The 72,089-nt window shown below is 41.4% G+C and overlaps 2 protein-coding genes across 3 annotated transcripts; both read right to left on the reverse strand.

Annotated features, from left to right (window-relative positions):
* Nucleotides 1-7,016: 7,016 nt before the first annotated feature.
* On the reverse strand, nucleotides 7,017-7,772 carry LOC311138947 (transmembrane protein 74B-like; the record flags this gene model as incomplete). Its single annotated transcript, XM_084173764.1, has 1 exon — nucleotides 7,017-7,772. The coding sequence occupies one exon, from the start codon at nucleotides 7,770-7,772 to the stop codon at nucleotides 7,017-7,019; it is 756 nt and encodes a 251-aa protein (XP_084029890.1).
* Nucleotides 7,773-17,693: 9,921 nt separating this feature from the next.
* Nucleotides 17,694-50,540, reverse strand: LOC311138197 (proteasome inhibitor PI31 subunit-like). 2 transcript variants are annotated; one of them, XM_084172869.1, is made up of 7 exons: nucleotides 50,294-50,540; nucleotides 39,339-39,491; nucleotides 39,154-39,236; nucleotides 33,434-33,613; nucleotides 22,382-22,435; nucleotides 21,430-21,591; nucleotides 17,694-19,382 (listed from the first exon to the last, which is right to left on the reverse strand). In XM_084172869.1, exons 1-7 carry the CDS (start codon nucleotides 50,420-50,422, stop codon nucleotides 19,331-19,333), a joined length of 813 nt encoding a protein of 270 aa, XP_084028995.1. In that variant the 5' UTR covers nucleotides 50,423-50,540; the 3' UTR covers nucleotides 17,694-19,330. The 2 variants fall into 2 exon arrangements, with proteins under 2 accessions (XP_084028995.1, XP_084028996.1); XM_084172870.1 differs by lacking the exon at nucleotides 21,430-21,591 and having other exon boundaries at nucleotides 19,241-19,382; nucleotides 50,294-50,504.
* Between the last annotated feature and the right edge of the window lie 21,549 nt (nucleotides 50,541-72,089).

Below are 72,089 nucleotides of genomic sequence, written 5' to 3' on the forward strand. Positions count from 1 at the left end.
GCTGCTGAGGGGAGGACGGCTCATAATAATGGCTGGAATGGAGCGAATGGAATGGCATCAAACTATGTGTTTGATGTATTTGATGACATTCCACTGACTCCGCTCCAGCCATTACCACGAGCTCGTCCTCCTCAATTAAGGTGCCACCAACCTCCTGTGTGCTGAAGGGTGAATTCTCCCAGTGTGTCCTGGAAAGCAGACTCAACTGAACCAGGTTTTCCTCTAGGATTTTGCCTGTGTTTTGGCTCCATTCCTTTTCTTTTTTTATACTGAAAAACTCCCCAGTCACTAACGATTACAAGCATACCCATAACATGACGCAGCCACCACTATGCTTGGAAATATGGAGAGTGGTAATCAGTAATGTGTTGTATTGGATTTGCCTCAAACATAAAACTTTGTATTCAGGACAAAAAGTGTATTGCATTGCCACATTTTTTGCAGGATTATTTTAGTGCCTTGTTGCAAACAGGATGCATGTTTTGGAATATTTTTGTTTGTACAGGCGTCGTTCTTTTCACTCTGTTAATTAGGTTAGTATTGTGGAGTAACTACAATGTTGTTGATCCATCCTCAGTTCTCCTATCACAGCCATTAAACTCTGTAGCTGTTTTAAAGTCACCATTGGCCTCATGGTAAAATCCCTGAACATTTTCCTTCCTCTCCGGCAACTGAGTTAGGAAGGACACCTGTATCTTTGTAGTGACTGGGTGAATTGATACACCACCCGAAGTGTAGTCAATAACTTCACCATGCTCAAAGGGATATTCAATGTCTCCATTTTTTACGCATCTACCAATAGGTGCCATTCTTTGCGAGGCATTGGAAAACCTCCCTGGTCTTTGTGGTTGAATCTGTGTTTGAAATTCACTGCTCGACTGAGGGACCTTACAGATAATTGGTAGTCATTCAAAAATGAGGTAGTCATTCAAAAATCATGTTAAAGACTATTATTGCACATAGAGTGAGTCAATGCAATTTATTATGTGACTTGTTAAGCACATGTTTACTCCTGAACTTAATTAGGCTTGCCATAACAAAGGGGTTGAATACTTATTGACTCAAGACATTTCAGCTTTTCATTTTGAATTCATTTGTAAAAAATGTGTGTAGGCCAGTGACTGAATCAATTTAAATTCAGGCTGTAAAACAACAGAATGTCGAAAAAGTCAAGGGGTGAGAATGCTTTCTGAAGGCACTTTAAATCCCTCCATCCAAAAGAACATGAAAACATGCCTGTCATTATTTCTGTCAACGATAGAGGCTACACTTTCTATCGCCGTTAGAACTTCTAACCTGGAAGGGATAATAAGAAAGGGAGTGGTTGGTGACACACGAGCAGCCGCTCACCGATTTGTCAGCTCATGCCACAGTTACACCTCCAACACCGCCGAAACATCCGCTATGCGGATGTCGGCCAACCCGGGTTAACGCTCGATCTGATTGAATCCGATGCACTAGGGTGCCATGTGGGAAGTAGCCTCTGAGAGGGACAAGACACGGGGAGAGACATTCATTACTATTCTCTGTCAGATATGTTTACTATGCATGTCACTGTAGGGACAAGCTAAGGTCTTGGACAGAAGCATGTTAGTCAGCTAAACATCCGCTGCGCATGCAGTCGCTAGCACATATCCACTACCAGTTGCAGAGGTTGTTTCCAATTATGATGTGTCCTGTTGTGCTGATGCATTCTAAGAGCTTGCCCCAGTAGAAATTGAGCATATGGAGTGGACACAGTTCTTGATTCTATGATAGTTGGCGAGAATTGTTTTAGCTTCTCTATCTAATCTGATCCATCAAACATTTGAATCTAAAACTATCAATCAATTCACCTCAATGGTCAGTTCTAGAGTTTCTCTGTATTATCACAGACCCATAACAATGTGAACAGCAGGAATTACGGTACAAACCATAGAAATATAATTCCTAGAATGGACAAAACCCCTTCAGACCACAGCAATTTGACTGGATCACTCATGGGTATACACGGAATGTCAATGTTTTAGTAATTCTATTTCAATGGTGAAAACACCTAAAAGAAAACCAAGGGGATCTGACCCAAGGCATCTGTCTGACTTAAACTTGAGTAACAGACAGACATATGTACAGTATCCGTTCTGGATTGTACTCTGCATTCACTTTAACTCAATAGTAGGCTAATACAGTACACATTTTCCATTCATGTTTTCTGTTCCCGCTCTAGAATTTGTGTGTCCTGCATTTCAGCTTATGTCTCTTTATCTGCAGCACCACAGCATACACTAATAGGATCAGGGAGTTTAGCTTGTCAGACATGCTAAACCCCAGGCCTATGTGCCTTCTAATGCCTTCGGGATTTAACTGGTCGTCATATTGGCAAGTGGAAAACTAAAAGTAGCCTATACCTGCCCACTCATCTCAATGTCTTCTGATTTAATGACCACCGACCCTTGATTCCTTCATACATGAGATGTGCTCAATAAGGCCATTAAAGGAATAGACTAGGTCTAAGCTGGGGTCGGTCAATTCCATTTCAAATCAGTCAATGGAGTTGACCCCAACCCTGAACTAGCCAGATGCAGTCACCATGGATATATGCACAAAACTTCCAGAGGGGCTCTTTACCAAAGTACGAAGCCTTGCATAATGGCACTGCAGCTACATTGAGAAATCGAGGGATTCAAAAGGATACAAGAAGTATTCAATACACTGTAGAAAAACCCTACCCATGTTCCACTGCCTCTATCAATCCCACCAATCAGATAACCCCTTCTTATTTACAAATCCACAGATGGCTCTGAATGTTGATATTGGGATGATAAGCCAGAAAAACAACAGTCAACCACTGAGAGCAAAAATAAAGAGGACACAATATAGATGTAGAGTCGAGAGAGAAGAAAGAAACAACAAGTTTGTCACATTGAAATTATTCTTAAATTGTCACAAATACAGCTCTTAGATATATCATAAATACAACAAAAATGAGGCATTGGATTTTCACAAAATCTCACAAAATACATATGCAGTTTCAACAGCTTCCTCTCTGTTACTCTTGTACCGCCACATACAGTGCATTCAGAAGTTAATCAGACCCCTTGGCTTTTTCCAAATTTTGTTACGTTACAGCCTTATTCTAAAATTGATTAAATAAATAAAAAAAGATCTTAATCAACCTACACAAAGCGAAAACAGGTTTTTTGATTTTTGGGCAAAGTTATTAAAAATAATAAACAGAAATATATAGTATTCAGACCCTTTTCTACGAGACTCGAAATTGAGCTCAGGTGTATCTGGTTTCCATTGATCATCCTTGAGATGTTTCTACAACTTGATCGGAGTCCATCTGTGGTAAATTCAATTGATTGGACATGATTTGGAAAGGTACACACCTGTCTGTATAATGTCCCACAGTTGACAGTGCATGTCAGAGCAAAAACCAAGCCATGAGGTCGAAGGAATTGTCCGTAGAGCTCTGAGACAGGATTGTGTCGAGGCACAGATCTGGGGAAGGGTACTAAAACATTTCTGCAGCATTGAAGGTCCCCAAGAACACAGTGGCCTCCATCATTCTTAAAAGGAAGAAGTTTGGAACCACCAAGACTCTTCCTTGAGCTGGCCGCCCGGCCAAACTGAGCAGTCGGGGGAGAAGGGCCTTGGTCAGGGAAGTGACCAAGAACCCAATGGTCAGTGACAGAGCTCCAGAGTTCCTCTGTGGAGATGGGAGAACCTTCCAGAAGGTCAACCATCTCTGCAGCACTCCACCAATCAGGCCTTTATGGTAGAGTGGCCAGACGGAAGCCACTCCTCAGTAAAAGGGACATGACAGCCTGCTTGGAGTTTGCCAAAAGACAACTAAAGGAATCTCAGACCATGAGAAACAACATTCTCTGGTCTGATGAAACCAAGATTGAACTCTTTGGCCTGAATGCCAAGCGTCACGTCTGGAGAAAACCTGGAACCATCCCTACAGTGAAGCATGGTGGTGGCAGCATCATGCTGTGGGGATGTTTTTCAGCGGCAGGGACTGGGAGACTAGTCAGGATTGAGGCAAAGATGAACGGAGCAAAGTACAGAGAGATCCATGATGAAAACCTGCTCCAGAGCACTGAGGACCTCAGACTGGGGTGAAGTTTCACCTTCCAATAGGACAACGACCCTAAGCACACAGCCAAGACAACGCAGGAGTGGCTTCGGGACAAGTCTCTGAATGTCCTTGAGTGGCCCAGCCATAGTCCGGACTTTTGCTTAGTCATTATGGGTGATTGTGTGTAGATTGGTGGGGGGAAAAAAACAATGTAATCAATTTTAGAATAAGGCTGTAACGTAACAAAATTTGGAAAAAGTCAAGGGGTCTGAATACTTTCCGAAGGCACTGTAATACTCCATCACTAAGAAACTGTATGACTGTGCTCCTTAAGAACAAGACACACATTGGCTAACAGTCGATGGTATACACAATATCTTTGACTGAGCCTCAATCATGCTAGTTCATTTTGCTGTGCTGTTCATTCTTATCATTGTCATGGGTTTACAAACGATTGAGTTATCACAGGGTCATTTTTCCAAGGTATCAGGATGTATCCACTTCATAAATGTTTTGTGTCCTCGATTGAGGGCATGTAGACACTTTCAGATGAAGTCAAAACAAACAGGAATGTTTGGAATATACAGTGTGACGACTACCTTGAAGATGATGCGATTGTGATAACATGACTTTTTTTGTGGTCTTTGTGTGTAAAATGTGAAGCTGACATCATGTTAACCATCATTCAATCGTCAAACATCAAAATATCAGTATTTCATTAACCATAATATGATGCCTGTGAGCATTATTGTGATGCCACCCACATTCACCTTTTGATTTACTTTCATTCATAAACCTTGAGTGAGAAGTAACCTGGTCCCAGATCTGCTTGTGCTATCATGTTAACTCCTTGTCATCTTTGGCATGACAAAAGATGGCAAGGAGTGGCATGATGGCAAAAACAGACTGGTACCCAGGCTAAGTGAAAAGGTATTGTAGTGTATTTCAGTTGTCCATATGTATTCGCCTGTAATAACTGGACATTCAACTGATCCTCTGTTTAACAGTTCGAATAACAAGCAATGCAACATTACTTTTGGTCATAACCTATAGACACCGTATTGATTGTTGAAAACCCCATTATTAGAAAAACCAGAGTGCACACCCACCTAAAACCTTGAACTGATATCTAAGGCCAGATCACTGCAAGATTCATCAATGTACAATACTTATGAGTAGGCCTGTGATGTGAACAGCAGCAATTGTGGAGGTCAAATATTTTCAACGTTACATTGATCCAACAATGGTTATGTTTTGATTCTTGTTAGATACTGTATATAAAAAGTTGTTCATTATCTGTAAACGTAATTCTCGGATATATTGTCTATATTTGTTAAATACAATAATATCTCTATGATTCAAAATTCAAACAATGGTCACATTGACATAATTTATATATGACTAGTAGACCAGATATTTGTCATTCCAACAATGAGTGTACAACACAGCATTTAGATTTTTTGATGTTGGGATATTCCATTCATTACATACACTGAAGTGATATCAACTTAGCAGTTGATCTGGAAGGAAAGACAAGGCCAAATCCTCAGCTTCAGTTGATGTAAAAGGAGCCTTAGCTTTGGATCATTGATATGCTTTCTGAACTTTATAAATAGTCTCATTTAGTTTCTCTACATACTGTATGTAATGAATCACCAGGTGGTAAGCGAATCATAATCTGTATACCAGTACTTTATTCATATATGTGTATAGGTTTCTCCATTAAATCATCTGAAAAGGCCTTTGGTTTGCATGAAATAATTTTGTCTATAGTAATATTTCATTTGGATAACAAGTTATCTGGAGGCGATATTTAATTATTATGAATATTTAATATTTATAATACATAAATAACTTATGTGCTGGTGTTTAACTCGCCGATTTAAAAAAAGAAAGAGTGAGAGAGCTAGAGATAGAGAAATGCATACCTCCACTTCCATTATTAGCTTTATAAGGGACTTAAATTATATATTGTATCTGTTTTACCGAATGGCTCTGATGTCTTTATAAAGATAAAGGCTATATTTGTAGCAAACAACTGGGCTAGTTGTGCGGACATTCTCCCCTTAACACATTGAAGAAAAAGTTGTTTCTGGTTTTCCAAATCTGGTATACATTTCTACATCATTATGAAATAAAATCATGTTGTTTTCTTAAGTTCAGTTAAAACCTGTCCAAAAGCCTCTGATGCACATCTAAACATTTCACTTGCTTGAATTTTTTTGTTTGTGCTGCTGTATATTCTTACCAAGATAATGTTATAATATAAACCAACAGATTAAGTGGTTCCAGTGATTTGCTACATATTTACCTTGGCTTATTGGCTCACATGAGCTTAGTATGTTAGCATAATGTGTACACAATTTACAGTGACTAAGTTTAAGACATATTGTATCCTTACATGATAATAATGTCCCGTGTGGCTCAGTTGGTAGAGCATGGCACTTGCAACGCCAGGGTTGTGGGTTCAATTCCCACGGGGGGCCAGTACAAACAAATGTGAAAATGTATGCACTCACTACTGTATGTCGCTCTGGATAAGTGCGTCTGCTATATGACTCAAATGTAATGTAAATAATAACATTTCTAGGCCTATACATATTGTACATGTTTTGATCATTAATGTGATATATTATCCAGACATACTGTATATTCATGTCTTGGAAAAGAAGCTGATAGCAATATTTTTGCAGCACGTCAAGTTAGCCTATACTATGGGTTCCTCAAGGGTCCCCATTATGCTTTTCATACCCTATCTATTTCAGTCTCTGATTTGATCCTACATCTAACAATACATTATGTGTATTTCCAAATGTGCTCTTATGTAGTCTTAACCACATTCGGCTTCCCTTGCTGGCTTCACTTTTTTTTTTTTTTTTTTTACAAAGCCCCTCAAGCAATGATTACAACCCTTGACATAGTCTGTGGATAGAAATGTGTTCATATTGTGCTACTCCTGTTGGGTCCCACTGGGCACCTGTGTTCCATCTGTTGGCCTAGTGGTTAGAGCTGTGGTGCCAGTGTGGCTAAGTTCACATTCAAACAGAGATTCTCCCCCCTCGCCCAACTGTCTCATCCGCAGGTGAATCGACCCGTACGTTTTCCTGGGTTGGACAAAAGTCCTCCGGCGGTACAGCTCACCTTTGCATATGGACACCATTAGCAAGATGGACAAGAGCATTCCCCCTAGAGTTAACAGTCCCAGGCCTGCTATGATACACTTGTCGAGGTGCGAGCCCAGTTGTGTGTAGTACATCTCCAGTTTCTCCATCTGACGGGCTGACACCAGATCTGGGTTGACCTTAGCCTCTCGGGGAATGGTGTAGGCAATGACCACCAGTACAATTCCACTCACCAAGAACACCATGGCAAATATGAACCCGTAGTCGACAGAATGGTCGTTAAAGTCAGTCTCATGGCCCTCCTCAGAGTGGTGTGACAGCTCATCTCGCTGGAAAGGCTGGGGTTGTGACTGATAGCCCCTGTCATTAGACGTGGACCGATGAACACTCGAGCTGTCTGCTCCCTGGTGACTGAACCTCGTGTCGTGCTCCTCGTCCTGATATGACGCGTTCTCGATTCCAGCGCTAGCTACTGTCCGAGGTGTTGACTGGGTAGCTTGTCGCGGAGTTGTAGTGGCCTCGTGGGCAGGGCGCTTGTCCCCATCCCCCAATTCACAGAGCTCTACGGCATTCAAAGACTCCATCGAAATTCAGTCGATCTGCTCATGTCGTGATTCGGCCACCCTTCCTTATTTTGCCGAACACCTGCAGGAATTTTTTAAATTATGAAATATCATTGACAAGCTGCATAGGTATCATGCATGCTGTGTCTGCCGCTCAAATTTGAAAATTGAATATTTTGTGAAATCTAAATGCAATTCAAATCTAATTTGAATATTCTAGGTTAACATAAGCCATATATATATTTATTCAAACGCGATAAAATAACATGTAGCCATAACAAAACAATAATTATTTCAAATGAGTGTCAACCTTTGTCATGGAGAGAGCCATCCCAGCTAGTACATAACGTTCTGAGAACCTTATTTCTTTGGTGGAAATTTCAGCACTTCAGCATAATGTTTCCTCATGTTTAAAGTAATGGTCTCAAATTGTTCAGAGAACATCAAGAAACAACGTTCTTCTGTGGGAATTTCAGTCCTTCAGCATAACATTTTCTGCAGGTTTCCTCATGGTTCTATTTAAAGTCATGTTCTCAGAACATTAAGAAAGGTTTCAATAAAAACCACAAGAAAACATTTGAACGTTATAATAATGTTATTTAAAAACATATACATTCCATTCTCAGTGTCAACAAAACTCTCTCTATCCCCTAAAGTGTGTTCAGGTGTGCTGGCCACGCCCTCTAATTAGCCACACCTGATCTTAATGAGGGCTTGTTTCCTTTGAAATGGGGTCTGTTTGAATAGACTAAAATGAACAGCTTTGTATGAGTTACAAAAACATGGCATGCTAGTTCCATCCTGGTGGCTCAGTGGACTAATTCCATGGAGAGAGGACAGAAGATCATAGCTTTGAATCTCACTGATTCTGTGCCACAATCAATAAATGTGTTTGCATGATTAATGCCTAAGCAAATGAATTTCTATCTGTGCTTGGGGTTCAAAACTGTTAAACTAGCAGTGTTATTAAAAATCTTACTAAAACATGTTCTCAGAATCATATATAGGCTATCCTTATAGTGACAGTATGCATCTTGAACACGTCACTCTTGATTCACGGATTGTAGGCTATTTATTTGGGAACCTAGAAGGAACACCACCATGTAGTACGACTGATAACACAGCTGCTCCGATGATCATTAAACTGGGTGGAGAGAGTCAAGGCTTCAAAAAACGTTGATATATTAACAAGAACAGCCTTTTCATGATCAGCTACATCTGCAAATTGTAGGCTATCTACCAGTTTGAAAAGGGTCTAGCTGTGACAATATGCGCTACATATTTACCTCGAACAGTGGGCTACTGACACATTTTTATATGATTTACATTTCATGAAATATATTATATTTAAGCCCATGATAGGGGTTTAATCGTCTTTAAAAACAGTGCACAATCAACCCTGGCATGACCTTGATTCCATCACGAAAACGTAGCCTATTTATTGGATTAAATTAGACATTTTGAGCGGTAGCATATCGCTTATCTATATCTAAGTGTCAATTAATTAAAGAGGACTATTCAACAAGAATCGCATACCCAACAATAATATTATAATAAACATTATATACAAAAAAAATACATAGCCTACTCTATTGATATTTCAATATTAAACACAAGAAAGGACCTACCCCCAGGCGTTGACGCTCCAGTGATAAGATGTTGTAGTGCAAAGATGCTGGTTGTTGCGAGTGGGACCGAAAGACCTCGAGAGCAACTGCCCATGCGCAAACAAAATGCGGTGAAATTGGTGGTTGATAGGGAGCGCATCGCTTCAGCTGGTTGTGGAGCTGTCAGTAATGACATTAAAAACATAACCTGCACGTTAGACTGTATCCCAACAGGCAGGGGTCGGTTGTAAAGACTTCATAATGACGTCTTTTCCCGACGTCGTATGATGGTCAGATGTTCGTTGATTTTGAAAGGTTTTTAGACATATTTTTTAAATATGTTCTCAGATTCATATATATATATAGTGGTTCCTCAATTAAAAGGACACTTTTAACAAAGAGGAGCACATTTTCCTGTAAGAAATCACAAATCATATACAAGTGATGTAAATGTGACCATTGTTTAAATTTTGAATCATAGCGATATTATTGTATTTACAAATATAGACAATATATCAGATAATTATGTAAACAGATAATGAACAACTATTTATATACAGTATCTAACAAGAATCAAAACATAACCATTGTTGGATCAATGTAACGTTGAAAATATTTGACCTCCACAATTGCTGCTGTTCACATCACTCATAAGTATTGTACATTGATGAATCTTGCAGTGATCTGGCCTTAGATATCAGTTCAACGTTTTAGGTGGGTGTGCACTCTGGTTTTTCTAATAATGGGGTTTTCAACAATCAATACGGTGTCTATAGATTATGACCAAAAGTAATGTTGCATTGCTTGTTATTAGAACTGTTAAACAGAGGATCAGTTGAATGTCCAGTTATTACAGGCGAATACATATGGACAACTGGAATACACTACAATACCTTTTCACTTAGCCTGGGTACCAGTCTGTTTTTGCCATCATGCCACTCCTTGCCACCTTTTGTCATGCCAAAGATGACAAGGAGTTAACATGATAGCACAAGTAGATCTGGGACCAGGTTACTTCTCACTCAAGGTTTATGAATGAAAGTAAATCAAAAGGTGAATGTGGGTGGCATCACAATAATGCTCACAGGCATCATATTATGGTTAATGCAATACTGATATTTTGATGTTTGACGATTGAATGATGGTTAACATGATGTCAGCTTCACATTTTATACACAAAGACCACAAAAAAAGTCATGTTATCACAATCGCATCATCTTCAAGGTAGTCGTCACACTGTATATTCCAAACATTCCTGTTTGTTTTGACTTCATCTGAAAGTGTCTACATGCCCTCAATCGAGGACACAAAACAATTATGAAGTGGATACATCCTGATACCTTGGAAAACTGACCTGTGATAACTAAATCGTTTGTAAACCCATGACAATGATAAGAATGATCAGCACAGCAAAATGAACTAGCATGATTGAGGCTCAGTAAAGGACATCTATGTATACCATCGACTGTTAGCCAATGTGTGTCTTGTTCTTAAGGAGCACAGTCATACAATTACTTAGTGATGGAGTCTTAATTTCAATGTGACAAACTTGTTGTTTCTTTCTTCTCTCTCGACTCTACATCTATATTGTGTCCTCTTTATTTTTGCTCTCAGTGGTTGACTGTTGTTTTTCTGGCTTATCATCCCAATATCAACATTCAGAGCCATCTGTGGATTTGTAAATAAGAAGGGGTTATCTGATTGGTGGGATTGATAGAGGCAGTGGAACGTGGGTAGGGTTTTTCTACAGTGTATTGAATACTTCTTGTATCCTTTTGAATCCCTTGATTTCTCAATGTAGCTGCAGTGCCATTATGCAAGGCTTCGTACTTTGGTAAAGAGCCCCTTTGGAAGTTTTGTGCATATTTTCCATGGTGACTGCATCTGGCTAGTTCAGGGTTGGGGTCAACTCCATTGACTGATTTGAAATGGAATTGACCGACCCCAGCTTAGACCTAGTCTATTCCTTTAATGACCTTATTGAGCACATCTCATGTATGAAGGAATCAAGGGTCGGTGGTCATTAAATCAGAAGACATTGAGATGAGTGGGCAGGTATAGGCTACTTTTAGTTTTCCACTTGCCAATATGACGACCAGTTAAATCCCGAAGGCATTAGAAGGCACATAGGCCTGGGGTTTAGCATGTCTGACAAGCTAAACTCCCTGATCCTATTAGTGTACGCTGTGGAGCTGCAGATAAAGAGACATAAGCTGAAATGCAGGACAGACAAATTCTAGAGCGGGAACAGAAAACATGAATGGAAAATGTGTATTGTATTAGCCTACTATTGAGTTAATGTGAATGCAGAGTACAATCCAGAACGGATACTGTACATATGTCTGTCTGTTACTCAAGTTTAATTCAGACAGATGCATTGGGTCAGATCCCCTTGGTTTTCTTTTAGGTGTTTTCACCATTGAAATAGAATTACTAAAACATTGACATTCCATGTATACCCATGAGTGATCCAGTCAAATTGCTGTGGTCTGAAGGGGTTTTGTCCATTCTAGGAATTATATTTCTATGGTTTGTACCGTAATTCCTGCTGTTCACATTGTTATGGGTCTGTGTTAATACAGAGAAACTATAGAACTGACCATTGAGGTGAATTGATTGATAGTTTTAGATTCAAATGTTTGATGGATCAGATTAGATAGAGAAGCTAAAACAATTCTCGCCAACTATCATAGAATCAAGAACTGTGTCCACTCCATATGCTCAATTTCTACTGGGGCAAGCTCTTAGAATGCATCAGCACAACAGGACACATCATAATTGGAAACAACCTCTGCAACTGGTAGTGGATTTGTGCTAGCGACTGCATGCGCAGCGGATGTTTAGCTGACTAACATGCTTCTGTCCAAGACCTTAGCTTGTCCCTACAGTGACATGCATAGTAAACATATCTGACAGCGAATAGTAATGAATGTCTCTCCCCGTGTCTTGTCCCTCTCAGAGGCTACTTCCCACATGGCACCCTAGTGCATTGGATTCAATCAGATCGAGCGTTAACCCGGGTTGGCCGACATCCGCATAGCGGATGTTTCGGCGGTGTTGGAGGTGTAACTTGTGGCATGAGCTGACAAATCGGTGAGCGGCTGCTCGTGTGTCACCAACCACTCCCTTTCTTATTATCCCTTCCAGGTTAGAAGTTCTAACGGCGACAGGAAGTGTAGCATGTATCGTTGACAGAAATAATGACAGGCATGTTTTCATGTTCTTTTGGATGGAGGGATTTAAAGTGCCTTCAGAAAGCATTCTCACCCCTTGACTTTTTCCACATTCTGTTGTTTTACAGCCTGAATTTAAATGGATTACATTTAGATTTTTTGTCACTGGCCTACACACATTTTTACAAATTATTTAAAAATGAAAAGCTGAAATGTCTTGAGTCAATAAGTATTCAACCCCATGGGGGGCCAGTATGAAAAATGTATGCACTCACTAATTGTAAGTCACTCTGGATAAGAGCGTCTGCTAAATGACCAAAATGTAAAAATGTTATGGCAAGCCTAAATAAGTTCAGGAGTAAAATCGTGCTTAACAAGTCACATAATAAATTGCATTGACTCACTGTGTGTGCAATAATAGTGACTACCTCATCTCTGTACCCCACATATACAAATATCTGTAAGGTCCCTCAGTCGAGCAGTGAATTTCAAACACAGATTCAACCACAAAGACCAGGGAGGTTTTCCAATGCCTCGCAAAGAATGGCACCAATTGGTAGATGGTAAAAAAAAAAGCAGACATTGAATATCCCTTTGAGCATGGTGAAGTTATTGACTACACTTCGGGTAGTGTATCAATTCACCCAGTCACTACAAAGATACAGGTGTCATTCCTAACTCAGTTGGCAGAGAGGAAGGAAAAAGCTCAGGGATTTTACCATGAGGCCAATGGTGACTTTAAAATAGTTACAGAGTGTAATGGTTGTGATAGGAAAAAACTGAGGATGGATCAACAACATTGTAGTTACTCCACAATACTAACCTAATTGACAGAGTGAAAAGAACGACGCCTGTACAAACAAAAATATTCCAAAACATGCATTCTGTTTGCAACACGGCACTAAAATAATCCTGCAAAAAATGCGGCAATGCAATTAACTTTTTTGAGTTTTTCAGTATAAAAAAAGAAAAGGAATGGAGCCAAAACACAGGCAAAATCCTAGAGGAAAACCTGGTTCAGTTGAGTCTGCTTCCCAGGACACACTGGGAGAATTCACCCTTCAGCACACAGGAGGTTGGTGGCACCTTAATTGAGGAGGACGAGCTCGTGGTAATGGCTGGAGCGGAATCAGTGGAATGGCATCAAATACATCAAACACATAGTTTGACGCCATTCCATTCGCTCTGTTCCAGCCATTATTATGAGCCGTCCTCCCCTCAGCAGCCTCCACTGTTTCAGCAGGACCTAAAACACAAGGCCAAATCTACACTGGAGTTGCTTCCCAAGAAGACAGTGAATGTTCCTGAGTGGTCGAGTTACAGTTTTGACTTAAATCTGCTTGAAAATCTATGGCAAGACCTGAAAATGGTTGTCTACAAATTATCAACAACCAATTTGAGAGCTTGAAGAATTATGAAAAGAATAATGGGCAAATGTTATACAATCCAGGTGTGGAAAGCTCTTAGCGACTTACCCAAAAAGACTCACAGCTGTAATCGCTGCCAAAGGTGATTATTACATTTATTGACTCAGGGGGTTGAATACATGTATTAGTGTTTTATTTTTCATTTAAAAAAAAACAATAAAATAATGTTAGAATTTTTCTTCCACTTTGACATTACAGAGTATTTTGTGTAGATTGTTGACCAAAAATGACAATTCAATCAATTTTACTCCCACTTTGTTACACAACGAAATGTGGAAAAAGGCAAGGGGTATGAATACTTTCTGAGGTGTAGACAATAGAACATCACCCATTCGAGTGTTGGAACTTGTAACGCGGCTGCTTGGGATTTGTCAGATATAAAGTTGGGTGTGGTTTCGTTTCATCCAATGGCAGTGTCCGTGACAAGGTAACACAAGGAGCCGCTTGTGGATTTGACCGCTCTAATGCAGTTCCACCTCCGACACCGCCAAAACAACCGCTATGTGGATGTCGCTATCGCGGAGCTTATAGAATCTAGCCCTTAGTGTAGTAGAATTAGGAATAGCTCATCATCCTATGTTAGGGTCCAGCCGAAGCGCATTCATATCTGCTTACATCATGAATACCATTACAGATGTAGGATCTTAATTTGAGCTAGTTTGCTACAGCAGGAAAATAATCCTGTAGCAACAGGAAACGTGAATTATTATGTGGATTATAAGTAATGGACATTTTTGTAGGGGTTGATCCGTTTTTCATTAGGGCAAATCAAGTCTGAGAAATTTCTAAGCGGAATTTACTAGCTCTAGAATACTTTAAAAATCCCAAATACACTACAAGTTTGCATTTCCTGCACTCCAGAAAAATTATCAGCAACAAAAGTGATCAAATTAAAATCCTACATCTGTATTCTTTAAACAAGGCTTGACTTCAATGACTTCACTATAAAATATATTGACTGGGAAAAAATACAGAGGTACAGTATCTGTCACTGGCAATCTGAATCTGCACAACGAACTATTAGATTAAGTTAGATCATTTTCAAGTACGGCCATATGTTGTACAGTGGAAATTAGGCGAAATGAGACGTATGGTGGTTGTCTTTCCCCCCCCCCCCCCAAAAAAATTAAATGTCTTGGGTAGACCTTTCCACTCACAGCCCATGTCATCCCGTATAAGGGTTGAAAATGGCAGATTTTGTCATTGATAAGCGCCTAAATTGGAACGCAGTGGCTGTACAGTAACACGATATACATGACGTCAGAGCTCAGATTCTCCTCTTCACAGCTATGCCGTTATAAACTTGAGCACCACGCAATAAGAAGATGCCCCCATCCCTCCCGCTAATTGGGCTACTTTTGCACATTTGTTGTAGTCTGAGTGAGGGAAATGCTGTAAATCAAGAGGAGTCAATGTGTTCTAAAAGATGAGACGTTGAGGATTATAATAAATACTGCTTTGATGTCATACAAGCAAACCACAAACCAGCTAGTCCATATGTGCACTTCACATTTCCAAAACTAATTTACAGTATCAACGTTTATGATCGCTATTTCTGATCCACAGTTACAAGGATGACATGTGTTGTACCCTGGTTTGTCCTGAACAGAATGAGCTTATGTTTGTCATATTGTGAAGAAAATTAGCTGTGGAACACACACTTGAATGCCATCATGACTCCATTCTATGCCCAACAAAATTACAATCTGTTTGTCTGAAGTGTGTCTTGAAAGCTTAACACTGTAAAATCGTATTTTATACCTTAGCTAGCTATGTTGGCAATAGAATAAGCTTTCAAGTTATGCCCACCTGACCCAGATTGCGATTTATAATGGAACGTTTTTGGATTGTGTAAACAACAAAAGTAATTGTGTGATGGTGGGAATGCAGGGCTGTGTTCCAAACAAAAAACTACAAGTGTGCTTGCTTCAGTTCCTCAATGGCAAAGCTAGGAGAGCTAAAAATAAAATAAAAGCACCTTATAGTTGAAGGCTCTTTCCTTGAGTCATAAAAGTGCATTGAAATTATTTAGTAACTGTGCACAGTTCGGAGAAGTGTGTGGCCACTTAGAGACACCAGTTAGACCTCGAACTCAAACCCTTGTAATCTGTTTTTTTCTTATCTTGCACCTACTTCAAATTGTCAATGTATATTTTCAGATTTCGTTATTGACAAATGCTGTGAAAAGTACAGTAAATGTAAAATGCACATACAAATCAACAGTGTAATGTTTGGATTTAGTCTTGTCAGGTGAACTGTTGTGTCCTCACCTTTGGTCTGAGAATTTCCCCATAATCTCCAGTGTTCCCTTTTAATTGGTGCCATGGTCATCATGCATATGCTTTTTATAGTTCTTCTGTTAGAAACATTTCAATTTGTCCCTATCCATATAGGCCATTTTCCACAAGTGTAATGGGTTAAAGGATGAATGGCCTGGAAATCAGGGCACACCGTAGCAAAATGTTTTGCAACGGAGAACAAAACTGTTTCTTATTGGACAAGATCAAACAGTACCACCCTGCTTCACTGTTTCAGGAAGTTTTTCTAAAAAAATGTTGCCTACTGAACAAGACCTAGGCTATTTAAGTGTCTAAACAGGGAGGCCACCTCTCAGGAGTGCAAGACAGAGGTGATTTATGACCAACTAGACTGGTCTTATTTTGTGACTTCGAGGGACCAGGGAAAAGTAGCTTGACAACATTTGAAACCCCACCTCTTTAAGGAATACCTGGGATAGGATAAAGTAATCATTCTACCCCCCCTTACCCCACCCAAAAAAAAAAAAAAAAAAAAAACATATTGTAAAGTGGTTATCCCACTGGATATAAGGTGAATGCACCAATTTGTAAGTCGCTCTGGATAAGAGCGTCTGCTAAATGACGTAAATGTAAATGTAGCTAGGGGTTTGCTTTAGTGAAGACAGAACAGTAGTTTGATTAAATTATTGATGGACTGCCTCTTTCCATACCTAATTTAAACACTGGTCAGGACATACAGTATTAGCCTTTAAAAGTCAATATTTGAGCCAGGATTACAGATAAAACCTGGAATGTGCCTGGGATACTTGTGCATGGACACACACATGAATGTGTATGTAGTGAAGTAATGTTGTCAAATAGAAATCTCTAATTGAGACAGATTCACTATTTAAGTGGCTGGAGTGCTTGCATTGAAGGGCTTCCCTAGCACAATCCCCCTACCTTCACCTCTCTCTTTGTCTTGGAAGGATCAGTTTCTCTTTCTCTCTCTGTGTGTCTGCTGGTTGCAGGATGGTTTCATAAGTACCATGGCCCTGGTGTTGTTTAAATCCACAGAATGAATTGCTTTTCCCAGAGCATAAAACATACCGCAGGCAATCTGAGATGCATCCCTCCCCCCTCCCTGCCTTACATAGCCAGTCAATGACCCAGGGAGCTATCTAAACCATGGAGGACACATTCACCCCGGCTGGGGTTTCAGACTGCAACAACAGCACTGGCCTGGATGGAACGACGATGCGTTTCATCATTTGGCCCTAGTCTTAACACCACGCACATTACATTACATTGAGTTACTGGATATGCGAGGGTATTCTCCTTGCTGTTGGTGTCTGTGAAGAGGAGGAGCAAGACAGGAGAGTTTGGGGAATGTGACTCAGCCATGCGATTATTACTTCCATTGATACATCTGCTGCTGCGGCCCACTCCATCATTAAGGGAGAGAGCTCCCACGGTGAATTGACAAGTCCAACTAAGCTACTGTTTCAAGAGATTTATTAAGTATACTGTATTTGGTTGGTTGTTGGGGAGACTACAGTACAGCGGGGAGGTGATCCACAAGGGTCGAACCATCCTGTAGTTGGGAAACAGGTAACACATAGGCCTACTGTAACACGTATACGTTCTGCCATTCATGATGAGCAAAAGGGAAAAAAAGTATTATATGATGTGAGAAATCTACTTGTGAAATCAAACACATTTTTCTGAAACGTTAAATAATTTGCAAGATTTCTTCAGAAGACATAAAAAGTGGACAGCATGGCTTTGAAAATGTTGTTGATGGTTGGTTTGAAAGAATTGCACCATCTTCCTTGGCAATATAATTATACATTTAAGAGAGGGGTAAAGTGAGAGATATAACCGTGTGAGTGTAGACTGTGAAAGGAGAGCACTGAAGTTGCACTTGTTTCCACTGACAGTAGCGGTGGAGCACGAGAAACCGAGAAGAGACAGAGTGAGATGAAGGGAGGGAAGCATGCACTGCACACACTCAGAATGACAATGAGGGTCAACTCCAGTACAAAGGAGCACAGCACTGAGCACAGACAGAAGACAGAAGACAGGCTTTCAGATGACAGGCTATTATCAATAAGATTTCACTATGAAAACATAAGCACTGTGTATGATCTATCATTATAAGGCAATCTGAGGATACCTACTTTTCAGTACTCATCTTATTTCATCTTGCAGAAACCTAGAAGAAATCATAAAAATGTATTTGTGTATCCCCAATATTTTTTCAAGATACATTTATGGGACTCATGCCATCGATTGTCCATATATATTATATTATTCCGGGATAATCTCTTTTTATATCCACTCAGATTACACACTATGAAAGCTCTAGAAAAAGACAGGATGAAAATGACCTTTTGGCATCTTATTTCACGGTGGAGGAAGAAATGCATTTGTTTTATGTATAGTAGTTTTGTGCTCTTGTTAAGGTCAGCTGTAGAGGGCAGGGTTTTCTGGGCACACTGTTGCTTGTTCAAATGAAGGATTTGTTAGCTTCTAAAGGAGCCTGTTCATTCTACAGGGTTTTGCCTTTGAGTTTTCGCTTTCTCTTATAAAAAATAATACTACTTAAATAGTAATATCACAAACTGGACTGTAATAAATATTTAATTACAACATTTTGCAGGAGTTATAAACCAGTCAAATCTGAAAAATTTAAAACATCTAAAAAGCATTTTATGACCTTTTAATAAAAGCATATTATTTTAAGTTGGGTAGCAGGCATAATATTTATTTTATCAATCAATCATTCCTAATGCTGCAGGTCTATATACGAACGACTTTGACTGGAATACATTTTTGGGGAGGTGAGTGGCAAAAGCCAGCCTTTGCCTTTTGAAAGCAGCATTTGAAAATCAAAACAAACGTTAGCTGCTTGAACATTTCTGACGGATTTGGACTCTAGGAACTCCCAGATTTTGTACAATTAAATTAGAACACCTCCAGGTAAGTCCCCCAAAAAGGGAGTGCAATGTAGCTTTATTCCTCACACTGAACAAATTAGTCAGTCAGTTTTATTAAGTGTGTATTCCTCTTGCATTGCGCAGACAGGAAGTAATCCAGGAAGTGTGTGGATCGAAGCAGGAAGTGCCTTCTCTTCTACATGAACATGTCATCATAGCCTGGCGGCGGCATGTGATCTGGGTCTGGCCTGGAAACCAAAGAGCATAATACATAATTCAAACACACATAAATAGTACTCTTCCACAAAAGCCCAATTCAAGACACAAATCTGGTGGGCAATTTCTGTGAGGGCCCACCATACAAGCTATTTATTCACTTAGATGATGACATAGGCCTATCTTAGATTTGATTCAAGTAAGACTGGCTGAACTTAGCTTTAGTTACGTACAATTGACTGACATTTGAATCGCAAATACCCACAGTGCCTAGTGAAAGTCTACACACCCCCTTGCACAGTCTTCACATTTTGCTGCCTTAAAATTAAATCTAAAAAGGGATTTTTTCCCTACAGACCTACACAACCTGTTCCACATTTTCAAAGTGAAAGAAAGTTATAGAAAATTGTCCAAATAAAAAAATAAATCGCATACCTGTATATCTTCACACCCCAGAGTTAATGCTTGGTGGAAGCACCTTCGGAAGCCATTACAGCTACATGAGGTGTGCGACTATGATACGAAAAAGTAAAAAAAATATAGGTGCATTTTTTGGTGATTTAGAATGGACCATTATCATGCACCTGTCTTGAAACAGGTGCAGGGGAAAAAATACATATAATCTATGCACTTAAATAGCGAATGGAGGACGCTTTTCCCGTGGTTCATTTTCATGCCAGCCAGGTAGGCTACACTCCTGTTGTAAAGATAAGTAATGTGCTTAATATTAGGAAAGTTGAGAAATAAATATAGTAGGCCTAGCCTATAGAAAGCTGATGGGATACTCCTCTTTTTAATACTCCTCTTTTTTCTCACTCAATTGCATAGCCTATAGAAATGTTGCACAACATGAGCTCATGGGCTCTCATGAAGTGTTTGATTAGATAAAATGTGCATTGACGTCAGAGTGATTAAAGGGACAATAGAGTGCTGAGTACCAGGCAGTTAGCAAGTTTGGTAGGCTACTAATGACCATCAGCAGCATCAGAGCTTGGAGAAGCCTTCATGACTCGTGACCGCCGTTGTGGGGAAATACGGTCACTGCAACAGCCCTAGTGCCCTGCACCAACTGCTGTTTTTAGCTCTTGCTTTTTAGGTTATGGATGTGATTCAGATCTAGATTCTTAGCTGGCGACTCCAGAACAGTCCAGCGTTTATTCTTGAACCATTCCAGGGTGCTTTTGATGTATGTTTGTGGTTGTTGTCCTGCTGGAAAACCCACAACCTTCAACAGACACACAGTTTTTGGACACTGGGTTGAACAAAGCACTTCAAAACACCTTGATAATCTGCTGATTTCATGATGCCTTGCACACGTTCAAGACCCCCAGTACCAGAGCATTATCAAACCACCCCCATGGTTGATTGTAGGAAGGGTGTTATTTGGTCATTGGTAAACATAGGAAGACCCCAATGCTGAAGGTGACACAAGAAAGCCAGATAAAAACTCTCAAAAACCCACCTAAGCAAGCCTACATCCTGGTGGAAATATTCTGTGGGCCAACGGAACAAAATTACAGCTATTTGGCAATACAGATCGATGACCAAATTAACAAAGTTTTTTTTCAATTGCAACTTATTTGAGAAGAAATAGGGAATTATTTAACAAAGGTGCAAGGGTGCCAATATACTTGGCTGCAACTGTATGTTGCCCCAAGAGGTGTGTAGACTTTCATTAGCGACTGTAAATCTGTGTGTGTTTACAATAGCCTCCTTCTCTTACCCAACTACGGACGAAAATCTGCTCTTTTGCTATGCCAGACACATTACCATGGATTGAAACACTGAAATGTTAATTATTGTGCACTTATCCATGTCAAATAAATTCCATAATATAAAGAGGTAACGCTTTATAATAACGTCCAGTAATAAATCATTTATAAGGCATTTAAAAATATATAAGGCATTTATTCATCATTAGTCCTACATTTGAAAATGTGAGCTAGTACACTATAAATATATATAATATTTACAAAATATTAAAGGAAATTTAATTTAGGAATAATGATTCACAAACGGTGAGCAAACTACTCATTAATACCTCAAATAAAATAATCTCAATAGAAACATAACTCCTACCCTGGTCTGTGTCTTCCAACAGGCCCAAAGGGGTCAAAGCGGGCTCCAGGTGGCACAGCTCCCGGGGGCAGGACGCCAGGGAGCCCACCAGAGGGGTCGAACCCTGAGCGGGGGTAACCAGCTCTCAAAGGGTCCACGATCATTCCTCCTCCTCCACGACCACTGGAGGACACACACAGAAACAGAGCTGGCATTGGTCTTTGGAATTTTTGTATTATTTTACTCCATTTTCTCACCAATTTCTTGATATCCATTTGACATTGTCTCATCGCTGCAATGGGCTCGGGAGAGGCGAAGGTCGAGACATGCATCCTCTGAAACATGATCCACCAAGCCGCACTGCTTCTAACACACTGCTCGCTTAACCAGGAAGTCAGCCGTACCAATGTGTCGGAGGAAACGCCATCCAACTGACGACCCAAGTTAGCTTGCAGGTACCCGACCCGACATAAGGAGTCGCTAGAGCGCGATGAGCCAAGGAAAGCCCCGCTGGCCAAACCCTCCCCTAACCCGGACTGTGCTGAGCCAATTGTGCAACGCCGGTCAAGCCCCAGGCTGTAGTGGTGCCTCAGCACTGTGATGCAATGCCTTAGATAATAACATTGAATCTGTCAACAATAAATTGTGACTAGTCCTTTAAATGAACACCATGTATTTAGGACAGTCACAGTGGTTGGCTTAATGTCTTTAGTGGCTAGTGCTTCAAATTATATTGGCTTTAAATTCAAATAAAATAATACTATCTTGTGGTTTGCAGTCAAGAAGAGCTCATTCAATTTCTATTGCTTTTTGTAATATATATATATATATATTTTTTTTAACTTACAGTACACAAACATTTAGGCACAAAAGCCCTGTTCAACGAACAGCCATTGTGATGAATGTTGACTGGTCCAAGGTCTGCCACATTGTCTGTTGTTCTATCCTTGCTGAATGCAGTAGGGAAACTCACCCAAAGGGATCCAGATCGGCTCCTCCTGCAGCGAATGGAGCCATGGGGTCTGGCCTGATAAACACACAATACACATGCACACAATCAGACAGGCTGGGGGCAAATTAGAGACCGCACATAGTTTAGTTTTGCAAGGTATTGTCAGATGTCAACTAAGTCTCACAGTTGATCCAATGGTTGATTGGTTGTTGTTGTTGGATGTACAATCAATTCACGTCTTTTGACAACTCAATATTTACATTTACATTTTAGTCATTTAGCAGACGCTCTTATCCAGAGCGACTTACAGTTAGTGAGTGCATACATTTTCATACTGGCCCCCCCGTGGGAAACGAACCCACAACCCTGGCGTTGCAAGCGCCATGCTCTACCAACTGAGCTACAGGGGACCAATCAAATGTACATTCAACGTTGTGTGACGTTGTTCGCCCGCAGGGGTCTTTATTGTTTTTTTTTTTGTGTGAAAAGTATGCAGGTGAGTGAATACAGTATCAACACTGTATATATAAACTCATCATAAAATTATTTCAGAAGACTACAGCTCTGAACTGAAATACACAGAGTATACCAAATATTAAGAACACATGCTCTTTCCATGACAGCTTTTTCACGCTCAACAGTTTCCCGTGTGTATCAAGAATGGGTGGGGGTGCAACTCAGGTGTTCCTAATGTTTGGCATACTCAGTGTACGTATTCATGCTGTACTATTACCCTAATATTACCCTATGCATAGAATTAGGTATTAGAATAGCTTCTAGTAATTTATACTGAACAAAAATATAAACACAACATGTTTCATGAGCTGAAATAAAAGATCCCAGAAATCTTCCATACCCACAAAAAGCTTATTTCTCTCAAATTTTGAGCACAAATTTGTTTACATCCCTGTTAGTGAGCATTTTTCCTTTGCCAAGATAATCAATCCACCTGACAGGTATGGCATATCAAGAAGCTGATTAAACAGCATGATCATTACACAGGTGCACCTTGTGCAGGGGACACTAAAAGGCCAATCTAAAATGTGCAGTTTTGTCACACAACACAATGCCACAGATGTCTCAAGTTTTGAGGGGGCGTGCAATTGTCATGCTGACTGCAGGAATGTCCACCAGAGCTGTTGCCAGAGAATTGAATGTTAATTTCTCTACATAAGTCGCCTCCAACGTAGTTTTAGAGAACAACCGCAGACCACGTGTAACCACACCACCCCAGGATCTCCACATCCGGCTTCTTCACCTGCAGGATCGTCTGAGGCGGGGGTGCTGAGGAGTATTTCTGTCTAATAAAGCCCTTTTGTGGGGAAAAACTAATTGGCTGGGCCTGGCTCCCCAGTGGGTGGGCCTATGCCCTCCCAGGCCTATCCATGGCTGCGACCCTGCCCAGTCATGTGAAATCCACAGATTAGGGCCTAAAGAATTAATTTATATTGACTGATTTCCTTATATGAGCTGTAACTCAGTAAATTTTTTGAAATTGTTGCATGTTGCGTTTATTTTTGTTTAGTGTAATATGATCTCTATGACCCTATGCCTGTATATTGTGGTAAGGCCCACAGCAGGACAGTGACTATCCTTTTTGGTGAGGCAGTTCAGTCACTCAGCATGTCAGAGCATTTTGTGAAAAACGTGGCCCCTTTTGCCCTTTCCTAACCATTGTATTCTTCACACAGACAGAATGTAAATCTGCTGTATCATTCTGCTCCCTCTCCCTCGTGGACAAGGGCATGACAACACCAAGGTCGATAAATCGCTGACATCACAAAACAAATCCGATAGGGTCACAGGAAGCAAAGCGAGGAGAGAGAGAGAGAAAAGGAGAAAAGAAGGAGGTGGATGCCAAGTGACAGGCTCCATCTTTGGACCGGTGCCATTTCCTAAGGATGACTCTTCTTCTTTCTCTCTTGCACCGCGCACTATGCCCTGCCCCCATGTCTGCAGTGCGGGATACTGAGAATACTCCAAATACCCAGTCTATGCTTGGTCTCTGGCTCCAATTCACTTTCACTCTCTCTCCGGTGTGAAGCCGAGGCAAAAACCCCATGCTGTAAATGTTGGCTAAGATGGATATGAGCTGAGATGATGCCCTTCAATACAATATATATATTTTTTTTATTTAACCTTTATTTTGACAGGGCGTCATGCTGAGACCCAAGGTCTCTTTTACAGATGAGCCTTGAATCAAACATACACATCAATATACACTATACACATCAATATACACAATATATATATATATACACACATGAATAATAATAATAATAATAATAATAATAATAATATTATTATATACACATGAATACACAAAAAGCAAAACACAATCATATCAAACAAACACATTCTTCAGTAAAAAATTCCTCAATAAGCCATCTGAATTGCCCTAGAGGCATCAAGCCTTCCCATTTTAGATTGCTTTGAAGATTATTCCACAAGGTGCCATAAAACTAAAATCTGATTTACCTAATTCAGTGGAGATCGAAGGGATCTCCAGAGTTAGCCATCCCTGAGACCGGGTCTGTTAACTCGTGCGTCTGTAGTGTTAACAATGAAGCAAGGTAGAGCAGAAGTTTATGCAAGAGGGCTTTATAAACAAAAAGAGTGCAATGTATTGATCTAGGAGACTTCAAAGAGGGCCAGCCTACTTTCTGATACAGAAAGCAATTATGTGTACTGAACCTGTCACCCGTAATAAAGCGTAGTGTTATATGATAAACTGCGTCCAAAGGCTTCAATACAGTGGCAGCTGCATTCATATAAACAATATCACTATAATTTATAACCAGTATGAATGTCTAGTGAATTATTTTCTTTCTGCTATTTAATGAAAGGCATGCCGTATTCTTATAAAGGAAGCCCATTTCAATTCTTAACTAATTCATCAACATGCTTTCTGAAAGACAGCTTCTCTGCAATCCAGATACCCAGACATTTATAATTGGGGACACAACCAATGTGGGCACCATCCAATGTACAAATGCATAAATCATCAGATATATTTGAAAGCTTTTTTAACATATACTTAGTTTTACCTGCATTAAGTACCAATTTTAGTTCAACAAGGGCTTTCTGCAAAGCAAAACAAATTCAGATTGTAGCGCCGAGAGAGCCTTGTCAACAGAAGGGGCAACACAATACAAAACAGTATCATCTGCATACAAGTGGAGGTTACAATTTCCTACGAACAAACCAATGTTGTTTATATAGACAGTAAAAACTACAGGGCCCAAAATCAACCCCTGTGGGACAACCTTAGTAATATCAAGGAAGTCTGACTTAACACCATCAGAAGAAACACTGTCTCCTGTCTGTCAGGTAGTTTTCCAACCAGATGAAGGCTGCCTGACCCAGGCCAATTTCAGACAGTCTACGAATTAATATTGAATGGTCAACAGTGTTGAAAGCCTTCAACAGGTCTAAAAAAAAGGGCAGCACAATGCCACCTTTTGTCCATGCAATTTAAAATGTATTTTATCACCAAAGCAGCAGATATAGTGCTATGACCTGGCCTGAAACCAGACTGATGGACACTTAGAATACATTTTGAAGCAAAAAAAAATCTAAGCTGAGTATTGCTTCAAGATTCAAAAAAGTTTGCTAGGCTAGACAGTTTAGCGATAGGGTGATAATTATTCATGTCAGAGTGGTCACCACCTTTGTAGAGAGGAAGAACATGGGCAGCCTTCCAGACCCTAGGGATAGCACCCGAGATAATTGTCAGGTAAAATATAGTCTCACCAGTCTCAACATCAACAGTGAAGAGGCGAATCCGGGATGCTGACCTAGGCAGAGTTGCAAAGAAAAAGTCCAGTGTCTGTGTTGTTTTGCTGCCCATCTTAATCTTTTATTTTTATTGGCCAGTCTGAGATATGGCTTTTTCTTTGCAACTCTGCCTAGGTCAGCATCCCGGAGTCGCCTCTTCACTGTTGACGTTGAGACTGGTGTTTTGCGGGTACTATTTAATGAAGCTGCCAGTTGAGGACCTGTGAGGCGTCCGTTTCTCAAACTAGACACTAATGTATTTGTCCTCTTGCTCAGTTGTGCACCGGGGCCTCCCACTCTTTCTATTCTGGTTAGAGACAGTTTGCGCTGTTCTGTGAAGGGAGTAGTACACAGCGTTGTACGAGATCTTCAGTTTCTTGGCAATTTCTTGCATGGAATAGCCTTCATTTCTCAGAACAAGAATAAACTGACGAGTTTCAGAAGAAAGTTATTTGGTTCTGGCCATTTTGATCCTGTAATCGAACCCACAATTGCTGATGCTCCAGATACTCAACTAGCCTCAAGAAGGCCAGTTTTATTGCTTCTTTAATCAGCACAACAGTTTTCAGCTGTGCTAACATAATTGCAAAAGGGTTTTCTAATGATCAATTAGCCTTTTAAAATGTTAAACTTGGATTAGCAAACACAATGTGCCATTGGAACACAGGACTGATGGTTGCTGATAATGGGCCTCTGTACGCCTATGTAGATACAGTGGGGGAAAAAAGTATTTAGTCAGCCACCAATTGTGCAAGTTCTCCCACTTAAAAAGATGAGAGAGGCCTGTAATTTTCATCATAGGTACACGTCAACTATGACAGACAAGTTGAGAAAAAAAATTCCAGAAAATCCCATTGTAGGATTTTTTATGAATTTATTTGCAAATTATGGTGGAAAATAAGTATTTGGTCACCTCCAAACAAGCAAGATTTCTGGCTCTCACAGACCTGTAACTTTCTTCTTTAAGAGGCTCCTCTGTCCTCCACTCGTTACCTGTATTAATGGCACCTGTTTGAACTTGTTATCAGTATAAAAGACACCTGTCCACAACCTCAAACAGTCACACTCCAAACTCCACAATGGCCAAGACCAAAGAGCTGTCAAAGGACACCAAAAACAAAATTGTAGACCTGCACCAGGCTGGGAAGACTGAATCTGCAATAGGTAAGCAGCTTGGTTTGAAGAAATCAACTGTGGGAGCAATTATTAGGAAATGGAAGACATACAAGACCACTGATAATCTCCCTCGATCTGGGGCTCCACGCAAGATCTCACCCAGTGGGGTCAAAATGATCACAAGAACGGTGAGCAAAAATCCCAGAACCACACGGGGGGACCTAGTGAATGACCTGCAGAGAGCTGGGACCAAAGTAACAAAGCCTACCATCAGTAACACACTACGCCGCCAGGGACTCAAATCCTGCAGTGCCAGACGTGTCCCCCTGCTTAAGCCAGTACATGTCCAGGCCCGTCTGAAGTGCATTTGGATGATCCAGAAGAGGATTGGGAGAATGTCATATGGTCAGATGAAACCAAAATATAACTTTTTGGTAAAAACTCAACTCGTCATGTTTGGAGGACAAAGAATGCTGAGTTGCATCCAAAGAACACCATACCTACTGTGAAGCATGGGGTTGGAAACATCATGCTTTGGGGCTGTTTTTCTGCAAAGGGACCAGGACGACTGATCCGTGTAAAGGAAAGAATGAATGGGGCCATGTATCGTGAGATTTTGAGTGAAACCCTCCTTCCATCAGCAAGGGCATTGAAGATGAAACGTGGCTGGGTCTTTCAGCATGACAATGATCCCAAACACACCGCCCGGGCAACGAAGGAGTGGCTTCGTAAGAAGCATTTCAAGGTCCTGGAGTGGCCTAGCCAGTCTCCAGATCTCAACCCCATAGAAAATCTTTGGAGGGAGTTGAAAGTCTGTGTTGCCCAGCGACAGCCCCAAAACATCACTGCTCTAGAGGAGATCTGCATGGAGGAATGGGCCAAAATACCAGCAACAGTGTGTGAAAACCTTGTGAAGACTTACAGAAAACGTTTGACCTGTGTCATTGCCAACAAAGGGTATATAATAAAGTATTGAGAAACTTTTGTTATTGACCAAATACTTATTTTCCACCATCATATGCCAATAAATTCATTAAAAATCCTACAATGTGATTTTCTGGATTTTTTTTTCTCATTTTGTCTGTCATAGTTGACGTGTACCTATAATGAAAATTACAGGCCTCTCTCATCTTTTTAAGTGGGAGAACTTGCACAATTGGTGGCTGACTAAATACTTTTTTCCCCCACTGTATACCATTACAAATCAGCAGTTTCCAGCTACAATAGCCATTTACAACATTAACAATGTCTACACTGTATTTCTGATAAAATTGCTTTTCTTTCGAAAACAAGGACATTTCTAAGTGACCCCAAACTTTTGAACGGTAGTGTATGTATGTATGTATGTATGTTTGTATATACAGTACCAGTCAAAAGTTTGGACACACCTATTCATTCAAGGGTTTTTCTTTATTTTTACTATTTTCTACATTGTAGAATAATAGTGAAGACATCAAAACTATGAAATAACACATGTGGAATCATGTAGTAACCAAAAAAGTGTTAAACAAATCAAAATATATTTTATATTTGAGATTCTTCAAAGTAGCCACCCTTTGCCTTGATGACAGCTTTGCACACTCTTGGTATTTTTTAAATATATTTAATAATTTATTTAACTAGGTAAATCAGTTAAGAACAAACTCTTATTTACAATGACGGCCTACACCGGCCAAACCCGGACGATGCTGGGCCAATTGTGCGCCGCCCTATGGGACTCCCAATCACGGACGGTTGTGATACAGCCTGGAAACGAACCAGGGGGTATGTAGTGACGACTCAAGCACTGAAATGCAGTGCCTTAGACCGCTGCACCATTATTATGGATTTATTTTCCCTGGTTGACACAGACATGCTCAGGAAAGTGATATCACAACTTAAGTCTTCTACCTGCCTTCTCGATCCTATCCCCACCACCTTCTTCAAAACAGTTTTTAATTGTATATCTGAAGAAGTGCAAGCTATTGTTAATCACTCCCTGTTCACAGGCACTTTCCCCACTGCACTAAAAACTGCTATGGTGAAACCCCTTCTGAAGAAAAGTAATCTAGATTCTTCAGCTCTTAGCAATTTTCGGCCAATCTCCAACCTTCCATTCTTAAGCAAAATTCTGGAGAAATTGGTTTTCAAACAGCTAAATGATTTTTGCCAACTGTATTTTTGAAAAAATCCAATATGGTTTTCGGGTCCACCACAGCACAGGTTCAAGTGGTAAATTATCTTAGTGCCAACACAGATGCCAAACAGCTCTCTGTCCTTGTACTCTTGGATTTAAGTGCTGCATTCGACACTGTTGACCATGATGTCCTTCTGGACAGATTGGAGAGGTGGGTTGGCCTCTACTTCCCAGTCCTAAATTGGTAGGACCTATTTAACCAGTTGAGAGTTTTTTGTCACCCTTGGTGAACATAACTCTGAGAAAATACAAATCACATGTGGCGTTCCACAAGGTTCGATTTTGGGTCCGGTACTGTTCAGTTTATATACAGTGCTTTCGGAAAGTATTCAGACCCCTTGACTTATTCCACATTATGTTACGTTACAGCCTTATTCTAAAATTGATTAAATAAATAAAAATTCTCAGCAATCTACACACAATACCCCATAATGACAAAGTGAAAACAGGTTTTTAGAAAATGTTGCACATTTATTTAAACAACAACAATACAAATACCTTATTTAAATAAGTATTCCGACCCTTTGTTATGAGACTCAATTCAGCTCAGGTGCATCCTGTTTCCATTGATCATCCTTGAGATGTTTCTACAACTTGATTGGAGTCCACCTGTAGTAAATTAAATTGATTGGACATGATTTGGAAAGGCACACACCTGTCTATATAAGGTCCCACAGGTGACAGTGCATGTCAGAACAAAAACCAAGCCATGAGGTCGAAGGAATTATCTGTAGAGCTCCGAGACAGGATTGTGTCGCGGCACAGATCTGGGGAAGGGTACCAAAAAATGTCTGCAGCATTTTAAGGTCCCCAAGAACACAGTGGCCTCCATCATTCTTAAATGGAAGAAGTTTGGAACCACCAAGACTCTTCCTAGAGACGGAAGCCACTCCTCAGTAAAAGGCACATGACAGCCCACTTGGAGTTTGCCAAAAGGCACCTAAAGACTCTCAGACCATGAGAAACAAGATTCTCTGGTCTGATGAAACCAAGATGTAACTCTTTGGCCTGAATGCCAAGCGTCATGTCTGGAGGAAACCTGGCACCATCCCTATGGTGAAGCATGGTGGTGGCAGCATCATGCTGTGGGGATGTTTTTCAGCAGCAGGGACTGGGAGACTAGTCAGGATCGAGGCAAAGATGAACGGAGCAAAGTACAGAGAGAGATCCTTGATGAAAACCTGCTCCAGAGCACTCAGGACCTCAGACTGGGTCGATGGGTCACCTTCCAACAGGACAACGACCCTAAGCACACAGGCAAGAGAGCGCAAGAGTGGCTTCGGGACTCTCTGAATGTCCTTGAGTGGCCCAGCCAGGGCCCGGACTTCAACCCGATCGAACATCTCTGGAGAGACCTGAAAATAGCTGTGCAGCAACGCTCCCCATCCAACCTGACAGAGCTTGAGAGGATCTGCAGAGAAGAATGGGAGAAACTCCCCAAATACAGGTGTGCCAAACTTGTAGCGTCATACCCAAGAAGACTCGATGATGTAATCGCTGCCAAAGGTGCTTCAACAAAGTACTGAGTAAAGAGTCTGAATACTTAGGTAAATGTAAAATGTCAATAAATCTGTTTTTGCTTTGTCATTATGGAGTATTTTGTATAGATTGAAAATGTAATCAATTTTAGAATAAGGCTGTAACGTAACAAAATGTGGTAAAAGTCAAGGGGTCTCAATACTTTCTGAAGGCACTGTAGTCTAATCATTGCTTATGTTGAAGAGATAGACAGTAATTGTGTCACCTTACATTGTAATAGACCGTAATTGTGTCATCTTACATTGCAGAATAGACAGAATAAAAATGTATTTAGAATCAGGTCTACTCGCTTTTTTTCCCAAATCATAATCTCTGATGTGTAGGCTAGTCATGGTTTTTTTGCATGACAACATTTCATGCTTTTAACAACTCTATAGCTTTGCGTGAAATACATGGCCCAAGGAATCACCTGGCATATGCCTATTTGGTTGTATGAAGTCTGGTCTATTGTGTATTCGTAACCCCCACCTCCCCCTGTCGATAGTGGCCATGAGTATCCTAACAATATAATTAGTTTTAGCACAATGCATTTTTTATTACAGATTGTAAATGTCGCAAGTTTTTTCTCAGACGTTTGTAGATTGCTGTTTACTTCGTATAACTAATCTGTAACGCTAGGCTACTGTCTTCACTTCAAAAATAAGTTGCATCTGTGATTGTGAACAAGGGCCTTACGTGCAGTTTTTACAAAAAGGGATTCCCCCACGAGAGCCTATTTCCGCTGTTGTTGCGGTCGGTCACATAAAATAATGATATAAAATAATCGCAATCATTTTAGGTGGAAAAGCACACATTTCCTTACTCAAAGCCGATAGTACTTTTGATAAAAATGGCTAATTTCGGCCGTACGCTTTCAATAAAACAAAGAATTTGTCCACAATGTGTATTTTTCAATCGCTCTGACTGACAACGGAGCAGAGCTAGCATTGCACAAAGCAGTGCACACATTTTGCAGCTTTCCAGTTTAGACTGCAGGGAGAGCGAGGGGGCGAAGGTAAACTCCACCCAACTAGTTTCAATGTACAATATGGAATCACTTAAGACATTTGGATTTTAGGTAAACTTCCCCTTTAATGTCAACACCGCGGCACTGGGCTATCCATTTTAGTTTCACGACTTTCCATATGCCCGATTTCGATGTGAAGACGCTAGGGTTGCAACATTCTGGTAGCTTTTCCAATATTGCCAGGTTTTACAGAAATCCCAGTTGGAAGATTCCCAGAATCCGGAGGTAATGAGCAGGAAATCATAAATCATCCAACCAGGATTTCTGGAAAACCTGAGAATTGGGGGAAAGTTACAATAATTGTACAACCCTAGAAGATGTAAATCTCTAACTTCAGAATCACACCTTCTTTTTGAATGAAAAATAAGATGAAAATGGTCACAGGCCACACAATTACAACATGTTCTATATTTCACTGTACGGCTCAGTGGTTCCTAAAGCCTCCCCTATCTTCAGATCAATCAGAGAAAATGCATTGTTATATCAGAATCGGGGAATAACAATCTTATTAAACATGAATTGTCTGCTTCCCCATTGAAGCATGCTACAAGTGGTACATTTCTCAATTCTAACAAAACAAGGAAACTATACCATTCAACCAAAATAACCAGTATTATAATATCGCCACCCGCCATATACAAAATGGTCCTGCAACACACACCATGGTCAGGTAACATTTACATTTACGTCATTTAGCAGACGCTCTCATCCAGAGCGACTTACAGGAGCAATTAGGGTTAAGTGCCTTGCTTAAGGGCACATCGACAGATTTTTCACCTAGTCGGCTCGGGGATTAGAACCAGCGACCTTTCGGTTACTGGCACAACGCTCTTACCCACTAAGCTACCAAGTGTATGTACAATGGGCATACGTTAGGCTAGATGTGAAAAAGAACCGTTTATGGATGTAGTAGTCATGGATACATCAACAGTAGTGCAACTATTTGTGCTATGCTGTGACGTGCTCCCTCTCACTTTGCTACTAAGTCCTTGTCCACTCACATCTTAAAGGGAGGTACGACCCAAAAGGGTCATGTCAAGAGCAGGAACATTCTCCCCATGGTTCGCCCTGGCAACAGACCAATAACCATTGTTTTCTACCAAGGTATTTATGCAGACCAACACAATTCTTCCTAAATAACGAACAAAAGTTGCCGTTTTCAAGCTGTCGTTTATATTCAGTCCATCAAGTTGTAGTAAATCAAAACAGATAATGCATTCTCTGTCTAGTTGACAGACTACTGCATTAAGTTCTAACCTACACTATCATGTTACAAAATGGTATTTATGAATGTTACTAGGCTAATACGTGAGTGCCTATGGCTGATATAGTACGGCAGGGGTATTTAATTAATGTTTTCCTTTACTAAGACAACCTCGGTGAACCACATTAAATCAAGCGCAAATTGGGCCGTGGGCCGCCAGTTGAAGAACCCTGTAGTAAGGTATGTTGTACAAACCAGTTAGGCTGCCTGCTGGTCTGTGGATGCCTTGTGGGAATATGGAGAGGGTCACTGTCTGACTGGGAGTCATCCGTTGTCTCTCTCTTACTCTTCTTGTCTTTCTTTCTTGGTGCGGGCGCTGAGGGAAGGAGTTGGCTCTTCACCTTCTGAGCCAAATCTTCTGTATTCTTAAATACACTGACAGAGGGGAAGAACATGTCAATACAAACAAGTTTGACTTATAGGGATTATATTGGGGTCATTCTGCACAGAACTGGAACAAAGAAAGACCATTACTTTTTGGATCTTTCTGAAATGGAATACATGAAAAGGTATTTTGGATGTTTGGTACATATTTGCCATTTGTATCTAAAAGGATTGTTGAGAAATAATTACTTAAAGTTGGGCCTCATAAGACTCTCTAGGCTCATTTTGTCTGTAGGTGCAACAAAGCATGAACTGGTGTAATATGAAGCCTTACCGCATGCTCTGTATTATGAGTAGTATTCAATAAGTCAAAGGTCTTTTTTGCCTTACAGAATGACCCATCACACACAGACACACACCAGATTCAAAGAATGTGGCATTTGTGGTCCAGTGGATTTCCTTATACAAACAACACTTATAAATCTGTTTGTTGGTAACAACTATCACTCCAGTAAGTAGTGATACAATTAAGCAAGACTTCCCATGTTTTTAAAAACTTTTTTACAATGGTGCCCTGAGGATAAGAATACAACAAATTCAAAATGATCAATAAAAATGTAATAAACTACAAATGACAGAATTAACACAACAGCTTCAAACACCACAAATACAATTATTTACATTCAATCTAAACAGTTGAAATTCTCATAAAATTCATTCAACATTAAAGTCCTAAACTGCCCTCGAGGCACCAAAGAGTCAAGATGTACAGAGTTTTATAGGCTATTCCAAAAATGGGGGGCACTACAACTGAAGGTGGATTTACCTAGATCAGTGCGGACTAGTGGAACCGAGAGTTAACCATCCCTGTGAACGGGTTTGGTGTCTCATATTTTTTTATTTAAAAAGTGAAGCGAGTTAGGTCGGAAGCTTGTGTAGTAGAACTTTGTAAACAAAAAGGGAGTAATGAAGTGATCTACGGAACTTTAATGAGGACCAGCCAAACTTGTGATACAGGATGCAGTGATGCGTATTAAAACGGTCACCTGTGATAAAGCGAAGGGCACTATGGTAGACAGCATCCAAAGGTTTAAGAGTAGTGGCTGCTGCATTCTGGTAAATGGTGTCACCATATTCAAGAACTGGCAGGAAAGTTGACTACAATCTGTTTCCTGCTGTTTAAGGAGAGGCATGATCTATTTCTATAAAAGAAGCCCACTTTAAATCCCAGCTTCTTAACTAGCTCATCTTCATATGTTTTTAAACGCCAAATTATTGTCAATCCAAAAGCCCAGATATTTGCTTGATGAAAGAACCATTCAATGCATAAAATGTGTAAGCCATCTGAAATATTTCTCTGAGAATTAGAAAACAGCATAGATTACATTTTCCCCACATTAAATACCAATTTTAAAATCAACAAGGACTTTCTGTAAGGCGATAAAATCCTATTGCAGCTCCAACATAGCCTGGCCAGCCATAGAGGCAATAGCATAGATAACAGTGTCATCTGCATACAGATCAATGCTGCAGGACACCTTTAGTAATATTGAGGTAGAGTGGCTTGCGAAAGTATTCACCCCCCTTGGCATTTTTCCTATTTTGTTGCCTTACAACCTGGAATTAAAATGGATTTTTTGGAGGTTTGTATCATTTGATTTACACAACATGCCTACAACTTTGAAGATGCAAAATATTTTTTTATTGTGAAACAAACACGAAATAAGACAAAAAAAAGAACTTGAGCGTGCATAACTATTCACCCCCCCCAAAGTCAATACTTTGTAGAGCCACCTTTTGCAGCAATTACAGCTGCAAGTCTCTTGGGGTATGTCTCTATAAGCTTGGCACATCTAGCCACTGGGACTTTTGCCCATTCTTCAAGGCAAAACTGCTCCAGCTCCTTCAAGTTAGATGGGTTCCGCTGGTGTACAGCAATCTTTAAGTCATACCACAGATTCTCAATTGGATTGAGGTCTGGGCTTTGACTAGGCCATTCCAAAACATTTAAATGTTTCCCCTTAAACCACTCGAGTGATGCTTTAGCAGTATGCTTAGGTTCATTGTCCTGCTGGAAGGTGAACCTCCGTCCCAGTCTCAAATCTCTGGAAGACTGAAACAGGTTTCCCTCAAGAATTTCCCTGTATTTAGAGTCATCCATCATTCCTTCAATTCTGACCAGTTTCCCAGTCCCTGCCGATGAAAACCATCCCAACAGCATGATGCTGCCACCACCATGCTTCACTGTGGGGATGGTGTTCTCGGGGTGATGAGAGGTGTTGGGATTGCGCCAGACATAGCGTTTTCCTTGATGTCCAAAAAGCTCAATTTTAGTCTCATCTGACCGGAGTACCTTCTTCCATATGTTTGGGGAGTCTCCCACATGCCTTTTGGTGAACACCAAACATGTTTGCTTGCTTATTATTTTCTTTAAGCAATGGCTTTTTTCTGGTCACTCTTCCGTAAAGCCCAGCTCTGTGGCGTGTACGGCTTAAAGCTTTGCAGCTCCTTCAGGGTTATCTTTGGTCTCCTTGTTGCCCCTCTGATTAATGCCCACCTTGCCTGGTCCGTGAGTTTTGGTGGACGGCCCTCTCTTGGCAGGTTTGTTGTGGTGCCATATCCTTTCCATTTTTTAATAATGGATTTAATGGTGCACCGTGGGATGTTCAAAGTTTCGGATATTTTTTTATAACCCAACCCTGATCTGTACTTCTCCACAACTTTGTCCCTGACCTGTTTGGAGAGCTCCTTGGTCTTCATGGTGCCACTTGCTTGGTGGTGCCCCTTGCTTAGTGGTGTCACAGACTCTGGGGCCTTTCAGAACAGGTGTATATATATTGAGATCATGTGACAGATCATGTGACACTTAGATTGCACACAGGTGGACTTTATTTAACTAATTATGTGACTTCTGAAGGTAATTGGTTGCACCAGATCTTATTTAGGGGCTTCATAGCAAAGGGGGTGAATACATATGCACGTACCACTTTTCCGTTATTTATTTTTTACACTTTTTTGAAACAAGTAATTGTTTTCATTTCACCACCAATTTTGACTATTTTCTGTATGTCCATTACAATGAAATACAAATTCAAATCCATTTAAATTACAGGTTGTAATGCAACAAAATAGAAAAAACGCCAAGGGGATGAATACTTTTGCAAGGCACTGTAACTTGATGAGTAGGGGTATGGTCGACAGTATCAAAGGCCTTGGATAGGTCTACAGTCGTGGTCAAAAGTTTTGAGAATGACACAAATACTAATTTTCACAAAGTCTGCTGCCTCAGTTTTTATGATGGCAATTTGCATATACTCCAGAATGTCATGAAGAGTGATCAGATGAATTGCAATTAATTGCAAAGTCCCTCTGCCATGAAAATGAACTTAATCCCCCAAAAGACATTTCCACTGCATTTCAGCCATGCCACAAAAGGAACAGCTGCCATCATGTCAGTGATTCTCTCGTTAACACAGGTGAGAGTGTTGACAAGGACAAGGCTGGAGATCACTCTATCATGCTGATTGAGTTAGAATAACAGACTGGAAGCTTTAAAAGGAGGGTGGTGCTTGAAATCATTGTTCTTTCTCTGTTAACCATGGTTACCTGCAAGGAAACACGTGCCATCATCATTGCTTTGCACAAAAAGGGCTTCACAGGCAAGGATATTGCTGCTAGTAAGATTGCACCTAAATCAACCATTTATCGGATCATCAAGAACTTCAAGGAGAGAGGTTCAATTGTTGTGAAGAAGGCGTCAGGGCACCCAAGAAAGTCCAGCAAGCGCCAGGACCGTCTCCTAAAGTTGATTCAGCTGCGGGATCGGGGCACCACCAGTGCAGAGCTTTCTCAGGAATGGCAGCAGGCAGGTGCGAGTGCATCTGCATGCACAGTGAGGCAAAGACTTTTGGAGGATGGCCTGGTGTCAAGAAGGGCAGCAAAGAAGCCACTTCTCTCCAGGAAAAACATCAGGGACAGACTGATATTCTGTAAAAGGTACAGGGATTGGACTGCTGAGGACTGGGGTAAAGTCATTTTCTCTGATTAATCCCCTTTCCGATTGTTTGGGGCATCCGGAAAACACCTTGTCCGGAGAAGACAAGGTGAGCGCTACCATCAGTCCTGTGTCACGCCAACAGTAAAGCATCCTGAGACCATTCATGTGTGGGATTGCTTCTCAGCCAAGGGAGTGGGCTCACTCACAATTTTGCCTAAGAACACAGCCATGAATAAAGAATGGTACCAACACATCCTCAACTTCTCCCAACCATCCAAGAACAGTTTGGTGACGACTAATGCCTTTTCCAGCATGAAGGAGCACCTTGCCATAAGGCAAAAGTGATAACTAAGTGGCTCGGGGAACAAAACATCTACATTTTGGGTCCATGGCCAGGAAACTCCCCAGACCTTAATCCCATTGAGAACTTGTGGTCGATCCTCAAGAGGCGGGTGGACAAATAAAACCCCACAAATTCTGACAAACTCCAAGCATTGATTATGCAAGAATGGGCTGCCATCAGTCAGGATGTGGCCCACAAGTTAATTGACAGCATGCCAGGGCGGATTGCAGAGGTCTTGAAAAAGAAGGGTCAACACTGCAAATATTGACTCTTTGCATAAACTTAATGTAATTGTCAATAAAAGCCTTTGACACTTATGGAATGCTTGTAATTATACTTCAGTATACCATAGTAACATCTGACAAAAATATCTCATAACACTGAAGCAGCGAACTTTGTGAAGACCAATACTTGTGTCATTCTCAAAACTTTTGACCATGACTGCATAAATATGGCAGCATAGTGATTCCTATGATCTAAGCAGTTTAAAACAAGTGTTGCTGCTGAAACAGTGCTATGTCCAGGTCTAAAACACAAAGGTGTTCGATGGGTTGAGGTCAGGGCTCTGTGCAGGCCAGTCAAGTTCCGATCTCGACAAACCATTTCTGTATGGACCTCGCTTTGTGCACGGGGCATTTTCATGCTGAAACAGGAAAGGGTCATCTAGATTCAGTGGTCCCGTTCTGTGAGCTTGTGTGGCCTACCACTTCGCGGCTGAGCCGTTGTTGCGCCTAGACGTTTCCACTTCCCAATAACAGCACTTACAGTTGACCGGGGCAGCTCTAGCAGGGCAGAAATTTGATGAAAAGACTTGTTGGAAAGATTCTGTCATAACCTGCTGGGGCAACGAGGGGGTGGAGTTTTTTTCAAAGATTTTAGCACTTTCCAGAATTTAGCTGTATTTACACCACTCAGATACACAATTCAAGAAGTACGGTATGTTGACTTCACTTTTCTAACCAGAGTAAGACATTTCTCAAAGGACTGCCAGTCAGAGGTAGAATTAGTCAATCTAGCCTTAGCCCAAGCTAAGTTTATTTCATGAAATCTTTCAGACAATTCATGCGTGAACCATGGGTTAGATCTGTCCTTTACCTTTAATCTGTTATATGGGGAAGGCTTATCTGCAACATAGTTAAACAGAGGTAAAACATTTAAGTGCCTGATCCAAATCAGAGATAGAGTACACAAACTCCCAATTATACAGCCCCAGGTAAATACATCAAAATCAAATATTACACATTGACCAACCTTTCAAATGTTTGTAACTGCTCCGCATCCACATAATCACTGACATTCACGGTCAGGTCTGACACTTGTTCAGTGGTCGAGTCCTGACACAATAGAAAATATTCACACATAGGCGTTACTACATTTCAGAGAAATAACCACTAAATTTGAGTTGAAAAAATATTTTTGAATAGCTATATAGTTACCATTAAGTTGAAGATCAAGGTGGAATCCACAGTGATGGCTTTGACCAGGAAATGTGACTTGTCATCATTTGACTTGTATCGCAGGGTGTACAATTCCTTACTTCCGTTCCACCCTGTAGGAAGCAACTCCGACTTCTTGTCACCATTCCTAGGCTGAATAAAATGTAAAAATGCATAGTTAAATGTATGTTCAAACAGATATGCATCGTCAAACTTCATGTGGCATAACTTCACACTCTCACGCTAACTCTTTAAAGCCACAATCCTGAGTTTGTGTTTCAGCCCAACGCTAGCCACGCCACTTGGTTTGGTGTAAACTGAGGGATGAGGCTGAAAGAATGTACCCGCACTCAGATTAGCCTTATTAGCATGAATGACAAGGCCACTGTTGCTAAAGCGATGTGAGATAATGACATCAACAATAACAGTAAAACATGTAATTATAGTCATGGTGATTAGAGTTAAAATAAACCAAAAGGTAATAAATAAAAATAGTAATAATGTCATAATCTAAAAGCTATGGTAAGTAAACAAAAAAGATACATATAGGTATAATGATATCATGCAGTGTATATGTATAACAACATTGAATATGTACAATGCGATACAATGGGATCATCTATGGAATGTAGGTGTGCATGCAGGTGTCATTAGTGGGTGTATGTGCAAGCACACCCACACACCAACTTTTGCACCTGGTTTTGTATGAGTTTTACATCCTGTAAATCACAATACCTAGGCTACATAGTCTCTGATCTCTTGGCAGCCAAGATGTAAGTTGTCTTCCTCTTTCAATTTCCAGACTATGGTCGCTCAGTCTGTATTTTAAGAGGGTTTTTCTTCCTTTTACATCTTGGAGGCTTAGATATTCTACAATCTATTTTTTTTTATTTAGGGACGGATAACAAATCAGGTTATTTTTTTGTCCAATTTTCAGTGTAGTTGTTTTTCAATTTGGAATCAATTTGTTTGATTTTGGTTTTAGGAATGAAACTGTATTTTGGTTGGTCTTTAATTCCGATGTTGCCAGTGAGCTGCAGAGCAAGCTGACCTAGGGGGATCATCCTCTTGGGAGAAATGGTTACTCAGAAGGGCTTTGTATTTAATACATACACTTTGGATAAAAGCGTCTGCTAAATGGCATTTCTTATTTCTTCTTCTTCTTTCTTAATAGAGCTCTGGTCTGCTTGATTGAAATACTGCCAGAATTGAAATGATATTTTCTGCACTTGAATGTGTAGAGGGAAAAGTCCCAGTTCTGCCCTGCAGGCATTGTTTGGAGTATTTCAGTGGACACCTAAAATACTTTTGATTAATTCTAATCGTAATTACTCTATAGGGCCTTTTTCCCCATTTGCTGGTTAGGAGCAGATATGGGTCCCCATACTTTGCTACCATACAGTAGTATTGGGGTCAGAATGGAATATAACCTTTTTAACCAAATATTTATTGGGATACTTGCATTGCTGAATTTGGATTTGATAGCAAACAATGCTCTTCTATTTTTATTTGTTTCACTCAGTGCCTTCGTAGCCAACCTGAAACTCGCTGATGAGCTTATCTCTAGGCTCAGGTAATTATAGCTGGTACTGTGCTTTAGTTTAGTTCCACTGTAGGTAAACTGGTACCGGTTTCCCTGGGATCTGTCTTTCTTCTGAAATATCATGATTTAATTTTTGTACAAGTTTACTGTTAGTGCCCATCTTTGGCAGTACTGCTCTAAAAGGGATTGGCTGTGTTGTAATCCTTGTTCTGTGGGTGACAACAAAACTAAGCCGTCAGCATACAAAAGGCACTTAATCTGTGTGTCATTTAGGGTGAGGCCTGGGGCTGCAGATTGCGGCAACATTGTTGCTAATTCATTTATATAAATATTGAGCGATGTTGGTCTGATGCTGCATCCCTGCCTAACACCAAGTCATATACAGTGGGGAGAACAAGTATTTGATACACTGCCGATTTTGCAGGTTTTCCTACTTACAAAGCATGTAGAGGTCTGTAATTTTTATTATAGGTACACTTCAACTGTGAGAGACGGAATCAAAAAAAAAATACAGAAAATCACATTGTATGATTTTTAAGTAATTAATTTGCATTTTATTGCATGACATAAGTATTTGATCACCTACCAACCAGTAAGAATTCCGGCTTTCACAGACCTGTTAGTTTTTCTTTAGGAAGCCCTCCTGTTCTCCACTCATTACCTGTATTAACTGCACCTGTTTGAACTCGTTACCTGTATAAAAGACACCTGTCCACACACTCAATCAAACAGACTCCAACCTCTCCACAATGGCCAAGACCAGAGAGCTGTGTAAGGACATCAGGGATAAAATTGTAGACCTGCACAAGGCTGGGATGGGCTACAGGCCAAAGGGCAAGCAGCTTGGTGAGAAGGCAACAACTGTTGGTGCAATTATTAGAAAATGGAAGAAGTTCAAGATGACGGTCAATCACCCTCGGTCTTGGGCTCCATGCAAGATCTCACCTCGTGGGGCATCAATGATCATGAGGAAGGTGAGGGATCAGCCCAGAACTACACGGCAGGACCTGGTCAATGACCTGAAGAGAGCTGGGACCACAGTCTCAAAGAAAACCATTAGTAATACACTACGCCGTCATGGACTAAAATCCTGAAGAAGGTCATGTGGTCTGATGAGACAAAAATATAGCTTTTTGGTCTAAACTCCACTCGCCGTGTTTGGAGGAAGAAGAAGGATGAGTACAACCCAAAGAACACCATCCCAACCGTGAAGCATGGAGGTGGAAACATCATTCTTTGGGGATGCGTTTCTGCAAAGGGGACAGGACGACTGCACCATATTGAGGGGAGGATGGATGGGGCCATGTATCGCGAGATCTTGGCCAACAACCTCCTACCCTCAGTAAGAGCATTGAAGATGGGTCGTGGCTGGGTCTTCCAGCATGACAATGACCCGAAACACACAGCCAGGGCAACTAAGGAGTGGCTCCGTAAGAAGCATCTCAAGGTCCTGGAGTGGCCTAGCCAGTCTCCAGACCTGAACCCAATAGAACATCTTTGGAGGGAGCTGAAAGTCCGTATTGCCCAGCGACAGCCCCGAAACCTGAAAGATCTGGAGAAGGTCTGTATGGAGGAGTGGGCCAAAATCCCTGCTGCAGTGTGTGCAAACCTGGTCAAGACCTACAGGAAATGTATGATCTCTGTAATTGCAAACAAAGATTTCTGTACCAAATATTAAGTTCTGCTTTTCTGATGTATCAAATACTTATGTCATGCAATAAAATGCAAATTAATTACTTAAAAATCATACAATGTGATTTTCTGGATTTTTGTTTTAGATTCCGTCTATCACAGTTGAAGTGTACCTATAATAAAAATTACAGACCTCTACATGCTTTGTAAGTAGGAAAACCTGCAAAATCGGCAGTGTATCAAATACTTGTTCTCCCCACTGTATAAGGATTTCAAGGTGTCATTCGTTTCCCCCCCCCCCTATAACAATTTGGAGGAGTTTGTATAATAGCCCATCATGCCAAAGTGAATCAAAAGCTTTTTTAAAGTCTACAATGCAGGAAAAAAACTTTTGTGTTCCTTTTGATATTTTTATTCATGAGCGTGGAGGGAGTAAATGTGATATTTGTTCAGGGCATTGTGTTTCTTCAGGAAGGTAAGAATTCTGGTATTCATTATGCTGCTAAATATCTTCCCCAGATTACTGCACACACAGATGCTTCTATAGTTATTGGGTTCGAATTTGTCTCCTTTTTTTGTAGATGGGTGTTATTCATAAGAAATCCCCCCCCCCCAAAAAAAAAAAAATCACAATATCAAACAATTAGGCTACTCCGATCAGAATTTAATCAAAGTGTCCTCCGGATGCGATGTGTTGAGCGCTGTACTCACAATCTCTGCTGAGCGCATCAGAGTGGAATTATTGTTGGCCTGCATTGACAGGCACGAGCGGTCTTTCAATCATGCAGTCTTGAGATGTGTTTTTGAGAGCAAAGCAAGCCACGTGTGCACATTTTTTTATATTCATTGCTAGTTAGTGAGTTAATTGCCCTGTTATAGCTAATTTTTGGTCAGCAATGAAAATCCTGCTGAAGTTATGGTGTGTGCATCACCTGCGTGTGTGCCAGTGCGAGTGGGCCTTTGCCAGAGGAAAGAGAGAGAGCATATTCAAAACATATTTTGTAGTTTGGCTGGTTATCTCGCTAGTTAACTATTAGCATGTATTAATTTCATTGTCATGTCCGATGTCCTAAACAACTTTTCAACGGCATTCGTGTACAACCGCAAATTGGGTGCTGAGAAATTATTCTGACACCGTTGGAAAGCTGGGATTCTCCTCTATTCAATACTGACAACGTAAAAAAACATTCTTAGAATAGCCTAATTGACAAGTAACTCCTATGCTGTCAAGATCTCCCCTGAAAACAGAATATTTTAGCCTTACAAATAGATAAACATGTCTCAGTTAGCTACCTTGCTTTGAAGTCACCCAGCTAAGCCATTTGATCCCTGGTTCATTGAATGAGAATTATTTTACAAAGACATAAAAATGTATTTGGTTGTAATTATAATGTTGCTGGGTCACCAACCATCCTCCAGGAGAGTCCTGGAGAGCTACTGGGTGTGCAGACTTTTGCTCCAGCCCTGTTCTAACACATTGTAAAATATCACCTGCTCAACAGTCCATTGAGAAGTTGACTCGGGTGTGTTTGAGCAGGGTTGGATCAAAAGCCTGCACACCCAGTAGCTCTCCAGATGGAGCGTTGACCACATATGTTTTATACTGTAGCCCATCAGTGCAGTATTTTACTTTATTTTTATTTTACCTTTATTTAACCAGGTAAGCCAGTTGAGAACAAGTTCTCATTTACAACTGCGACCTGGCCAAGATAAAGCAAAGCAGTGCGATAAAAACAACAACAACACAGAGTTACACATGGGATAAAACAAAACATACAGTCAATAACACAATAGAAAATCTATATACAGTGTGTGCAAATGTAATAAGTTATGGAGGTAAGGCAATAAATAGGCCATCGTGCAAAATAATAACAATTTAGTATTAACACTGGAGTGATAGATGTGCAGAAGAAGATGTGCAAATATTGATACTGGGGTGCAAATTAGCAAAATAAATAACAATATGGGGATGAGGTAGTTGGGTGGGCTAATTACAGATGGGCTGTGTACAGGTGCAGTGATCGGTAAGCTGCTCTGACAACTGATGCTTAAAGTTAGTGAGGGAGATAAGAGTCTCCAGCTTCAGAGATTTTTGCAGTTCGTTCCAGTCATTAGCAGCAGAGAACTGGAAGGAATGGCGGCCAAAGGAGGTGTTGGCTTTGGGGATGACCAGTGAGATATACCTGCTGGAGCGCATACTACGGGTGGGTGTTGCTATGGTGACCAATGAGCTAAGATAAGGCGGGGATTTGCCTAGCAGTGATTTATAGATGACCTGGAGCCAGTGGGTTTGGCGACGAATATGTAGTGAGGGCCAGCCAACGAGAGCGTACAGGTCACAATGGTGGGTAGTATATGGGGCTTTGGTGACAAAACGGATGGTACTGTGATATACTACATCCAATTTGCTGAGTAGAGTGTTGGAGGCTATTTTGTAAATGACATCGCCGAAGTCAAGGATCGGTAGGATAGTCCGTTTTACGAGGGCATGTTTGGCAGCATGAGTGAAGGAGGCTTTGTTGCGAAATAGGAAGCTGATTCTAGATTTAACTTTGGATTGGAGATGCTTAATGTGAGTCTGGAAGGAGAGTTTACGGTCTAACCAGACACCTAGGTATTTGTAGTTGTCCACATATTCTACGTCAGACCCGCCGAGAGTAGTGATTCTAGTCGGGCAGGCGGGTGCAAGCAGTGTTCGATTGAAGAGCATGCATTTAGTTTTACTAGCGTTTAGGAGCAGTTGGAGGCTATGGAAGGAATGTTGTATGGCATTGAAGCTCGTTTGGAGGTTTGTTAGCACAGTGTCCAATGAAGGGCTAGATGTATACAAAATGGTGTCGTCTGCGTAGAGGTGGATCTGAGATTCACCAGCAGCAAGAGCAACATCATTGATATACACAGAGAATAGAGTCGGCCCGAGAATTGAACCCTGTGGCACCCCCATAGAGACTGCCAGAGGTCCAGACAACAGGCCCTCTGATTTGACACATTGAACTCTATCTGAGAAGTAGTTGGTGAACCAGGCGAGGCAGTCATTTGAGAAACCAAGGCTATTTAGTCTGCCAATAAGAATGCAGTGATTGACAGAGTCGAAATCCTTGGCCAGGTCGATGAAGACGGCTGCACAGTAGGAGTGGGCGATATACCGGTTTGATAGTAAAAACCGGTATTGTGCCGCGCCATGATATGGATTTAGCAATATCATGGATACCGCGATTTATTCAGAATTCATAAATTCGAATTTTGCATCAATATTTTTTTGTTCCAAATTTCAACTGAGTGATAGTACTAAGTAGCTACATCTTTTTTTTTTTTTTTTTATCCAACCTTTCTTGGTTCTTACGAATAAAAGAATGTATGTTAATATGTTGACCTATTTTTATGAGCGCACGTCGCATGCACTTGTTGCACGCATGTAGTGCTAGCAACAAAGAAGTGTGCAGGCAGCTGCAGTTAGGAGGCAGGTTAACTATTGGGGGAAAACTTTACAATCCAGGATGAGCGAAAACACAGAAATTGATGTTGCTCAAGAGCAGGAGGATAAATTGGTTAAGAAGAAAGGGGGCACCTCTGTTGTTTGGAACTGGTTTGGCTTTAAAATCTCCGACCCCGACCAAAACACTACCCTATGCAAGTTGTGTCGTCGTGTTGTCTTAGCAAAAGGTGGAAACACGACCAACCTGTTCAATCACTTAAAAAACATACATGTCCGTGAGTATGAACAATGCACCAGAATGCGTGAGACAGTAAGCCCAGGAGCTCGCCCGAAGACAAGCCAGACTCGCACTCAACAATCAATTATATCATCATTTGCTGCCGGTACTTGCTATGAGAAGACGAGCAAAAAATGGATAGACATCACAGCTGCGATTACAAATCACATAGCGAAGGACATGGTACCGATTCAAACTGTGGAGAAAGAGGGGTTCAGAAAGTTGATTCAAACTCTGGACCCAAGATATGAGATCCCGAGCCGCAAATATTTTAGCCAAAAATGCCTGCCACAGCTTTACACAGAATGCTGGGACAGAGTTTACAGTGAGATAAATAACATTCCATTCTTCTCCACTACTGCCGATCTATGGTCAAGTCGTACCACAGAACCTTATATAAGCCTCACAATCCATTACATAGACGGTGACTGGAAACTGAAAAGTAAGTGCCTACAGACGTCTTATTTCCCAGACGACCACACCGGGGAAATAATTGCAGGTGGGCTGAGGGACATACTGTCGTCCTGGGGATTAAAAGAGTCGCGTCAAGTTTGTATGACGACCGACAGCGGATCGAACATGATCAAGGCATTGCAGCTGAACAAGTGGGCAAACCTTGGATGTTTCGGACACAGGCTGCACAATGCTATTGGTAAGTTTCAGGACTGTAGCCTAGGCCTACCCTGTATGATGCTTATTATTAAGAAAAAATACAGCTCACATCAGCCATGTACCGTAGGCTAAATCTAAGCACATCAGATTTGTAAAATGTGTAACAGTTGAATGTAAATGCCGTAAATCCTCAAACAAAGATTAAAAGTTATATTGTATTGTGATTTCTATATAAAAATGCATTATTATTAATTATTATTGTATTGTGATTCGATTATTTTTCACCCTATTATTTTGATTTCTTATTCCCAATTTCCAGAGAGGAGTGTCCAAAACGCTCCCGGGCCACAGGGGTGTGCGATTTCCCGGGCCACAGGGGTTTGCAAAAAGGTGGTTAGCACGTTCTCATACAGCTGGAAAAAGCAGAAGGCCCTGATGACAGCACAGAATGAACTAAGCCTGCCCCTGCACAAGCTCATCACAGAATCTCCGACAAGGTGGGGATCTCGTCTGAAAATGATGGAAAGAGTCCTGGAGCAGGAAAAGGCCATTACACAGGTCCTGGCAGGGGACAAAAAGACACGGCACCTTGTACCTACCTGGCAAGACATCCAGGTCTTGGAATCAGTCACAGCAGCACTGAAGCCACTCCAGGACTTTACAGATGCCCTGTCAGGAGAAGCGTATGTGAGCGTGTCCTATTTGAAGCCTGTCATCAATCTGTTAAATGCAGAGGTTCTAAATCTGAGCAAGGACGATACAGAACTGACCAAAGAGATCAAGATCAAGGTTCTTGATTACTTGAATAACAAGTACACTGACCCTGCAACAGATGAGCTGCTCTCCATGGCTACCTTTCTAGATCCAAGGTTCAAGACCAGGTACATGTCCGCTGAGAAACTGGAGGACATTAAGGTATTTATTCATTTGTTCTTGTTTTATTGCTTCAAATGTAAAGCACTTTGGGCTGCATTTTATGTATGAAAGGTGCTATACAAATAAAGTTTAATTATTTTCATTTTTTAAGGTGAGAGCTGCCTCAGAGACCGAAGCCCTCCTGGTGGAGAACACAGCCCTGGGAAAATCGTCTCTTGCAGAGGATCACACTGACAGGGAGAAAGAAGCTTCCACTGCTCATCAATCAGGCAAGAAGCCCAAGAAGAGCCTTGGGAGCTTCTTTAAGCAGACCAGCAGTGCACCTGCCTCATGTTCAGAGAGGCAGATCATTGAGCAAGAGCTGAATAGCTACATTCTGGCAACGGCAGCAGACAGCGAGTCTGATCCTTTGGAGTGGTGGCGATTTCACGGATCTAATTTTCCACGTGTGAGTTGTCTGGCAAAGAAATACTTATGCATCCCTGCCACAAGTGCCCCCTCTGAGAGGGCATTCAGCACTGGGGGCAATGTGGTGACATGTCACAGGGCAGCACTAAAGCCAGAAACAGTCAACATGCTGGTATTCCTGGCACGGAACTTGTGAAGAAAGTTCTAGTGAAGATTTGTTGATATTGTTGATAATTGATGGTTGAGGCTTGAAAGGTTTAGTTTCAAACGGTTAGTTTTTTACATATCTACGGACCGTAGCCAAAACAAACACACGTATTTGAATTTGTAATTACCTTATTTTCTTTATCTCCTGTTATTTTTTATTTAATTTTACTTAATATCTAATTTATATATATATATATATATATAGGCCTACCTACCTCATGTTTACGGAATGCATGTTTGCACAATACAAATAAAAACTTTTCAGGTCCATACGGTCCAATGCCTCACTCTTTCTGGTTATATAAGGTTCAAATACATATTTTTCCTTAACTAATATAATTTAACCAAGAAGGGATATTAAAATGTGATTCATATTTTTTTACGTCATATATCGTGATATCATATCGATATCGTCTGGACAGTGGAAAATATCGTGATATGAATTTTAGCTCATATCGCCCACCCCTACTGCACAGTACTGTCTTTTATCGATCGCGGTTAAAATATCATTTAGGACCTTTAGCGTGGCTGAGGTGCACCCATGACCAGCTGGGAAACCAGATTGCATAGCAGAGAAGGTACGGTGGGATTCGAAATGGACGGTGATCTGTTTGTTAACTTGGCTTTCAAATACTTTCGAAAGGCAGGGCAGGATGGATATAGGTCTGTAACAGTTTGGATCTAGAGTGTCACCCCCTTTGAAGAGGGGGATGACCGCGGCAGCTTTCCAATCTCTGGGGATCTCAGATGATACGAAAGAGAGGTTGAACAGGCTAGTAATAGGGGTTGCTACAATTTCGGCGGCTAATTTTAGAAAGAAATGGTCCAGATTGTCTAGCCCAGCTGATTTGAAAAAAGCTGGTGGCCGGGGTAGGGGTAGCCAGGTGGAAAGCATGGCCAGCCGTAGAAAATGCTTATTGATATTCTCGATTATCGTAGATTTATCGGTGGTGACAGTGTTTCCTAGCCTCAGTGCAGTGGGTAGCTGGAAGGAGGTGCTCTTATTCTCCATGGACTTTACAGGGTCCCAAAACGTTTTGGAGTTAGTGCTACAGGAAGCACATTTCTGTTTGAAAAAGCTAGCCTTTGCTTTCCTAACTGATTGTGTATATTGGTTTCTGACTTCCCTGAAAAGTTGCATATCGCGGGGGCTGTTCGATGCTAATGCAGTACGCCACAGGATGTTTTTTTGCTGGTCAACGGCAGTCAAGTCTGGGGTGAACCAGGGGCTATATCTGTTCTTAGATCTGCATTTTTTGAATGGGGCATGCTTATTTAACATCGAGAGGAACGCACTTTTGAAGAACATCCAGGCATCCTCTACTGATGGAATGAGGTCAATATCCATCCAGGATACCCGGGCCAGGTCAATTAGAAAGGCCTGCTCGCTGAAGTGTTTTAGGGAGCGTTTGACAGTGATGGGGGATGGTCGTTTGACCGCGGACCCATTACGGACGGCTATATACAGGTGGTACTGGTACCGAGTCAATGTGCGGGGGTACAGGTTAGTCGAGGTAATTGAGGTAATATGTACATGTAGGTAGGGGTAAAGTGACTATGCATAGATAATAGATCATCAACAGCGAGTAGCAGCAGCGTAAAAAAATATATAAATGAAACCAAGATAATGAGTATTGTTCAAATAGTCATTCACATAAATTCAACAAACCCAAATTATTTCTACAACCCAGTTTGCTGACAACATCACAGCAACTAGCAAAGTAACGTTACCTCATCAACTCAACAATGAATTGTATGTTACTTAACTTACTTGGCTACACAACACTGAACTGTATCTGCAGTGTCAGACTCAGATAAACGTTAGCAGTCTGACATACTGTTGCCTCGCTAACCAACTAGAGCACCAACAGTCATTATTAATGCTAGCTACATTGCATGACATGAAATTAAAGCATGGAATTATACATTCCCTGTCATTAGCAGCCCGCTAGCATCACACTCACCTCATCTCCCGACCCAAGACACTTGTAACCACTCTTTACAATTTCCCAGTGAACGAAACACACAACAACGTCCTGTGGACAGGTAATGCTGCTTGCTACTCCGCTGTACAACAGCTCTAAACCAGCCATCTTTCGGAAAGTTAGGAATTGATAGCAATGTTTGACCAGAAATTAAACCGAAAGAGTTGAGGCACGTCTGTTTATGTTTGTCGTTGTGTTTTGGTCCGACACATTCCTTCGCCGAAGTGAAAACAATGTACCTTTGTATTGGGTTCCGGGTGCGCATACGCTGTTAGTGTTGTCTACAAATTTGACAGGGCAAAATTACATCTTTACGAATTATTTCAAATGTCAAAAATCTAAAATTGATAGCTATGTTTTACAATAATGTTTTATTCAATTCCAATACAGACATTATAGCTCATGAGATAGGCCCCCAGGTGTCCCTGTTAGCCACATAAACCACTTTAAAAGCAAGGGATTCGGGTAAGCGTTGGCTAGAGGGAGTTTCCACTATTGTAAAAACCATACGAGAAAGTGTGCACACTTTGGGAGAAATGTGGAGAATTGAGAGTCAACCATGGATGTTATAGGGTACAGTGAATTTATCTCAGATGATCTGCCATTGTCATAGCCCAACCGGCCGCAAGATGGCGGTATTATTATTAGGTGTGCATGCAAAGCAATGCACAACTCTAGATTTCTTACATACTCATATTATTAGGTGTCCATGCAAGGCAATGCAAAACACTAGATTTTTTACATATTCATATATTTAGGTTAGCTTGCTGAAAGCAAAGCACAACTCTAGATTTCTTACAAAATATTTGATTTCTTTAGCCCCCTGTAGAGCGTAAACGAAACCAACTTCCAAATGTCCAGACTTCCCCAACTCAGATTGCTTGAGAAAATATTTTTGATAGCATTGATACTTTTTGACCTATAACAATATTTAAATGAGCTCCCAATGCATTTCAATGGCAAAAAAAAAAGGCACAGACTTGAATGGTAAACAAATAAAAAATTCTAGACCTATCTCCACCATTGAGATGTTCTGACTGGCGCAACTTAGGTTGCTTATCAAATGATATTTTATACTATGTATACTTTTGGAACTATAACCATTTAAAATGTGCATCAATTAACATTGGTTTGAATGAGAACCACAGGAATATCGTCCAGTTATTAATAACGTGTATCAACTATAATTCTATAAATTAGCATAAAATGACTCACCAACAGTAAATCTTGAACCGTTCAAGCTAGAGACAACAAACCAACATCCACAAGTTCAGGCTATCCTAACTTCAAATTCGTATTTTTTTAAAGACACCTATAACTAAACATTTGCATAAATTAGCATAAAAGAAAGCACTAATAGTAACTTTTGATCCATTCAAGCTGGAGACACCAAACCAACTTTCACATGTTCAGGCTATCCTATCGTCCAATTATTAATAACATGTATCAACTATAATTATATACATTAGCATAAAATTACTCACCAACAGTAACTCTTGAACCGTTCAAGCTAGAGACAACAAACCAACATCCACAAGTTCAGGCTATCCTAACTTCAAATTCGTATTTTTTTAAAGACACCTATAACTAAACATTTGCATAAATTAGCATAAAGGAAAGCACTAATAGTAACTTTTGATCCATTCAAGCTGGAGACACCAAACCAACTTTCACATGTTCAGGCTATCCTATCGTCCAATTATTAATAACATGTATCAACTATAATTATATACATTAGCATAAAATTACTCACCAACAGTAACTCTTGAACCGTTCAAGCTAGAGACACCAAACCAACTTTCACATGTTCAGGCTATCCTATCAATCAATTGATTCTTCACACGCTAGCATGCACACCACATTTTCTTCAGGAAATGTACTTTTCTAGTTATTATTTGATTTCTTCCACTCACTCTAGCACTTAAACGACTTAAGCTATTAACACGAAACCATCCTCCAAATGTACAGACTGCCCCAACTTAGATTGCTTGAAAAAATATTTTAAATTTAATTTATACTTTTTGTACTACAACAATATTTAAATGAGCTCCCAATGCATTTCAATGGCAAGAAAAGTGCCATGGAGTTACATGGGGGAAATTATCTAATTTGTCCGTGTATCTCCTCCTACACCATTTAAGCTATCAACGCCAAACTAACGTTGAGATGTTCAGACTGACCCAACTTAGATAGTTTGATTTCAGATTTTTGATAATATTTATAATTTTTGAATTATAACCATTTTAATACAGTGGTAGCTACTTAAAATGGTCCTACTCCCTGGCCAGTAAAGCTTTAAGATCAACTTTAAAACATTCAGGCTATCCTAACGGCAAATTCTTTAAGGTATAAACTATAACTATATTATTTTATTATTATTATAACTATATACATTTGCAGAAATGTGCATAAAATAACTCACCAACAGTAACTCTTGAATCGTTCAAGCTAAAGACACCAAACCAACTTTCACATGTTCAGGCTATCCCAACTTTAAATTTTATTTTTATTTGTATGAACTATAACTATATATACATTAGCCAAAATGTGCATAAAATAACTCACCAACCTTAACTCTTTAACCGTTTGAGCTAGAGACACCAAATTCATGTTCAGGCTATCCTATCTTCAAATTCTTTAAAACTTGTATGAATTATAACTATATAAATGTGCATAAATTAGCATAGAATAACCCACCAACAGTAACTCTTGAACCGTTCAAGCCAGAGACACCAAACCAACTTTTCACATGTACTACGCTAGAGTGGCGAATGCTGCACCCAGATGTTCCGCACCACATTTAGCCAATCAGGTTGCAGCCGTCAGTTTTTTCACCCCTGGTCTGTTTCAAAATAAAAGTGGCGCTTACTGAACAAGCAGTTTTTAATGACATGTATTGGATTTGTTGACAACTCATTTACAGAACATTCTTTAAAGTTTGAATAAGAAAGATCAAACATTTATGAAGTGAAATTATAAAGGAATGTATTGTTTACAGGTTTATTAAATTACATGTTCGTAAACATGTGCAATCTGAAAAGTCTAATTAATAGTCAATAAATAATGATTATCATTTTTTTTAAATATAGTCTTATTAACACCATAGTCTTGAAATGGGCCCAATCTCAGTGCACGTTAGCCCACATAAAATATGTAAGGCGGTGTATTGATGCCCCAGACCAGCTTATTATATGGACCCCCAGGAACATAGACGACTTGACTATGTCTACCTCAACACCCTGGATGTTGTGGGTGCCAAAATAAAGGAAACACTTGAGTAAATAAGGGTTCAGGCGGCTTTGTTATGGTGTGAGGTGTATGGTTTAGGTCCACTCAACCCTTTAGAGGGCAACATAAACGCCAATAAATACACAGCCATTCTGAGTGATCACCTTCAACCTATCCTGATGGGAGTGGTCTCTTCCAGGATGACAATGCCCCCATCCACAGGGCACGAGTGGTTTGATGAGCAGTCTCCAGATCTCAACCCAATTGAACACTTATGGGAGATTCTGTAGCGGTGTATGAGACAGTGTTTTCCACCACCATCAACAAAACACCAAAATATGGAATGTCTCGTGGAAGAATGGTGTCGCATCCCTCCAATAGAGGTCCGACACTTGTAGAATGTATGCAAAGGTGCATTGAAGCTGTTCTGGCGGCCCAATTAATTATTTATTAATTCATTAATACACTTTATGTTGCTGTTTCCTTTATTTTGGCAGTTACCTGTACATGGTGTTGGAGGTATAAGTTGTAGAGATACACACAACAACAACAAAAAACACACACCAAGGGTGTAGCATAACTTGTATAGTGTGGTAGTGCCATATCATGGATAAGAAGTCCTAGAGCAGGTTTGGTGAGACCTTTTCAGAAGAGAGGACAGGTCACCTGTTCCACTAAATCAATAACTGGAGATGGTGGGCTGAATCCAGGCAGAAGGCATTGCCAGTCAGTTGGATAGTCTGTGTCCCTGGGTTGTGGGAGAAAACACAGAGGAGAACAAAGAGAGTTAGTTAAAGCACAACTAAAACAACATACACATCTCAAAGTCAAAGCACAGGGATTGGGCCCATTTCAAGACTATGGCTTTAATTAGATTGTATTTATTGATATTCATTATTTATTGACTATTAATTAGACTTTTCAGATTGCACAAGTTTATGAACATATCATGTAATAAACTTGTAAACAACACAATCATTACAATAATTGCATATTGCATCTGGGGTGAAAAATACATGTATTGTACTCCAAATCTCGTTTTAACTTTATAATTTCACTTCATATAAATGTTTTATCTTTCTTATTCAAGCTGTGAATAATGTTCTGTAAACGACTTCATACCAACAAATCCATACATGTCATTAAAAACTGCTTGTTCAGTAAGCGCCTGAAAAGTATGCCTACAAAATATTCTCATGACATACAGTGGCTTCAGAAAGTATTCACACCTCTTGACTTTTTCCACATTTTGTTGTGTTACAGCCTGAATTTAAAATGGATTAAATATACATTTTTTGACACTGGCCTACACACAATACCCCATAATGTCAAAGTCGAATTATGTTACACATTAATAAAACATGAAAAGCTGAAATGTCTTGAGTCAATAATTCAACCCTTCTGTTTTGGTAAACCTAAATAAGTTCAGGAGTAGAAATGTGCTTAACAAGTCACATAATAAGTTGCATGGACTCATTCTGTGTGCAATAATAGTGTTTAACATGATTTTTGAATGACTACCTCATCTCTGTACCCCACACATACAATTATCTGTAAGCTCCCTCAGTCGAGCAGTGAATTTCAAATACAGATTCAACCACAAAGATCAGGGAGGTTTTCCAATTCCTCACAAAGAAGGGCATCTATTGGTAGATGGGTAAAAGAAAAAGCAGACATTGAATATCTCTTTGATTATGGTGAAGTTATTAATTACACTCTGAATGGTGTATCAATACACCCAGTCACTACAAAGACACAGGCGTACTTCCTAACTCAGTTGCCGGAGAGGAAGGACATTTCACCATGAGGCCAATGGTGACTTTAAAACAGTTACAGAGTTTAATGGCCGGGATAGGAGAAAATTGTAGTTAATCCACAATACTAACCTAATTGACAGAGTAAAAAGAAAGACGCCTGTACATAATTAAAATATTCCAAAACATGCCTCCTGCTTGCAACAAGGCATTACAGTAATACTGCAAAAAAATGGCAAAGGAAGTCACTTCTTGCCCTGAATACAAAGTGTTATGTTAGGGGTAAATCCATTACAATACATTACTGAGTACCACTCTCCATATTTTCAAGCATAGTGGTGGCTGCATCATGCTATGGGTATAATTGGACTGGGGAGTTTTTCAGGACAAAAAATAAATGGAATGGAGCTAAGCACAATCCTAGAGGAAAACCTGGTTCAGTCTGCTTTCCACCAGATACTGTGGCGGGTGATTTGGACGGAGTCAGGCGCAGGAGGGTAATTCACAGAATAAATGGTTTATTCGGTAAGACAGCGGTACGCAAAAATGCGTAAAACACTCCAGTGCGGTATTACGGCGCACTGGACACAACAAGGCACAAGGGTGAATATCCCGGTGATACAAAATACAAAATAGCTCCACCGAGCTATAGTAACCTCCACAATAAACAATCACACACAAAGACAAGGGATTCAGAGGGAATACTTATACAGGTACTGGTGAGGGGATATGAACCAGGTGTGTGTAATAAACAAGGCAAAACAAATGGAATGATGAGATGAGGAGCGGCAGTGGCTAGAAGGCCGGTGACGATGAACGCCGAAGCCTGCCCGAACAAGGAGAGGAGGCAGCTTCGGAGGAAGTCGTGACGGGCACTTAATCAAACCACCATTCGCTATAGTTACCCTCTACCCCTCATCTCCTCTTATCAAATCAATGCATGGGGCGCTCTTCTTCACGGAATTAGATCTCCGGAGTGCGTACAACCTGGTGCGTGTCCGGGAAGGGGACGAGTGGAAAACAGCATTCAGCACAACCACGGGGCATTACGAATACCTTGTGATGCAGTATGGGTTGATGAATGCTCCATCAGTCTTCCAGTCCTTTGTGAACGAGGTGTTTCGGGACATGCTTGGTCGCGGTGTGGTGGTCTTCATCGATGACATTCTGGTGTATTCCGCTACGCGCGCCGAGCATGTGTCCCTGGTTCGCAGAGTGCTGGGCCGACTGTTGGAGCATGACCTATATGCCAAGGCAGAAAAGTGTCTGTTCTTCCAACAGTCTGTCTCCTTTCTCGGATACCACATCACCACCTCAGGTGTGGAGATGGATGGAGACCGCATTTCAGCCGTGCGTAATTGGCCGACTCCAACCACGGTAAAGGAGGTGCAGTGCTTTATTGGGTTTGCCAATTACTATCTGAGGTTTATCCGGGGCTTTGGCAAGGTCGCAACTCCCATCACCTCTCTGTTGAAGGGTTGGCCGTCCCGGCTCTGCTGGTTTGCTGAGGCTGACAGGGCTTTCAGTAACCTGAGGGCTCTGTTCACCTCAGCCCCGGTACTGGCCCATCCCAATCCAACATTACCGTTTGTAGTGGAGGTGGATGCGTCCGAGGTAGGGATAGGTGCTGTCCTATCCCAACGCTCAGGCACGCCACCCAAGCTCCGCCCCTGTGCCTTCTTCTCTAAGAAGCTCAGCCCGGCGGAGCAGAACTACGACGTTGGTGATCGGGAGCTGTTGGCTGTTGTCAGAGCCCTGACCGCGTGGAGGCACTGGCTCGAGGGTGCGAAACACTCTTTCCTCGTCTGGACTGACCACCGTAACCTGGAGTACATCTGGGCAGCGAAGAGGCTGAACCCTCGCCAGGCCAGGTGGGCCTTGTTCTTCACTCGGTTTGATTTCAAGCTGTCATACATACCAGGTACTAAGAACGTGAAGGCAGACGCGCTGTCACGGCTGTACGACACAGAGCAGAGGCCCATAGACAACACCCCCATACTTCCGGCCTCCTGCATTGTGGCGCCAGTAGTGTGGGCGGTGGACGCGGACATAGAGTGGGCGTTAAGCACAGAGCCATCTCCACCTCAGTGCCCAGCTGGGCTGCGGTACGTGCCATCTCTTGTCCGTGACCGTCTTATCTATTGGGCACACACGTTCCCCTCCTCTGGTCACCCAGGTATCGGCAGTACAGCGCGCTGCCTGACCGGGAAGTACTGGTGGCCTACCTTGGCTAAGGACGTGAGGGTGTATGTCTCCTCCTGCTCAGTGTGCGCCCTGAGTAAGGCACCTAGGCACCTCCCAGCAGGTAAGTTACATCCCTTACCAGTTCCACAACGGCCATGGTCATCTCCTCATCTCATCATTTAATTTGTTTTGTCTTGTTTATTACACACACCTGGTTCATATCCCCTCATCAGTACCTGTATAAGTGTTCCCTCTGCCCCCTTGTCATTGTGTGTGATTGTTTATTGTGGAGGATAGAGAAGCTCGGTGGAGCTCCGTGTATTTTGTATCGTCGGGACATTTCCCTGTGTGCCTTGTATTTTCCAGTACTTCTGTTTTGCGCACTGGAGTGTTTTGCCGCATTACTGCATAACTCTGTGTTTCAGAATAAATCCTGTTATTCTGTGATTTACCCTCCTGCGCCTGACTCCTTCGAAATCACCTCATCACAGCTTCTAGACAGCATTGACTCAGGGGTGTGAATACTTATATAAATTAGATATTTCTGTATTTCATTTTCAATACATTTGCCCCAATCTTTTAAAACTTGTTTTCACTTTGTCATCATGGTGTATTGTGTGTAGATGGGTGAGAAAAATATATTTAATCAATTTTGAATTCAGGCTGTAACACAATGTGGAATAAGTCAAGGAGTATGAACACTTTCTGAAGGCACTGTAAATGCCACTTAGCAGACACCTTTCAAAGCATAATTGAGTGCATACATTTTTTGTATGTGAATGTGATCCCTGCATCAATTGAACACACGACCGGCATTGCCAATGCAATACTCTCACCAACTGAACCACACAGGACCACTTAAAATGTCACACTGCTTCAAGATACCATCAGAAAGAAACTGAATCGGTCTAGCATAACCTGCACATGCTGAGAAATTACATCAACGGATATGAGGAAAACAGACATAATGGCTTATTAATACATTTTTGTCCAGTGTTACTAAAACAGTTGACTATTGTGAAAAGCTAAACTTGTACGTACAGGCATGAAAAGATCAACAGTAGTTAACCAAAATGTCACTGGGAGAATAAAGTTTCACCCACTTCTTTTTAGTTTAATCTCAAACACCAACATGCACAGTGATTGAGGTTTGAATACTCTGTATGTGACATAAACAGTGCCAGATATCCAGAAAGCACTCCTTTATTGGGGATGCACAGAGAGCCCACAAATGAGTGTTTCTGTTGTGGTTTGCATTGCTGAAATAAATAATTAAAGAATGCGGTATCTACTTTCACCGCATACATTGTAGAGTTCCTAAACCTCCAGGAATGATAACACTGACATCTGTTTAGCCTATTCTAATATCTAAAACACATTGCACAGAAGTAAATGTTCTGAAATGAATTCTGCAATCTATTTGGTGCAATTCTGTTTGCACTAGTTATAATTGAGGTATTTTATAAAGGCCTTTGTAACCTCTGCCCTTCAATCCAGCTGACCAAGGAGCCTGTAGTACCCTATCTCTCTGTGGTGGTATAAACAGTGTATAGCATTACAAGGAGACAGTTTACAGTACTCACGAAGGGTTTGGAAGTGGTGTGTGATGACAGCAAAGGCATACCACGTTCCAGCTGGGTACTCACTGACCTCTTGGAATCATTGAGCTTTCTGTTGTTTTATTACAGTCTCTAAAGTTGACTTTTAAACTCTGTCTCCAACAGCTACAAAACGTTTTTAAGGCCAAATCTATACAGCGTAACACTCATACTGTCTTCTAGGTTGTGATCGTCTCTTGGAGAGCCGTGTTCTCTTAGTGCCATGACTGATTTTCATCAATTTGATTAGTTGAATCAAGTATTTCACTCCTGTGCTGAGAAAAAAAAAAACTACTGCGGCTCTCCCGGATAGAAGATCACTGCAGCTCTATTTTACTAACTTGTGGAAGAAGAGTGAGAAATGACTTGACCTGCGCGGTCTGGTGTGCTGGAGAAAAACAAAATCCTGTAGGATGAATTACTGTTCAATTGTACGCTGAGTGTACAAAACATTAGGAACACCTTTGTGTGTGATTGTTTATTGTGGAGGATAGAGAAGCTCGGTGGAGCTCCGTGTATTTTGTATCGTCGGGACATTTCCCTGTGTGCCTTGTATTTTTCCAGTGCGCCTGTTTTGCGCACTGGAGTGTTTTGACGCATTACTGCATAACTCTGTGTTTCAGAATAAATCCTGTTATTCTGTGATTTACCCTCCTGCACCTGACTCCTTCGAAATCACCTCATCACAGCTTCTAGACAGCATTGACTCAGGGGTGTGAATACTTATATAAATTAGATATGAAATTGTCACTTTCAAATATTGCCACCGCTTCCACCTCAACGCAAGCGAGCTGATGTTAGACAGGTAAATTGCGAATCCTGGCATTAGGGCTGGAAAATGCAAGCGCTCCATATTTTTTATATGTATTTTTTATACTTGTAAACGACTTGGTAACAAGATAATCAACTCCTACTGTGACATGAGCTAAATATAAATGAAAAGCATGCTCTCTCTGGTGTAACAGAGTAATTCCAGATCTGGACGTGAACCCAGGACCTTCTTCTTTGCATTCACAAAGTAGCATTCAGTTTTAGAATTTCTAACCAATCTCTCTACCAAAACCATGGTTTTGGTTGAGCAAGGGAGACACTTCAAGTCTCAGGCAGGGTGACGTCACCACACATTGCTTGCTCTGGCATTCGGCTAACCAGCTAGCAATACTACATCTGCCGCACTCAAACCCCTTTGACCTCCTCCTTCTCCGCAGCAACCCCAGCAGTCGGGCAGAGTCCAACTGTGGATCCGAGTCACATACAGTGGGGAAAAAAAGTATTTAGTCAGCCACCAATTGTGCAAGTTCTCCCACTTAAAAAGATGACAGAGGCCTGTAATTTTCATCATAGGTACACGTCAACTATGACAGACAAATTGAGAAAAAAAATCCAGAAAATCCCATTGTAGGATTTTTAATGAATTTATTTGCTAATTATGGCGGAAAATAAGTATTTGGTCAATAACAAAAGTTTCTCAATACTTTGTTATATACCCTTTGTTGGCAATGACACAGGTCAAATGTTTTCTGTAAGTCTTCACAAGGGTTTCACACACTGTTGCTGGTATTTTGGCCCATTCCTCCATGCATATCTCCTCTAGAGCAGTGATGTTTTGGGGCTGTCGCTGGGCAACATGGACTTTCAACTCCCTCCAAAGATTTTCTATGGGGTTGAGATCTGGAGACTGGCTAGGCCACTCCAGGACCTTGAAATGCTTCTTACGAAGCCACTCCTTCGTTGCCCGGGCGGTGTGTTTGGGATCATTGTCATGCTGAAAGACCCTGCCACGTTTCATCTTCAATGCCCTTGCTGATGGAAGGAGGTTTTCACTCAAAATCACGATACATGGCCCCATTCATTCTTTCCTTTACACGGATCAGTCGTCCTGGTCCCTTTGCAGAAAAACAGCCCCAAAGCACGATGTTTCCACCCCCATGCTTCACAGTAGGTATGGTGTTCTTTGGATGCAACTCAACATTCTTTGTCCTCCAAACACGACAAGTTGAGTTTTTACCAAAAAGTTCTATTTTGGTTTCATCTGACCATATGACATTCTCCCAATCCTCTTCTGGATCATCCAAATGCACTCTAGCAAACTTCAGACGGGCCTGGACATGTACTGGCTTCAGCAGGGGGACACGTCTGGCACTGCAGGATTTGAGTCCCTGGCGGCGTAGTGTGTTACTGATGGTAGGCTTTGTTACTTTGGTCCCAGCTCTCTGCAGGTCATTCACTAGATCCCCCCGTGTGGTTCTGGGATTTTTGATCACCGTTCTTGTGATCATTTTGACCACATGGGGTGAGATCTTGCGTGGAGCCCCAGATCGAGGGAGATTATCAGTGGTCTTGTATGTCTTCCATTTCCTAATAATTGCTCCCACAGTTGATTTCTTCAAACCAAGCTGCTTACCTATTGCAGATTCAGTCTTCCCAGCCTGGTGCAGGTCTACAATTTTGTTTCTGGCGTCCTTTGACAGCTCTTTGGTCTTGGCCATAGTGGAGTTTGGAGTGTGACTGTTTGAGGTTGTGGACAGGTGTCTTTTATACTGATAACAAGTTCAAACAGGTGCCATTAATACAGGTAACGAGTGGAGGACAGAGGAGCCTCTTGAAGAAGAAGTTACAGGTCTGTGAGAGCCAGAAATCTTGCTTGTTTGTAGGTGAAAAAATACTTATTTTCCACCATAATTTGCAAATAAATTCATTAAAAATCCAACAATGTGATTTTCTGGATTTTTTTTCTCAATTTGTCTGTCATAGTTGACGTGTACCTATGATGAAAATTACAGGCCTCTGTCATCTTTTTAAGTGGGAGAACTTGCACAATTGGTGGCTGACTAAATACTATTTTCCCCCACTGTAGCACCATTGTAGCACCAGATCCCCGTCATTCGCGTGAGGAAGAGACGGAGGTATCGTGGGCGCAGATCCGGGTGCCTTGTAAGGATCCGACGGCGAACGAGTAAACTGCCTCTCCCATCAATCCTATTAGCCAACGTTCAAGCTTTTGAGAATAAAATGGACGATTTAAGATTACGGTTATCCTACCAACGGGACATTAAAAACTGTAATATCTTATGTTTCACGGAGTCGTGGCTGAACGACAACCATGACAACATTCAGCTAGCAGGCTATACGCTACATCGGCAGGACAGAACGGCAGACTCGGGTAAGACGAGGGGTGGCGGTCTCTGTATATTTGTAAACAACAGCTGGTGCACAAAATCAAATACTAAGGAAGTCTCTAGGTTTTGCTCGCCTGAGGTAGAGTATCTCATGATAAGCTGTAGACCACACTATTTACCAAGAGAGTTTTCATCTATATTTTTCATAGCTGTCTATTTACCACCACAAACCAATGCTGGCATTAAGATTGCACTGAATGAGTTGTACAAGGCCATTAATCAACAGGAAAATGCTCATCCAGATGCAGCGCTCCTAGTAGCCGGGGACTTTAATGCAGGGAAACTTAAATCCGTTCTACCTCATTTCTACCAGCATGTTAAATGTGCAACCAGAGGGGAAAAAACTCTAGACCACCTTTACTCCACACACAGAGACGCATACAAAGCTCTCCCTCGCCCTCCATTTGGCAAATCTGACCATAACTCTATCCTCCTGATTCCTGCTTATAAGCAAAAACTGAAGCAGGAAGCACCAGTGATTCGGCTAATAAAAAAGTGGTCAGATGACGCAGATGCTAAGCTACAGGACTGTTTTGCTAGCACAGACTGGAACATGTTCCGGGATTCTTCAGACAGCATTGAGGAGTACACCACATCAGTCACTGGCTTCATCAATAAGTGCATCGATGATGTCGTCCCCACAGTGACCGTACGTACATACCCCAACCAGAAGCCATGGATTACAGGAAACATCCGCACTGAGCTAAAGGGTAGAGCTGCCGCTTTCAAGGAACGGGACTCTAACCCGGACGCTTATAAGAAATCCCGCTATGACCTCCGACGAACCATCAAACAGGCAAAGAGTCAATACAGGTCTAAGATTGAATCATACTACACTGGCTCTGACGCTCGTCGGATGTGGCAGGGCTTGAAAACTATTACAGACTACAAAGGGAAGCACAGCCGCGAGCTGCCCAGTGACACAAGCCTACCAGACGAGCTAAACCACTTCTATGCTCGCTTCGAGGCAAGCAACACTGAAGCATGCATGAGAGCACCAGCTGTTCCGGACGACTATGTGATCACGCTCTCCGTAGCCGATGTGAGTAAGACTTTTAAGCAGGTCAACATTCACAAGGCCGCAGGGCCAGACGGATTACCAGGACGTGTACTCCGAGCATGTGCTGACCAACTGGCAAGTGTCTTCACTGACATTTTCAACATGTCCCTGACTGAGTCTGTAATACCAACATGTTTCAAGCAGACCACCATAGTCCCCGTGCCCAAGAACTCTAAGATAACCTGCCTAAATGACTACCGACCCGTAGCACTGACGTCTGTAGCCATGAAGTGCTTTGAAAGACTGGTCATGGCTCACATCAACAGCATAATCCCAGAAACCCTGGACCCACTCCAATTTGCATACCGCCCCAACAGATCCACAGATGATGCAATCTCTATCGCACTCCACACTGCCCTTTCCCACCTGGACAAGAGGAACACCTACGTGAGAATGCTATTCATTGATTACAGCTCTGCATTCAACACCATAGTGCCCTCTAAGCTCATCACTAAGCTAAGGATCCTGGGACTAAACACCTCCCTCTGCAACTGGATCCTGGACTTCCTGACGGGCCGCCCCCAGGTGGTAAGGGTAGGTAACAACACATCTGCCACACTGATCCTCAACACGGGGGCCCCTCAGGGGTGCGTGCTCAGTCCCCTCCTGTACTCTCTGTTCACCCATGACTGCATGGCCAGGCACGACTCCAACACCATCATTAAGTTTGCCGACGACACAACAGTGGTAGGCCTGATCACCGACAACGATGAGACAGCCTATAGGGAGGAGGTCAGAGATCTGGCCGTGTGGTGCCAGGACAACAACCTCTCCCTCAACGTGACCAAGACAAAGGAGATGATTGTGGACTACAGGAAAAAAAAGAGGACTGAGCACGCCCCCATTCTCATCGACGGGGCTGTAGTGGAACAGGTTGAGAGCTTCAAGTTCCTTGGTGTCCACATCACCAACAAACTATCCTGGTCCAAACACACCAAGACAGTCGTGAAGAGGGCACGACAAAGCCTATTCCCCCTCAGGAGACTAAAAAGATTTGGCATGGGTCCTCAGATCCTCAAAAAATTCTACAGCTGCACCATCGAGAGCATCCTGACTGGTTGCATCACCGCCTGGTATGGCAACTGCTTGGCCTCTGACCGCAAGGCACTACAGAGGGTAGTGCGTACGGCCCAGTACATCACTGGGGCAAAGCTCCCTGCCATCCAGGACCTCTATACCAGGCGGTGTCAGAGGAAGGCCCTCAAAATTGTCAAAGACTCCAGCCACCCTAGTCATAGACTGTTCTCTCTGCTACCGCACGGCAAGCGGTACCGGAGTGCCAAGTCTAGGTCCAAAAGACTTCTCAACAGCTTCTACCCCCAAGCCATAAGACTCCTGAACAGCTAATCATGGCTACCCGGACTATTTGCACTGCCCCCCCACCCCACCCTTTTTACGCTGCTGCTACTCTGTTAAGTATTTATGCATAGTCACTTTAACTCTACCCACATGTACATATTACCTCAACTACCTCAACTAGCCGGTGCCCCCGCACATTGACTATGCAACGGTACCCCCCTGTATATATAGCCTCCCTACTGTCACTTTATTTTACTGTATATATAGCCTCCCTACTGTCACTTTATTTTACTTCTGCTCTTTTTTTTCTCAACACTTTTTTTGTTGTTGTTTTATTCTTACTTTTTTTGTTTAAAATAAATGCACTGTTGGTTAAGGGCTGTAAGTAAGCATTTCACTGTAATGTCTGCACCTGTTGTATTCGGCGCATGTGACCAATAAAATTTGATTTGATTTGATTTGATTTGATTTGATTTTTTGTAACAGAGTAGGTCCCATCCCTGTCCCAACCTGGCCTCAAACATAGGATCTTCTGCTCAACAACTCTTCGCACTCACGAAGCAGCATTCTAAACAATCACTATACCTCAATTAGTCTTTTCTCGATTCCTCGCATTGTCTCAACTCACCTCCTCAAAATGCTTTGGAGACGAAGGTCCGAGAGGAGGGACCTTGTACCTTCTCCTCCAATACAGTTGAGAGGAGGCGAGGAATCGTGAAAAGAGGAATTGAGATAGAGCCATGTTCTTTGTTGAGCAAGGGCGACACTACTTCAAGTCTCAGGATGTCACCGCACGAAGCTCACTCTGGCGCTCACCTTACCAGCTAGCAATACTACAGCAGTACTAAATCTCATAACACCGCACGGAAGCCTCGATTACACATTTTGACAAACGAGAACCTCTATTACTCTCAGCGCTTTGAAATACCGCACGCATCTAAATTGTGGAGCATGTCTTGCTATAATGCATGTACAGTAGAGTGAACTACAGCGTTTGGACCATTCACCTGGCATAACACTGTAGTTCAATCACTAGCCAAAATGCGCCTGTCCTGTATTAGATCATGGGTAATATCCAGAGTACTCCAGTCAAAATTGATAGCTGCTCATAAAAGTATCAAAAGACATAAAGTAGATCACAAAGCACAAAGTTGGCCTTACATATGCACACCGATGCACACAGAGATAGGGTATGGATCTATTTCCTTGAGCAAACCAGGCTCTGAATCCACACACGGCCCCCTGAAGCCTGGGACCTTTCTGATAATTGGAAGAGAGGCAGGAGGAACTACTATTACACCCTTCAACCAGTGCCCTCGGGCAAAAAGGGAAACCAGAGAAAGAAAAGCGAACAAACTGGAAGCAGCAGGGCTGTAAGCCCCTGAAATCAGCCCAGGCTGCTCCGAACCAGAGGCGGTGGCCGCCAGGGAAGAGTGCAGCTGAAACGAGACATGAAGTGTCTGCGCAAGACTGAGCAGATACTGCAGCACCATGGCGTGCCACTAACCAGCCAATAACTCACACACAGAGGTGCATCTGTTGTGCATTTAGCATGTTGTCATGACCACATGGGCCCCTTCCCATTTCTCCACTCTCTCGAACCTCATCAAACAACAGGCCTGATCACTTTGTCATAGAGGCTCCTTCATTTTCCGATAAATATAAAACACAAGTGGGTCCTGTTGGGGTTGTTTTATGGAGTTCCATTGCATTTATTAGAACAAGGTGAGCTGGGCTGTACATTTTAGTTGAATTCTGCGTGACCTTGCCTTTGAAATCAAACTCAATTATTTTCTTATCAATGAAATAAAATAGACCACTGGAAAATTGTGTGTCGGACTAGTTATCTCATCCCAGGGGTCGCTATACTTTTGAACATAATGTACAGAAAATGTATCCCCGTATTTCAAATGGTAGCAAACAGTAGCAGACCACGGAAGTTCTAATGAGGAACATTGGAAATCCAATGAAATAAAACATTGAAATTGAAAAATATATTTTTTGAATGTAATTATTCATCTATACAAATGGAAAACACCAAGACATTTCTTCCCATGGAGACATCAAGAATACATAATTGTATTATCATGAAATACGTAGTTCTAGAGTAATAAGCCAACTGTCATTATGTTAATAGACTGGATAGCATAGGATGAATGGAAATGTTAAAGCAAAATCATACAGTTACAGAAAGGTAATACTTATCAATCTGGAAATAACTAAGTAATTCCAAAACAATCTAAAAATATGTGTAGCCCAAGTTATTCCATGTTTGGATATCTTTCAAACCAGTTTTTAAGCATAGATTGGGGATAAAAACAACACTAACTTTTCAACCATTGGACGTGAACGTTTCCCTAATCGTCCCCACAGTGACCATACGTACATACCCCAACCCCAGCCATGGATTACAGGCAACATCCGCACTGAGCTAAAGTGTAGAGCTGCTGCTTTCAAGGAGCGGGACTCTAACCCGGACGCTTATAAGAAATACCGCTATGCCCTCCGACGAACAATCAAACAGGCAAAGAGTCAATACAGGACTAAGATTGAATCGTACTACACCGTCTCTGACGCTCGTCGGATGTGGCAGGGCTTGAAAACTATTACAGACTACAAAGGGAAGCACAGCCGCGAGCTGCCCAGTGACACAAGCCTACCAGACGAGCTAAATCACTTCTATGCTCGCTTCGAGGCAAGCAACACTGAAGCATGCATGAGAGCATCAGCTGTTCCGGATGACTATGTGATCACGCTCTCCGTAGCCGATGTGAGTAAGACTTTTCAGCAGGTCAACATTCACAAGGCCACAAGGCCATACGGATTACCAGGACGTGTACTCCGAGCATGCGCTGACCAACTGGCAAGTGTCTTCACTGACATTTTCAACATGTCACTGACTGAGTCTGTAATACCAACATGTTTCAAGCAGACCACCATAGTCCCTGTGCCCAAGGACACTAAAATAACCTGCCTAAATGACTACCGATCCGTAGCACTCATGTCTGTAGCCATAAAGTGCTTTGAAAGGCTGGTCATGGCTCATATCAACACCATTATCCCAGAAAGCCTAGACCCACTCCAATTTGCATACCGCCCCAACAGATCCACAGATGATGCAATCTCTATTGCACTCCACACTGCCCTTTCCCACCTGGACAAGAGGAACACCTACGTGAGAATGCTATTCATTGACTACAGCTCAGCGTTCAACACCATAGTGCCCTCAAAGCTCATCACTAAGCTAAGGATCCTAGGACTAAACACCTCCCTCTGCAACTGGATCCTGGACTTCCTGATGGGCCGCCCCCAGGTGGTAAGGGTAGGTAACAACACATCTGCCACGCTGATCCTCAACACGGGGGCCCCTCAGGGGTGCGTGCTCAGTCCCCTCCTGTACTCCCTGTTCACCCATGACTGCATGGCCAGGCACGACTCCAACACCATCATTAAGTTTGCCGACGACACAACAGTGTTAGGCCTGATCACTGACAACGATGAGACAGCCTATAGGGAGGAGGTCAGAGACCTGGCCGTGTGGTGCCAGGATAACAACCTCTCCCTCAACGTGATCAAGAAAAGGAGATGATTGTGGACTACAGGAAAAGAAAGAGGACTGAGCACACCCCCATTCTCATCGACGGGGCTGTAGTGGAACAGGTTGAGAGCTTCAAGTTCCTTGGTGTCCACATCACCAACAAACTATCATGGTCCAAACACACCAAGACAGTTGTGAAGAGGGCACGACAAAGCCTATTCCCCCTCAGGAGACTGAAAAGATTTGTCATGGGTCCTCAGATCCTCAAAAAGTTCTACAGCTGCATCATCGAGAGCATCCTGACTGGATGCATCACCGCCTGGTATGGCAACTGTATTGTCAAAGACTCCAGCCACCCTAGTCATAGACTGTTCTCTCTGCTACCGCACGGCAAGCGGTACCGGAGCGCCAAGTCTAGGTCCAAACCCCACCCCATCCCCCTCTTTTACGCTGCCGCTACTCATTTTATTATTTATGCATTGTCATTTTAATTCTACCCTCATGTACATATTACCTCAATTACCTCGACTAGCCGGTGCCCCCGCACATTGACTCTGTACCGGTACCCCCCTGTATATAGCCTCCCTACTGTTAATTTATTTTACTGCTGCTCTTTAGTTATTTGCTTTTATCTTTTACTTATCTATTTTTTACTTAACACTTTTTAAATGTTATTCTTTCTAAAAAATAAAAACTGCATTGTTGGTTAAGGGCTTGTAAGTAAGCATTTCACTGTAATATCTACACCTGTTGTATTTGGCGCATGTGGCAAATACAATTTTATTTTATTTTATTTGAAAAACAACATTGACTTTTCAACCATTGGATGTTGTTTCCCTAATAGTTTTGGGGAATTTACTCACAAAACTAAGTTCACTCAAATATTTTAACTTATTTTTTTTACGGTTCACTCCCTTCTAAAGCATTGTTTGTCCATTATCAAATTGACATTCCCATATTTAAGTAACGAGAGTACAAAATAGCATTAACGCCTTGTGAAACTGCACACTGAACTCACTGAGGGATTTTAATACTTAATGTCTGGCTTGTTACAATTCCTCAAAACCACAGTTTACTCTATTCAGAAGAGTAAACAAACTTAGCCTCAAACTTTCAAATAAAAATTGCATGATTTTGGGGATTAGAACCACACTTAATTCATCCCTGACTGTTATCGTGCTACTAAAGAATTCAAATTGCCCTCTGTGGTAAAAGAAATAAACAACTAATATGCCGTATGTCTTGTAACTTTCTTCTAATTCCTTAGAATTTGTCATCAGCAAGTAAAAAGAAATGGAGGGCATTAGACAGCACAATTAAAGAGGACAATAATGTCTGAATGTTAGACTTTTAACTCTACAAGTAGTCGATGGTGCTAATACAGTATGAACAATGGAATTCAAAACATTGGCTTAGAATGATGTTTCCTTTAATGGTGAAAGCTAAAACAGCCCTATTGAATGAAATCAAACCAAATGTGTTCTGCAAACATTCCTGAGTGATGTGTAGTGTCTCCTGAAATACAGCAAGGGATCACCGCTGTGGGGAGGTAAGGGTTAAAGATGGCAACGATAGCCTAAGTAGAGCTCTTTTCTTTCAATTTGGCCAGGGCTGTTAAACTGTGAGTTTCCTTCAAGCAGACAGTGGGAAGGCGCGGGACTTCTTCTCCAACCTTTTAAACTTCGACTGGTCTGTCTCTAGAGCTAAAGTGTACCCTGGAATCCTCTCAGATGTTCCGAAACCTGCTTTGAGGCGGTCGTTGTCAGCCAGATGCATTTGCGACTTTTTGCCATTTTAACCTTGGTTTGTAATACAATAATGATGAGCTCGAGGTCAAGAAAACGAAGTGGTGAGAAACTCTTTCCTCATAACTCTTTCTATTGACAGATCATGATATGTAAATCAAAAATGTAATCAATTTAGTTATGAATAATATGCAAATACTGCCTATAACGCTGTCATAAGTATTTCATTTTATTTACAAGATTACAATGGGCTCTTTGAATAATTATTGTGATTCAAAAACATTTAACTGGTCTATTCTATCAGGTAGTGGTGTATTATTGCATAGAATAATTAATTTATATTATCACAAATGAGATAATGTTGACATGTCTTGTGTCATCTTTAAATTATAAATACTGTAATCTACAGACTACAGTAAACAATTAAATCATCTTTAGGGGTATTTCACATGCTATTGAGAACAGATGGTTATTACCTATATTTTACTATGAATTTTATTACTATTATTATTTTCAAATAAATAGTTTTAAAAAAATCTGTATTCTATTAATCCTCTGTGTAAGACTGTTTAATATCATACATCACAGTCCTTAGTAACAAACAAAAAGCTAATCACTCAAAATTGTTATTCTTTTTACCATTATTTAACTAGGCAAGTCAGTTAAGAACAAATTCTTATTTACAATGATGGCCTATCCCGACCAAACCCTCCCCTAACTGAGACGACGGACGCTGGGCCAATTGTGCGCAGCCCTATGGGATTCCCGATCACGGTCGGTTGTGATACAGCCCGGGATCGAACCTGGGTCTGTAGTGACGCCTCTACAGACCGCTGCGCCACTCGGTCCCCCTTGTGTTACTCTGTTGCTTTTCTTCTCAGCTTTTCATATTTCAACGCCTATTTGTCACTTGCTATAATTTAGGTTACCATGAATGATTTTTCAGCCATATTTTGATTGCGATGTTGAGAAAGTAGTCATTGCAAGTACTTTCACTGACATATTGCATTTCATTTAATAGAGAAGCGCCTAAACATCCCCTAATTTTGGTTAATGAGTAACAACATTTAGCTTCAAACTCAAAAACGTTTTGGATTGTGATTAGAGGCAGTAGTCTTGCGCAGTTTCACAGGGCCCACAAGGGACAGAGAGAAAAATGTGCAGTGTTATAGCTAATCTCATGCTATTTTACACATTTTGCCATGAGGCTGAGAGACAATGTTGCTGTTTTAGAGCTCAGCAATTATTGAAAGACGGGACAATATCAACTTTTTTCCCACACATATTTGTCTTAATATTTAAAAAAAATGATAGACCAAAGTAGCAGCTATCACAAAATAAAATGCAACTAACTGGAGTTATGTTAACTCCATCAGACACCATAAAAGGCATTTCATTTTTACAGTTACATGCTGACTAGACCGGGCACGCGCGTGTGTCCGCGTGCGCCATCGCACGCATGTTGATTTGTCCACCCACACCAGACGCGATCAGGACGCGCAGGTTGAAATATCAAAACGAACCACTACACTACTCTGAACCACCTACAGTGGGGAGAACAAGTATTTGATACACTGTCGATTTTGCAGGTTTTCCTACTTACAAAGCATGTAGAGGTCTTTAATTTTTATCATAGGTACACTTCAACTGTGAGAGACGGAATGTCTAAAACAAAAATCCAGAAAATCACATTGTATGATTTATTAGTAATTCATTTGCATTTTATTGCATGACATAAGTATTTGATACATCAGAAAAGCAGAACTTAATATTTGGTACAGAAACCTTTGTTTGCAATTACAGAGATCATACGTTTCCTGTAGGTCTTGACCAGGTTTGCACACACTGCAGCAGGGATTTTGGCCCACTCCTCCATACAGACCTTCTCCAGATCCTTCAGAATTCGGGGCTGTCGCTGGGCAATACGGACTTTCAGCTCCCTCCAAAGATTTTCTATTGGGTTCAGGTCTGGAGACTGGCTAGGCCACTCCAGGACCTTGAGAAGCTTCTTACAGAGCCACTCCTTAGTTGCCCTGGCTTTGTGTTTCGGGTCGTTGTCATGCTGGAAGACCCAGCCACGACCCATCTTCAATGCTCTTACTGAGGGAAGGAGGTTGTTGGCCAAGATCTCGCGATACATGGCCCCATCCATCCTCCCCTCAATACGGTGCAGTCGTCCTGTCCCCTTTG

This window comes from Coregonus lavaretus (assembly GCF_964263955.1).
Source record: "Coregonus lavaretus genome assembly, chromosome: 12".
Taxonomy (NCBI): domain Eukaryota; kingdom Metazoa; phylum Chordata; class Actinopteri; order Salmoniformes; family Salmonidae; genus Coregonus; species Coregonus lavaretus.

What these genes read in the sequence shown, in the direction of transcription:
- LOC311138197 (XM_084172869.1), bottom strand. Translation starts at nt 50,422, where the DNA reads ATGGCTGGTTTAGAGCTGTTGTACAGCGGAGTAGCAAGCAGCATTACC. An exon ending in ACCAGCAGGCAGCCTAACTG is followed by an intron (nt 22,436 to 33,433) that starts GTTTGTACAACA and finishes TGTGTTTATCAG; the next exon opens with GCCAGACCCCATGGCTCCAT. An exon ending in GTTGGAAGACACAGACCAGG is followed by an intron (nt 19,383 to 21,429) that starts GTAGGAGTTATG and finishes TTTGGTTTCCAG; the next exon opens with GCCAGACCCAGATCACATGC.